Source organism: Juglans microcarpa x Juglans regia, chromosome 1S (genome assembly GCF_004785595.1).
Source record: "Juglans microcarpa x Juglans regia isolate MS1-56 chromosome 1S, Jm3101_v1.0, whole genome shotgun sequence".
In the NCBI taxonomy this organism is placed as follows: domain Eukaryota; kingdom Viridiplantae; phylum Streptophyta; class Magnoliopsida; order Fagales; family Juglandaceae; genus Juglans; species Juglans microcarpa x Juglans regia.
The window spans coordinates 16,533,247-16,604,750 of record NC_054595.1 but is presented as its reverse complement, the minus strand read 5'-3'; the positions used below and the strand labels follow the sequence as shown (position 1 = coordinate 16,604,750).

At 37.4% G+C, this 71,504-nt stretch overlaps 2 protein-coding genes and 1 long non-coding RNA gene across 3 annotated transcripts; 1 reads left to right on the top strand and 2 right to left on the bottom strand.

Moving 5' to 3' along the window:
* Positions 1 to 5,125: 5,125 nt before the first annotated feature.
* On the bottom strand, positions 5,126 to 6,050 carry LOC121247513. The gene is made up of 3 exons (XR_005937250.1): positions 5,975 to 6,050; positions 5,696 to 5,796; positions 5,126 to 5,200 (listed from the first exon to the last, which is right to left on the bottom strand). It is a non-coding gene; the product is annotated as an uncharacterized LOC121247513 (long non-coding RNA).
* Positions 6,051 to 13,665: 7,615 nt separating this feature from the next.
* Positions 13,666 to 21,780, top strand: LOC121247359 (probable sugar phosphate/phosphate translocator At3g17430). The gene is made up of 10 exons (XM_041145722.1): positions 13,666 to 14,245; positions 14,334 to 14,441; positions 15,079 to 15,110; positions 15,238 to 15,269; positions 19,749 to 19,847; positions 19,940 to 20,201; positions 20,686 to 20,951; positions 21,063 to 21,157; positions 21,386 to 21,533; positions 21,674 to 21,780. The coding sequence occupies exons 1-10, from the start codon at positions 14,162 to 14,164 to the stop codon at positions 21,748 to 21,750; spliced, it is 1,203 nt and encodes a 400-aa protein (XP_041001656.1). The 5' UTR covers positions 13,666 to 14,161; the 3' UTR covers positions 21,751 to 21,780.
* A 593-nt stretch (positions 21,781 to 22,373) lies between these two features.
* On the bottom strand, positions 22,374 to 48,846 carry LOC121247528 (novel plant SNARE 13-like). Its single transcript, XM_041145877.1, has 12 exons — positions 48,830 to 48,846; positions 44,611 to 44,613; positions 34,592 to 34,938; positions 26,483 to 26,575; positions 26,081 to 26,174; positions 25,835 to 25,872; positions 25,475 to 25,572; positions 23,580 to 23,659; positions 23,444 to 23,500; positions 23,268 to 23,360; positions 23,107 to 23,181; positions 22,374 to 22,688 (listed from the first exon to the last, which is right to left on the bottom strand). The coding sequence occupies exons 3-12, from the start codon at positions 34,666 to 34,668 to the stop codon at positions 22,590 to 22,592; spliced, it is 804 nt and encodes a 267-aa protein (XP_041001811.1). The 5' UTR covers positions 34,669 to 34,938; positions 44,611 to 44,613; positions 48,830 to 48,846; the 3' UTR covers positions 22,374 to 22,589.
* Positions 48,847 to 71,504: the final 22,658 nt, after the last annotated feature.

The window sequence follows — 71,504 nt, the reverse complement described above, 5'->3', positions numbered from 1 at the left end:
AATCTAGTCTATAGCACTTACCAAACGATGACTTCTCATACGCTCCATACACACTAGTAAAGGCATCATCATTAGTATGCAATTCTTTATCATATTCAAATCTCAATAACTTTGCATCTAAAAGGAAGACAAGGACATACCTTCTTGCAAAAGTATCAACAACAAGATTTTTCTTACCTTGTCTGTATTTGATTACAAGAGGAAAGGTATCAATGAATTCCTCACATTTGGCATGCATTCTATTCAATTATTTTGTCCCTTCAAGTACTTTAAGGACTCATGTTCGTCAAAGAAAGTCGGATAGGAATTGTCGCACTCGGCACAAAATCAATGTAATGTTCTATCTCTCTAATAGGTGGCAATCCAATAAACACACCATTAGGAATCATGACCATATATCCCTGCAACAAAGAGACAACAACACTAAACAATGGTTTGTCAAGTTCGTTAGTAGTAAAATTTGTCTTACCATAAAAATTCACTTTTCTCTTTATTTTTCTCTCATTTTCTTCACCCTCTCTTTTCTTTTCACTCTATTTTTTTCTTTTCACCCCTTTTTTTTTTCTTTCACTCTCTTTTTTATTTTCACTCTCTTTTTTTCTTTCATTCTCTTTTCCATCATCTTTTTTTAAACTCTCGGCCTCACAAGTATTTTTCAACTCATTCATTCTTTTCAATTTCACTTTATCTTCATATACTTGTCTTCGAGTCAGTGGTACAAGAGTAATGGTCTTATTGTCTTTTACTAAAGTATACCTATTCTTGAACCCGTTATGAATCACTTTTCTATCATACTGCCACGACCTTACCAACAAAATATGGTCAGCCTGCATAGGCACTACATCATAAAGCACTTCATCCATATATTTTCTAATTGAAAAAGAAACTAACACTTGCCTATTTATCCTAACCTCCCCACAATCATTCAACTATTGCAGCTTGTATGGTCTAGAGTGTTTCAAGGTAGAAAAATTCAATTTCTCAATTAAAATAGTGCTAGCAACATTAGTACAACTCCTCAATCAATTATCATACTACATACCTTGTTGTTGATGTGGTATCTAGTATAGAAAATGTTCTCTCTCTGCTGCTCCGTATCATCCACCTTGATTTGTGTATTGAAAGCACGTCTGGCAACAAGAGATTCACCTATCACGGGGTACTCCACTCCATCATCATCACTAGTATCAATCAACTCGGGTATCTCCTCACTATCACCCTCACTCTCAGTCATCACCTCTCCATTGTCTCGCATAATTATCACCCGCATATTTGGACATTGAGATAGGATGTGCCCTGAACCCAAACACTTAAAATATTTAATATCTCTATTTTGTGAAAGTTGAGATTCTACCTTGGGTTTGTTGCTAGTTCTCTCATCTTTCCCCTTAGGTGGTTCGGTCTTCTCCTTTGTTACAGTTTAATCATTTTTGTCTCACTTTGGTTTCCAATGAATGCTAGAAACCGAAGTATACCTTATTGTACCCTTTCTCTTTAACTGCCTCTCCACCTTCATAGCCATGTGCACCATGTCCTTTACCTCCACATAATGTTGCAACTCAATTATATTGGCTATCTCTCTATTCAACCCACTAAAAAATCTAGTCATCGTGGCCTCCCAATCCTCCACTACATTAGTTCGAATCATAGTAACATTCATCTCCTTATGATAATCCTCTACACTCCTAGACCCCTGTGTAAGATTTTGTAGTTTTTGGTAGAGGTCTCTATAGTAGTGGTTAGGTACAAATCTCCGCCTCATGATAGCTTTCAACTCTCTTCATGTTTCTACAGGCCTCTCAAGATTTCTCCTCTTATTGGTCACTAATTGATCCCACAAAATAATCGCATAATCAGTTAACTCAATTATCGCAAACTTCACATTCTTCTCCTCAGAGTAATTATAACAATCAAACACAAACTCTATTCTTTTCTCCCACTCTAAATAAACTTCAGGGTCAGTTCTACTTTGGAATGATGGTATTTTCATTTTGATGCTCCCAAGGTTCTTATCTACTCCATCTCGACCCCTAGGTTTCCCATAAGTTCTATTTCACACCTAACTCCTCTATGTCTACCCAATCCAACTGCAGATGTTAGGTCTTCCTCATCCTCACCATACTTTCCATTCTCATACCCATTCTCAAACCCATTCCCAAACCCATTCTCATACCTATTCTCAATATTAGGCTCACGTCGCCTCCTATCCCTCCTGCCTAGCAGATTTCTAATCACTGTTTCTTGATGATCCATCACATCCCTTACTTCACCCAACACCAAGTTCAACCGCTCAAACTGTTGTTGCATGGTTTGTAGCACAAATGATGAGTTATTTGACATCCCCTTTGATGACGAATCACTCATACGAGATATCGTAATATCCTGCACAAAACGAATGCTAGTGGTAAAAACTTCACGCACTCCATTATGTGTTTACACTCAAATAATGACACTCCACTTGTGTTTCACTCTTAATTAGTTTTTTCTGATAATAGTCTCACACTCTCTTGCCTTTTACCTCAAGAGTTTCCCGCTCAAGTTCTTTAAGAACTAGTTAAACTAAATTAAGACAATACAACATTGTTTTATTCTAACCAGTAATATAGATCCAAGAAAAAAGAAATGAATAAAATAACATGAGACTCAATGAATTTATACGAGAGAAAGAGTAATTATAAAACAAGATACTAACTAGAAAGATGTATTCAGCCCATTTGATGACAAAGCTCAATCAACAAATATCTTTCTTTCTCTTTGTTGTAACTATGTAGTAACATTTGAATATGCTACATTTTCTTTCCTTATTATTCTTTTTTTTTTAATTTTCTTTTCTTTTCTTTTCTCTAATTCAAACACAAACAATAATATTCAATTGTGAAAATCAATCAATTGAATTCAAACACAAGAATTGACAATGAAGTAGAAGAAAATAAATAGAACGGCACTCCAAGCAATTGACAAACTTACTAAAATTTTAAAACTCTAAGTGATGCAAATTTTAGCCAAACCAAAAACCCTAAGAATTTCGGCAACCTACTTTTTGTTTTTGTTTTTTGTTTTTGTTGCGACCCTAGAACAATGAAGCCCTAGAATCAAAATTAAAGATGCACGAATTAAAAGATAGAATCAGACTTAATTGTAAACTTTGCTTTAAATACCAAATGATATGAATCTGTATGAATGGAATCTCTTGAACCCACAATCAATTTGAAAACTCACCTAAGAAAGCAAAAAATCAAGTCAATGGATAGAGAATCTAGACCCATTAAGAACTCGTTTCAAGAATCTATATTATATTAAAATCTATACCGTTGAATAACCTGTCTCAAGAACCCAGCTTACAAGGAGGAACGCCATAAAAGTTGTGATTTACTTTTGATAAGTTCAAAAGTTCAATCAAGAACAAGAGAAGTAAACTCAACTCACAATGAAAATTCAATATTGTCTACAAAGCTTGTGTTGGATGGCTACAAGGTATTTAAATACCTAAACCCCAATTGACCCTAGGCCAAACAAGACCCCTTTTACCCAAAATGCCACTGGATGAATAGTATAGCGACTACAATAACACGGCTACAGTAACTCTTGAAACCCTAGTTCAACAAAATAAAACATATGTGGGCCAAGCATCTTCAAGGCCGATTATTCTAAACTAATTCCTATAACTAATAAAATAAATCATTTAAATGAAATAAACAAATTCAAGGCCTTCAATCACATAGATATAATAACAGGTCCTAATTTATGTTGCACTCTGTAACGCCCTGACCCCGAGGTTACGGAGAATTAACTCACATAACCTGAATATCAATTCCAACAATACCAATAGATTTCCAACACCAAGAATATATCCTTCCAAAAACTTCAAAACAACGTAAACACTTCAATTTAATAAACCATACATACTCACATATCAAATCCTCAGTATCACAATCCAAATAAAATATCAAATTTTTCTTCATGACTCAAATAACAACTAGAATAAAATAAAATTGACTTAAGTCCCATAAATTGTCTAAGTCCATTGAAATCAACAATAACCAAATAATATCCAACAGCTGTACTAATATTGCGACATACCCAACTATTCACAGCTAATCTTGCCCACAGACTCTAATATTGCTCCCCAGCTGAACCATCAATGTCATCTGAAAATATTATGAAGAGTAAGGGGTGAGTTATCAACAACTCAGCAAGTAGAGAGCATATACTAACATGTAAACATGAGCATTTATAACGTTCGGTGTGCAAACAAAATATTTTTAATAACGTTGATATGCAGAACAAAACATTTTCTTTCAGAATGTAAAAACAATATATTTTACTTTCGAAATGCATAATCCAAAACTTGGTGCAAAACATCAGAGCGAAATTTCCAAAAAAATAATCTTATTCCCAAAAAAAAAAAAAAAATCCATTAGTATATCCAAACTGAAACGTTATATTTATATCATCTCATAGCATCACATCGAGACTAATACCATATTTAACCCCCGTGGTAGGGTTATAAACTACCATTATACCCGTAGCTAGGTCATATACCATGATTCACTCCCGCAGTAGGGTTATAAACCATCATTATACCCGTGGCTGGGCAGTATTCCATGTTTCACCCTCGTGGTAGAGTTATAAACCACCATTATACCCGTGGCTGAGCCGTATTCGATGTTTTACCCCCGTGCTAGGGTTATAAACCACCATTATACCCGTGGCTGGGCCTTAACAGAAACAGAACGGAACATCATCAGAAATCAAATCACATTCATATACAGAATCAAAACCTCATGCCAAGATTTTCAGATGACACATCATATCAAAACAAAGTACTGAATAGCTTCAGATCATTTTACATGTTTGAAATACACAGAATTAAAATATTTTCATTTATACATAATAAAACTTTTAGATTTTTCATATTCGCTCTTTTGCATAATTTAGAAACAAAATGTACAAAAATGGCTCATGTCTACACCAGTCATGACAGAAAATACTTTATCTGATATAGAATTTATGTATATGCAGAATAAACATCTAAGGTCATTTTTGATTTCCTTCAAAAAAATAAAAAATAAATAAACTTGCTTATTTTCAAAGTCAACCTTATTTAATTTATTTTGTGCAAACCTAGTATATGAACCCCGCTTACCTGACTTCCGTGTACAAAATATGCCTTGGATCTGTCCACTAACCGTATCACAGCCTAAAACAATAAATGTATGCCACATGATTAATAATCCAAACAGGGCTAAGCTCAATTTATAAAACTTAAATCAGCCCCCTTTATTCTAAAATTCTCCACGGTAAATCCCGACAGCCCACTTGAAACTGTCTATATTTTCACTCAGCACCACCAAGTAATTTCCACTCAACAGCCACTTAACCCAACCAGACTAGCCTAAAAAAAAAATAACCCAAAAATTTACACTAAAAAATCCCAATTACTAGCCCAAAACAGTCTTGCAAAGCCATCCAAAACAATCATACTCCTCAACTTCAAGACTTCCATCATAATCAACCACAATCCAACAAATAAAAATACCAAAACAACATAAATTTACATAGGTAACAAATTGCCAAAGGTTTACTGCAGTAGTGCAAATTCTAATCAACGCCACAATCATATCGGTAACACTACTACATTTCACAATCCAACCATAATATTCAAAAACTACCAAAAGCTTCAGGACAAGCTTACCTTAAAGAGTCACAAAACTTCGAACCACTTCGAATGGGTGCAACCCACAGTGAATTAAGCCCAAAAATTCACTGGAATCTCTAGTGGAAATAGACAGTGGTCTGCGCAAGGAAGGACGAAGGGTTTGAGTGTGTGCACGGCAACTAAAATAGAGTGGGTGTGTGTGTGTGAAACAAAATTAAAGCAACACAAAATAAAAGAGAGGGTCTGCGTGTGTGCAAAAGCATGGGGCTCAAAGTGAAAATTAAATGTGAAACCAGTGAATGGGAGGATGGTTACCAAAAAGAAAACTCCAAGGAGAAATCGACGACAGCACTAAGGTTTCGAGACCCACGAAGATGCGTCGTGGAAGCCAGCCAACGATGCCCGATTTTGATGACTCACGGAGAAAACTAGCGCCAGCCAAGGTTGAATTCAAAAATCTGTGCAAAGAGGGAGTTTGAGTATTTCAAATGTGGTAGAGGAAATTTTCGCATGAGAAACTGAAAAGAACCGCCGAACGAGGGACGAAATACACGGGATGGAATGGTTTACGGAAATTGCAGCACACATGTGAACCCACGAAGAATAAAAACAGTACAGAAGAAAAGGGGAATTAAACACTCACCAAACGACGTCGTTCGCGCCTCCTTCCAAGTGATCATCAGTTGTGGGCCAGGCTTCGTGAAATCGGGCTGGGCTTCAACTGGAAATGGGCTTAGAGCCCGAGTGTTACACACTCTTCCATAGCATCTATCACGTGAATGATTATTGGGTCTCCTTCTCTCAAGCCCATTTTGAATATTCAACTCTTGCTAAACTCATCCGAAGTGGATTGCACCAATCCTTTCATTGCTTCATCGCACTTCCTAGTTCTTGATCTTGTGATTACCCCATCTGAAACTTGCAAATGATATTTAAAACTTTGAAACTTGCAAATGATCTTTAAGACTTGGTCCACCTTGGTGTCCATTACTTTCTCTTACTAAAAAACACTCGGAAGCTTAACAATTTGCTAGCTAGCTAGTTTACAGAAATTGGAGTACATATATAGTACATGAATTGTTTAATTTCTTGAAACCCTCTAAAACGACTTCTCATGCAGTATAATTCGTATTTTCTCTTATATATGATCTAGAGAATATGAATAATTATAAACTTATGGCAATATAATTAGTTAGATATTTGTCTATATTTTATATCTTTTTTGTTTTCTTTACTTATAATTTATGGCTTTTATTGTTAAAGGAGTACTGCTAATTTAAGCTTCCATGCATGATCCTGCAGAACAGATATATATCTAACTTGTAAGCTGCTGGGTCTTCTAGCTTTTTCTTTGTTTCCAGGCTCCTAGCTCTATGCTTCATGCATGCATGTAGCTGATCATGGAAATCTATGTGAACACGGAGCTACTCCATCCCCCTGCCAGCCATCTCATGGTCATGGTTGTGAATAGATCGACCCTTGTCGAGAAGGAATATTCTGTATATTATCAAAGATATTATATATCTCTTGTCATGACTCAAATTACATGGAGAATTAAGTTTTTAACTCTTTCGAACCGATGATCCCTAGCTAGCTAGCTGCTGATAGAAAGCATATATGCAGGTTATGATCAAACAAAGGTTTCGCAACCTTATCTGCGTGCCTGAGACTTTCAACGGCCCTACTGCATATGGCATTGATCATCATAATTCTTTGAGCAATTAATATTATAATTTATATGATGCTAATGCATGAGCTGCAACACATGAGTTGATATTTATAAGCCTCTTCGATCATTCCTGAAAGTTCAACATCATGGTGGTCCAAACTTGAATTATAAATCCCGATCACTCTAAGCTGACACAGACTCTGGCTGTAATATCCTGCGTAATGACACAAGGTTTGCATTCATTGTGCAGAGGAGACAGCTCCACCCTTAGTCATGTTCGATCAGTCTTTCATATAAAGCCAGGCACATTAAATCCATACCATTAGACTGCAAAAAATGCTGACTGATGAGTTCATGTGTTTAGACGAAATGGATTGCTATATATTATGAATGATGATGGTATTTTTCATTTCAAGTGCTGGAGTCTTATTTATAAATTAAGTGAAAAATTCGACTATATATGAGTAAATGAGGTGGAAAGATAAGAGAGACACAATAACCAGCAGCTTTGAGATTTCCATGATTTTGCAATATCAGTGATGTCATACTGAATTATGAACAGAAATTCTGTAGTTGATGAGGAATCAGATTCTGTAGCATATCTGACATTTTAGATTATTATTATTAGTTCAGATGTCAATTTATTATATACGGCTCGGCAAAGCAAAGGATGTGCACAATTTTCCCCCATAAACTTGAGAACTTTATCATCTAATCTGTAGATAATATGTTCATCACATACAAACAAGGCACGAGCTTGTCTGATCTAGCTGTTCAGCGTAGGTACAACTTCTTCAATGTTTTGAAAATGATGTGTAAGCCTCTTAGGGTTTTTCCTTTCCCTTTCTTTTTTTAGAGCTAAAGAAGGTTTGAACCAAACTTTTGGCATGTAAAAGCCAACCATCAAAAAGCCTAAAGACAGTTTTTTTATGTAGCCATTATGATCTAGTTTGTGGAGGGAAATCTCTCTCTCTCTCTCTCTCTCTCTCTCTCTCTTTCTCTCTCCTTTCATTTTTCTTTTTCGTGGATTGCATTTGATATATATGTTGGCGTGAGCTGTAAATTAGAATCAATCTGTGAAGTATTTTAGGATAGAATTAAAATAGAATTCTTTCCTTTCTAAGCTACCTGAAACTAAAGCCATAAAATCTGGGTAGTGATACTAGTTTGTATTGCATATATATTTTGTATACAATAGAGAAGTAATATACTGGAAATACAAGAATTCTTTTTGACATGGTATTAGTCACAGGTCCGATCCTGAGGCTTGTGCCCCTCTCGTAAACCCACCCACCCACCACTCTCTTCTTTGCTTCCGGCCATAATGTCAGAATCTGATTCTGACCCGCAGTCTGGTTCCGACCAGACGAACACACTATTCACTGAATTTAGTACCAAAATGACTAAAGCACTAACCAACGTGCAGACCCCTACCCTTACAGCTGAACCTTCCGCTACTCCCATTGGCATCAAGTTGGACGGCACCAACTATGCACTTTGGTCCTAAGTCGTCGAGATGTACATCTCCGACAAGGATAAATTGGGATATATCAATGGTGATATTCCCACACCTCTCCAAACTGATCCGTCCTTTCAAAAGTGGCGCACCGACAATGCCATTGTCAAAGGCTGGCTTATCAATTCTATGGATTCTTCCTTGATTGGAAATTTTATTAGGTTTCCCACTGCCAAATTGGTTTGGGATTCCATTGCAACTACCTATTTTGATGGCAGTGACACGTCCCAAGTTTATGATCTCCGACGTCGTGTAGCACAACTGAAGCAAGCAGGAGGACCTCTTGAAAAATATTACAATGATCTCCAAGGGCTGTGGTGCGAGATAGATTTCCGGCATCCAAACCCCATGGAATGTGTTGTGGACATACACCACCATAATAACCTTATTCAAGAAGACCGCGTGTACGTGTTCCTAGATGGGCTTGATGATCGTCTAGATAATATTCGAGGTGATGTGCTTCAGATGAGACCGTTCCCTACACTTGAACAAGCCTACGCGCATGTTCTTCGAGAAGCCCTTCGCCAAGCCGTGATGGTGACTGGAAGCACAGAACCCATTCATGGTGCAGTTTTAGCTGCTAAGGGTCTGAAATTGAACTCTTCTGCTCCACAAGGTGGTGGGCGGTCCAGTAACCATACTCGATCTCGCCAACTATCCGAGGGGGCAAAGTGCACTCACTGTGGAAATGCCAAACATACACGTGAAAACTGCTTCAAGCTAAATGGATACCCTGACTGGTGGGAGGAGTTTCAGAAAAAAAAAAAAAAAAAAAAAAACGGTCTGCTGCTGCGGATTCCGACGCCTTCAAAGGCAAGGCGGCTGTGGTGACTGCCGAACCACAGCTCTCTCTTGCCTTACCGAGTCCAACACCCCAGGATTTTTCGGCTAATGCTGACCCAGGTAATCTAGGTCATACACTCTGTATCTCTCCCGCATAGATAGCGAGTCATGGCTTCTTGACTCCGGCGCCACTGATCACATGACCTTCACGCCTCAAGATTTTTCCTCTACATCTCCACCTCGACGTACTAGCATTGCAAATGCCAATGGGATGGTGTCCCCTGTTACGGGAGCAGGCACCATGACACTATCTCCATCACTGCAACTCTCTCATACCCTGCTTGTTCCCTCTCTATCGCATAAATGGCTTTCTGTTAGTCAAGTTACTGCTGAGTTGAATTGTGTTGTCTTAATGTATCCGAACTTTTGTTTTCTCCAGGATATTCTCACCAAGGAGATCATTGGACGTGGTACTAAGAGGGGGGGACTTTACTACATGGACGATTTTAGTATGGGTCAGGCACATCATGTACATCGATCTGGTGGTATTTAAGAACGACAACTTTGGCTTTGGCATCGTCGATTGGGGCATCCCTCATTCAGCTATATGAAACATTTATTTCCTACATTATGTTCTAAATTACCGAATGTTGACTTCAAATGTGAGACATGTATTTTGGCCAAAAGCCATCGTGCTACTTACTTAGTGAGTTCCAATAAAAGTGACATTCCTTTTTCCTTGATCCATTCGGATGTTTAGGGCCCGTCTCCTGTGGCTACCTTGTCTGGAATTCGTTGGTTTGTCCTCTTTGTGGATGATTGCACTCGCATGACATGGCTCTATTTACTCAAAACATAAAGCTGAAGTTTTTAGTGCATTCCAATCTTTTACCATGATGGTCCAGACACAATATTCTGCCAAAATTAAAGTGTTGCGATCCGATAATGGTGGTGAATACGTTAATCATCGTTTTCGGGAATATTTTCATCTACATGGAATTCTTCATGAAACCTCGTGTCCCCAAACAACCCAACAAAATGGGGTTGCCGAAAGAAAGAACAGGCATGTTCTTGAGACTACTCGTGCCTTATTATTAGGTGCTCATGTACCTAATTCTCATTGGACAAATGTTGTAGCCACTGCAGTCCATCTCCTCAACCGTATGCCTTCTAAAGTATTGAAGTTCCAGACTCCACTTCAGACTCTTTCCACCTATAACTCCTTACCTTCTGTTTTGAAGCTTCCTCCTCGCGTGTTTGGCTGTGTGGCATATGTTCACCTCCACAAAAACCAACGGACCAAGTTCGACCCTGTGCTCTTAAGTGTGTTTTTCTGGGTTACGGACTTCACCAAAAAGGCTACCGCTGCTATGACCCTAACACCAAACGGACCCATGTTACTATGGACGTTACCTTTGTGGAGTCAGACATGTTTTATTCACCCAATTCTATGCTTCAGGGGGAGACACAAACTGAAGCAAACAATTGGTTGATATTGGAATGACCAAATTCCATTGAAGTTAATTCCAATGATGTTAATGAGGAAATGGCTTCTGAGGAAGACACGACACACACAGGAGCGGACAATGGACCTGAGATAGAGATAGAGACGTCCTCCATTGAAGTTAATTCCAATGATGTTAATGAGGAAATGGCTTATGAGGAAGACACGCCACACGCAGGAGTGGACAATGGACCCGAGATAGAGACAGAGACGTCCTCCCCCTTACACGTACATGTCCCATCTCCTGAGAATACTCTTGAGGTAAACACTTCTTCTCCTCTAAATACAAATGACAACAATGTTCATGCTGGTTATATCTTACCTTTCAGGCATAACCGTGGCAAGCCACCAAACAGATATTCTCCCGATATTGAAGCACGGAGCTTAAAGTATCCAATTGCAAATTTTGTGTCCACAAAGCATCTATCGGAACCACTCAAGAAGTTTGTACATGAAGTCTCTATTGAAAAAATTCCCAGGGATGTTCAGGAAGCTCTAACTAATCTGCAGTGGACTAAAGCAATAGAAGAAGAAATGAAGGCTTTATTCAATAACAACACGTAGAGTTTGGTTCCACTACCTATAGGAAAAAGAACCGTGGGTTGCAAATGAGTGTTCTCTACCAAGCACCAAATAGATGGATCCATTGAACGGTATAAAACGATATTGGTGGCAAAGGGATACACACAAACATATGGTGTAGATTATGGGGAGACATTCTCGCCAGTAGCCAAGCTCAATACCGTTAGAGTTCTGTTGTCACTTGCTGCCAACCTAGACTGGCCCCTACATCAGTTTGACGTAAAGAATGCATTCCTCCACGGTGATCTTGAAGAGGAGGTCTACATGGATATCCCACCAGGCTACATAGCCTCCACTAATGTAGTTTGTAAGTTGCAATGTGCACTATATGGCTTGAAACAATCTCCCAGAGCTTGGTTTGGGAGATTTAGCTTGGTAATGAAAAATTATGGTTTTCAACAAAGCAACTGAGATCACACCCTATTTCTAAAGCACCAGAAGGGCAAAGTAACGGCTCTAATTGTTTACGTTGATGATGTGATAATCATAGGAAATGACACAGAGGAGATAACTCTACTTCAAAAACAGCTTGCAACTGAATTTGAAATGAAGAACTTGGGGGGACTAAAATACTTTATGGGAATAGAAGTGGCAAGATCGAAACAAGGCATTTTTCTCTCCCCACAAAAATATATACTCGATTTGCTATCAGAAGTTGGACTTTTGGAGTGTAAGCCTGCTGACACCCCAATAGTGCAAAATCACAGACTTAGTATTTATACTGACCAAGTACTCATGGATAAAGGGAGATATCAATGATTGGTTGGTAAGTTAATTTACCTCTCTCACACTCGCCCTGACATTGCCTATGCCGTAAGTGTTGTAAGTCAGTTTATGCATTGCCCGAGTGAGGATCACATGGCTGCCGTGACTAGAATACTGAGATATCTGAAATCATCTCCTGGGAAAGGACTGATGTTCTCAAAGAATGATCACTTGAGAGTTGATGGCTACACTGACGCTGATTAGGCAGGGAATCTCTTGGATAGAAAGTCAATGTCAGGTTATTTCATGTTTGTGGGAGGCAACTTGGTCACATGGAGAAGCAAGAAACAGAAGGTTGTGGCACTATCAAGCGCAGAAGCTGAGTTCCATGGTATGGCTAAGGCATTATGCGAACTCCTCTAGCTGAGAAGATTGTTGACAGAGATAGGCTTCCCTCCTACAACCGAGATGAATTTGTTTTGCGACAACAAGACAGCTATTAATATCTCGCATAATCTAGTTCAACATGACCGCACAAAGCATGTGGAAGTGGATCGGCATTTTATCAAGCAAAATCTCGGAGCCAAGATAATCAAATTTTCATTTGTGAAGTCAGAGGATCAATTAGCAGATATACTCACAAAGGCAATATCAAGCAAGGATTTTTACAACTCACTTGTCAAGTTGTGCATTCAAGACCTGTATGTACCAACTTGAGGGGGAGTGTTGGCGTGAGCTGTAAATTAGAATCAATCTGTGAAGTATTTTAGGATAGAATTAAAATAGAATTCTTTCCTTTCTAAGCTACCCGAGACTAAAGCCATAAAATCTGGGTAGTGATACTAGTTTGTATTGCATATATAGTTTGTATACAATAGAGAAGTAATATACTGGAAATACAAGAATTCTTTTTGACAATATATTAGGTGGTCCATGAGGTGTAGAAGATGGTGTAAAAAACCCAATATACTTTGTTCGGTAGCTAAGAAATTAGCCCCATTGATAAGGATTGGAAAGCTTCACCACCATGTCAGCAAACACAGCAAACCCTTACCCACTCGTTCTCAACACCCTTCATCTCTTCAACAGGAACACTTGCTTCACTTTCCTTTAAAATCCTTTCAAAGTATTTAAGTATGTGGGGTCTTTATATACTTTGAAGATCATAGAGTTGGTCTTTGTCCTATGTTATTTAACACTAGATGAGTGGTTTAACAGGATCAAATTTCTACTTAAAAAATCTATTTTCAAGTCGATACGTGGAATACATCTAATAAAATGCTTACATGACATAATTGAAGTTGAATCAAATCTTAACATTTAAGCGATATAATCGTTTTGCTCTACCACACTGGCTTCATAACAGAATAACTCTAATACTAATAAGATTTCTCCTAACAAACTTTGAAGTATAACATATTAGAGTAGAGATATATTGATGCGGAGATACATGTGAACGTGCGATGTTACGACGCACGTCAGGAAAACATGCTTATTCAACTACGTGCATACAGGACGAGGTTGGAAACGAACAGAGATGCATGTTGTCTTCTCTGGTTAGTGGAGGTATAAGAAAGCTTTAATGGTGAAGGAAAAAGGCTCACACCCACTCGCTTAGAAGTAGGAAGAAGTCATTAGTAGTTTCATCTTTTCAGGTCTTGTTTGTGGTGAAGATGCTATAGCCTATAACAGAGAGTGTAGTCAGGATTTGATGGTCATATCTTTGTGAAAGGAAGAGAGAGAATGATTAAGAAAACGCTTGCTTTCTCGTATCTCTACCTACTAATATACATATTGCTTTCTGTCAGAGTCATATTGTACAACAAGGTACATACGTACTGATTTCTGTTCCTATAATCTGGGTGGGTACCTTCCTTTTATATTTGTCTTGATGTTGTGGATTTCTTCCGTGCAGTGGGTTCTGTCTACGAAATACTTCAACTTTCCGTTTCCTATAACGCTGACCATGATTCACATGGGCTTTTCCGGAGCCGTTGCATTTTTTCTTGTTTGGGTTTTCAAGGTATATGGATTTCTTATGCTTGACTATGACTACGAAACTAGTGCTAAGAGTATTTTCATGGTCACTCATCTTTTTCGCTTATAGTGGTGATCATAGGTATCTATCTCTGTACGATTTGTTTGGCTTTTAGTAAGCAGACGTTATTACTGTGGCATTTTAAAGTCCTGAAATTTTATTGAATATCATCCTCAATTGTATTTTTTTTTCTGTTTTATGTTCTGTTATTCATGTTACTTCAATCTGGTTCATACTTTGTGCTTTATTCATATGCATAGATTTTATTTGTGATAAATTGGGCAAAGATATCCATTTTGTGCTTTGTGTTGTTGTTGTACTCTGCTACCCGTGTTGCGAATACATGATTTCGTTACTTCTTATTGCTTTCTGTGTTTTTCTTTTAAGAGAAATGCTGGGGCTCTCGTTGGATGGGTTTTTCTTTTTTCTCTCTATTTTTTTTAATGATTAAGGAAATGTTTTTTAATGATGTTGTGGATTTTTTTTTAAATATTTAGAAGTGTTAAAAAATGCATGAGAAAAAAAAGATGAAATGCATTGTCGAGAGCCTAGCAGTGGCTATAGGAACCACCCTTCTTTTAAATACCAACTAATGTAGTTCGATTATTCTTTGAATGTGTAGGTTGTTTCTCCTGTGAAAATGACAATTGAAATGTAAGTGACATAGTTTTTCAATTTCTTCTAACCCCGTCCTTTCCTCCTGTTGTTATGCTCTCCACTTCTTCATTTGTTCTCTCCTTCATAAAAATCCTTTTTCTTTTCTCTTTTTAATGGTGAGCAGATATGCAACATGTGTCATTAAGCCTTTGCTAAGCACTAAAATCTAACTGAACCAGACCTTTTGTTTGAGTCCCTTTCCAGATTTTCCTTATGTTCTTCTACTTTCTTTTTTCTATGCAAGACTTGTCTCCATTTTCCCTTGAATTATGTTATTTGTAATTTGTGATCTTCTATTACTATAAACGACTGCCATATTGTTAGAATTTTATGTAAATATACACAGAGGAAAAGGTATCTCAAGGATAATTTGTGTAGTTGTTTCACGAGTGAATCCAGTGTTCAAACCTCCGTTCAATCCAAATTTGCCTTCACCCGGTATGTGAGTGTGCTATGTAGATAAATCTAGAGTCACACTCAAGATGCCTATAGTCCAAGAGTTTTTCACAAAACAATATAGAGACATCCCTAAAACACTCAAACGTGTCTCTGTCAAGAATGGAAGATTTTAAAATCAATCCTCATATGGTAACTGTCAGTTGATTTTAAAGGCCAGCCTCCATAACTCCAGGCATAACGCCTGGAGTAATGCTAGGCATTATGCCTGGCATCTTGGGCATGCCCCAAGCATATATCTCTCAACGTGTTCTCTATCTCTTTCATACAAACAAAAAGATGTGCAACCACCGAGTACACCTAAAAAAATTGTGTGGGAGTACTATACCAAATCTCTCCCAGAGAAGACCGGCATAGCAACATCCCTAAAGTGTCTTGTATGCCCTTGACTCATTCGATCACATCTGATTAAGCATATTTGATACCTCTTGAGTTTCAAAAACTCAAAACTATGCTTAATTCCTTCTAAGTTATCGTGATGTGTTCACGGAATTTGTCACTACCAAATTGTAGCGCCAAAATTTGACATCAATAAACACAATTGAGAATGCATTATCGAATAGTCTTCTTTTCGCCCTCAAGTCACTCAATTTTAGTCTAATCGCTTTCCCAACAATACCTCTTTAAACCGTATCAAACATAATCATAGACAGCATGCTAGAGTAGCAAACATCAGAGCATCTATCTTATGACATTGTCAAAGGTCAATAAGGGCATTTAAAAGTAAAATATAAGACTCACACAGTGAAAAAACAGGGAACCATTCATTCACTTTCATATCTGGTCGCATAAGCATATGTAGTATGAAATACATGCTACGGTAGATCTCTTTTTCTTAAAGAGTGTATGTACATATCAAATATTGTATAGATCTTAGTCTAGACTCAATTTCTGTGTCTAACTTGAGTCTCTTCATTTGCTCTCCTCCAATGTGTCGAAGAGAATCTTTCATCTGACTTACCATAGGCTACACGGGTTGTGAGGTGTCCATGCACGGTAGTTCTCACTAAGGCAACATTTTTTTTTGCGCCATACTTATCCCTCTCTAGACAAGTACTGAGTGACACAATGTCTCATCTTTGCTCGCTACCTCTTTGCAGCAATAAAGGCAATCGCTCTGTAAGTGAGCCAATCTAAGCCTGTTAACATACCTTGTGTGCGTGTACAATTCATGCAATATGATAAAGACAAATTGAAATAAAATATTACACTGCATTAATATCTCCAAAGAAAGTTTACATTACTGTGTCAACGGAATAAAATTATAATCACAGTCTACACAATCCTAAATCCCTAACATGAGCCATAAAAGTGTTTTTCGCTCTAGGCTTTGTCAGGGGATCAATAACTATGTGACTTATAGATTGATGTTTCAGGACCACTTCCTTTTGTGCCACCAAGTCTCTAATGTAGTGACATTGAATATCAATGTATTTGGTTTTTCCATTATACTTTGGATCCTTAACATATGCGAGCAGCCATGCTACCGCAAAAAATGGTCACTGGATCAAAATAATCCACGCCGATATCTAGGTGCTGAAGGAACCTCCTCAACCAAATAACCTCCTAAACTGTTGCTGAACATGCTATGTACTCTACCTCCATGGTAGATAAAGCTATACAGGGTTGTTTCTTGCTACTTCATGTAATAGCACCATTGTTCAGCAAGAAAACATACCCAATTGTGGATTTGCGCTCATCTAGATCACTGCCTCAATCAGCATCACTGTAACTATTTAGCTGCAAATCGGAACCCTGATAGCACAACATATAGTTTGTGATTCTCTTAAAATATCTAAAATCATTTTTACTGCTTTCTAATGGGCCAGTCTAGGATTAGATTGTAATCTACTAACCAAGCCAACTGCATAGCATATATCTCGTCGAGTACACATTGTTGTGTACATCAGACTACGAATAGCGTTAGCATAGGGAACACAAGTCATCATCCCTATCTCTCTTGGAGTCTTAGGACACATTTCTTGGCATAAGGTCTCGCCTTTAGCAATGGAGTTGTCAATGGGTTTACAATTACTCATTTGGAAGTGTTCAAGAACATTCTTTATGTAAGTCTATTGAGACAAATACAGAAGTCTCTTTGAACGATCTCTATAGATCTTAACCCCCAAAATATATTATGCCTCACTCATGTCTTTTATCTCAAAATTGAGAGACAACCACTCCTTAATGGCAACAATCATCCTCTTATCATTTCCAAATGTCATCAACGTATAGTGATAACAATACAAAACTCATTTTGGACCGTTTTATATAAACACAGTGGTCTTCTACGATCATCGAAAACTCATGAGCGAATGGCTTTGTGGAATCAGAGATACCACTATCTAGATGATTGCTTTAGACCATATATAGATCGTTTAAACTTGCACACTTTGCGCTCTTGACCTTTGACCACAAAACCTATAGGTTGATCCATATAGATCTCTTCATCTAGTACTCCATTGAGAAAAGCCGTCTTAACGTCTATGTGATAGAGATCCAAATCCAAATGTGCTACAATGGCTAGAATCGAGCGAATTAAAGCAAACCTTACTACTGGAGAAACGATTTCCTCATAGTCTACACCATCTTGTTGGATATATCCTTTCGCCACGAGATGAGATTTATACCTTTCTATTAACCCGTCCGCTCTATGTTTGACCTTTTTGTTCCTAATAGCTTTCCACCTTGGTAGTAGGTCTACCAGATTCCAGACCTGATTAATCTTTATAGAATCAATCTCATCATTTAGTGCTATCATCCACTCATCTTTAGTAGAAGATGAGAGATCCTCTTGAGTGGTTCTAGGCTCATCATCATCTTGCAGCTCCACCATGAAAATTTTCCCTTCAATTCCAAATCGACGATGGGGAACATTTTCACGTAAGCTCTTACGTGGTTGAAGCTGTTATGGATAACCAACAAGTGGTATTTTGTTACTTGGAGCCAAATCACTCCCATTGTTCCTAGGAGCTTGAAAAGTTCCATCATTCTCAACTAAGATACTTGGAGTGGGTTCCTCTTGATCCACAAGTTCTTGAAGTTCCAAACTCCCATCAACCTCACCTCTAATTGGAAATTCATCCTCGATGAAATTCACATTTTGTGATTCAATTTCAAATATCGTTCCATCAGTTTGTTCACCGATTAATATATATCCCGTAGAGTGAACAAGGTATCTTATAAATATATACTTCTTCCCTCTAGAACCCAACTTTCCATATTTATGAAAAGAATCGTGAATGAAGCCCGCTGAACCCCATGGCCACAAGTTATTCAAGTTGGGTTTCTCGCCGGCCCGTGCATCCCCCAATATGATATTGGTAGATTTGCTTGTGTCATCATCGATCTAACCATCTTAAGCAGTGCATGATTTCTCCTTTCCGCCATGCCATTTTGTTGTGGCGTATATGGCATCATCAACTGCCTTTTAATTCCTTTTTCATCACAGAACCTTTTAAACTGCTCAGGCAAATATTCACGTCCACGGTCAGTTCTTAGAGCCTCTATACTCTTGTCTAATTGATTCTCAACCAAACTCATGCATTGCGTAAAGCAATCCAATACTTCAGACTTATGGAAGATCAAATAACATGACCATTTCATGACAAGTCGTCTATGAATGTGTTGAAAAATATATCCCTGTGTCTCACCCTCACATTCATTCGGCATTTTAAATTTTAAATATATAACTAAACCACACCTTTTGTTTTGAGTTTCTTTCCAGATTTTCCTTATGTTCTTCTACTTTCTTTTTTCTATACAGGGTTTTGCTCCATTTCCCCTTGAATTATGTTATTTGTAATTTGTGATCTTTTATTACTATAAATGTGTGCCATATGTTCCCACCAAAGATTAATTCTGGATCTACTCTGCATGCATGTGTTTTGTTGCACAATATCAAGGTGAAATCCTTGAACTTTTTTTATTAGATGTGATGATTTCATTGGTTTTTGAAAGACAATGAAGTTTTTCTTTATTGATTCTTGGATAGACAGTGAAATTTACTTTAAATATGCGCGTGCTTATTTACTTTAAATATGCGCGCACTTGCATGCGTGCATGTGTGGTAATGTTTCAGAAGCTAACTTTGTTGATAGAAGGGCCACCACTGCCTTATCTAGTTTGGACTGTTATCAGCGGTGAGGTCTTTTGAAACAATCTTGATGTTGGTGGATTGACGTCTGTTGACAAGTTTTGTTTGCTTCTCATGTAGGTTTGGTAACACTGTTTTCTTGCACATTTCTGTGGCCTTCATTCAGATGCTCAAAGCATTAAGTATGTTTGGAGTACCTCCATATTTTGTTACTATCATGATAAATTTCTTTAACAACTAGATCACCATTTGTTTCTTAATTTTGATGTTTCAGTGCCCATGGCAACATTCATCATGGCTATTATGTGTGGCATTGACAAACCAAAGTGTGACGTGTTCTTTAGTATGTTGCTGGTCAGTGTTGGAGTTGTCATTGCCTCATATGGGGGGATTCATTTTAATGTACTCGGTATAGTTTACCAGGTTACAGGCATCTTTGCAGAAGCTTTTAGGCTGGTCTTAACTCAAGTCCTTCTAAACAAGAAGGGCTCGACTCTAAACCCCATCACCAGCTTATATTACATAGCTCCATGCAGGTACTTTGTTTTGAAGCTTCTGGGTTTATTTCCTCTTGAAAACATATGCTTAGGATTGCCTTATTTGGTTACACAGATGACATGAGATGAGATGGAAGTTAAATAAAATATTATTAGAATATAATTTTTTAATATAATTTTTGTTTTGGAATATGAATTGTTTATTATATTTTGTGTGACAATTTGAAAAAGTTGTGATGATTAAATGAGATGAGATGATTTGTATAACCAAACGAAGTTATATGGCAGTTGATATCAACCTTTTTAGTTTCTTGTTTATGGTTTATAAATACTGCAATTTATATTGCAGAAAATATATAAATTTTGGAGGATGAACAATTCTGTCAAGTCTTTTGTAGCTATTAAGTTTTGTTCTTCTTCATAAATCTATATACACAATGATTTTTAAGCACTTACATTGGTGGGTACCTAACAGTAAATGCTATGGTATGAGCTTCTCACTTGTTGACACTTTCACATGCAGTTTTGTGTTTTTGTTTGTGGCATGGTATTTACTGGAGAAGACTCAGATGCAAGTTTCTCAGAACCAGTTTAACTTCTGGATCTTTTTCTCCAATGCTCTCTGTGCTTTGGCCCTGAATTTCTCCATTTTCTTAGTAATTGGTAGAACAGGAGCAGTTACCATCCGGGTTGCTGGCGTTCTTAAAGACTGGATGTTGATAGCCCTTTCAGCTGTCATATTTCCAGAGTCCACAATTACAGGGTTGAATATAATTGGTTATGGGGTTGGAAAGTCTGCATCCTTTTTGAAGTGCAAGCTTTCAGTCACACACACATTTCCTACCTTATCTAGACCTCAAGACTTTCACTTTACATTAAAATTCCTTTTGACCCCTACAGCACTATGTGGCGTTTTCATGTACAATTACATAAAGGTTAAGGATGTTCGAGCATCTCAACAATCTGCTGAAAGTATGCCTGGAAGGATCACTAAGGTCAATCTCATATATTATCCTTTATATATTAAAAAATTCTATTTATAAGTCAGTGTGGACAACACACCTGATAAATTACTTACTAGATGATGTGCTCTACACACTGGTGCATATCCTCAACCTTAAACTTTGCTAATGCGTTTACTTGAATGTGTTTGGTGCACTCTATAATCTGTCTACTTCAAATGAGAGCTGTGCTTTCAATGTTGGGTAATACAATGCATACAGGATTGGAAGTTGGAGAAGAAGTCATCTTACATATTCGTACCTATAGCTGGAGGGAATGGTGGTGACTCTTATTTGGATTTTGATGAAGAAACGCCTCTACTTTCAACATCGAGGTTATCTCACATTGGACGTTCTTCGCAGCTCATGCATGATTCATGACAGCGTAAAGGCAGGCCAACAGCAATAATAATCTAAAGGAGAAACCAAGTCATAGGAGGAAGCCAGCTCAGGAGCACCCTAACTCTCCTCCTCCATTCATTATTTCCAGGCCATATATTATTGTTATACATTTCCGGGGTTCAAAGCCGATTCATTTGTATTTTAATTCTATTTATAGCTTGTATTTACTTCTATTTGTAGCATAATGACATGATCAAAGTCTTAAATTTGAAAAATGCCATTCATTTATCTTTTAACATTTATTTTTTCATCATCTCCGAGCATTAACGTGTCATCAAATGATTTAAGTAAATAAATAAACTATAATAATTAATTTTTTAATCATTTGAAGTGGTCACCATTCACCAATGATGAAAGAATGATGATTAAGGCCCTGGATAAAGAAATTATTTATTCTCATCTCATCATTACAAATTTCTTAAATTCTCACAAAATAAAATAAGCAATTCAACTTTTTCAAATCTCAAAACAATAATAATATTAAAAAATAATATTCTAACAATATTTTTTTTAATTTTCATTTAAAACTATCTCATTTCGTCTCTGAATCCAAACCCGCCCTAAAAAAGATAATGATGAATAATACCTTTCCTTTTGATTTGGACATGCCTCTTTTTTTTTTTTTTCTACGGGATATATCTCAGTAAATCTTGTTTTCCCCCTGGAACCGAAGAATTTGAAAAGCCCTTTCCAGAATTTACTCGTATACTCGTGGGGATTCCTCAAAAAGTGGAGAGCAAACTAATTTAGCACAACATGCCTACCCAAAAGGCATGTTGTCATTGAAAGGGATATGGCATTCAAAACAAAGCAAAAAGGGCTCGCATGTGATTTACACACAACAGAAAAGAATCGAAAACAGAATATGCACATAGCAGGCAAGAACCAATATAATTATGGAAAGTAAATTAGAAAAACAAAAAAACGACAAACGACCCGCAAACTGCATTACTCTGAGCACCCCTTTGCATGAATTTAAAACACAAACCATTATGGGCGGAAAAACTGCTGCGAAATAATGAATCTAAATGAAATGTTCTGCAGCCCACAAAAGCCTCCTTGAGGGAGCTGGAGGTGCCAATCCAGGGATGTCCCTGATGTCTTTGTTCTTGGGATTCACAATCTGAAATTGTACATATTGCAGAGAAATACGCTAAGTTTTTGTAAGCTTTGGTGTGCATATATGTACAAAATGCACTTACATAATGCAATACGCTAGTCCATAACTGAAATCAGCTAAAAAAGCAAGAAATTCATACCATACTATTCATTTATAGTCTTAATACTTTACTTTCACCTTTATTTTTTTATTTTTTCTTCCTTCCCTTGAGAATGTCTTCTTTTTTTTCTTTTTTTTTTTCCGAGGGGGAAAAATAACGTTTTACCCGACCAAAACCTTTTGATTTCTCCAACAATAGAATTCAACCAAAAAGTTAAAGTAGTTGGGATCAACACGTTGGTCCATGACTCAGAAATTTTGCAGCTAAGTATTCGAAGGTAATAGATAAATGAATTTTACAGCTAAGTATTCGAGGTAATACCTTGACAATAATGATGGCTATTACACCGCAGACAATAAGGAATAGAAAAAGCATGATGCATTTATCTGTAGCTACCTGGAATAAACAAATCAAATTTAGTTTCAGGAAAATAAATGGAAAACAAGTTGTATTCCCTGGGGCAGGGGGAAGAAAGAACCAACCTGCCTACCAATCTCCTTCACAAGTTGGGAAGCCTTCTTAATTGAGAAGTTAATTGTGTCCAGCTCATTAACAATTCGGCCCATTTGGTCAGTCTGCAAAATATCAGATTATAGTATAGAAGGCTACAAACAGATGGGAAGAACAATAACTGAGATTACTCTATGGTTATACTTACTTGGCCCTTTAATGTAACAGCAGTTTGAGTTCCCACTTCAATTGTTTGTTCAACAACCTAACGGTCAATTTCAAGAGTCAAGAATAATGGCAACACAAAAACATTTTGAGCTAACACATGTTTCAAAACACTTCACCTTTTGAGTGCGTTGAATGGCCTGATCAGTCTCATCCATTGTCTTTGTTCCAGCATTGATAAGTTCTTGGTTTGTCATTGCTATAGGACAAGACACGTAAAAGTAATTTTTTTAGACCTCTTGTTTGCAAAGAATTACAAAAAGAAATCAATACATGCATACATACATATCTGCATAAAAATCCAAGGTTCTTTATCTTTCAAATATTTGATTCACATATATTTCGAAAGTTTGGGCAACTTATTAAAATACAATCAAGTGTTATTAGAGGTATCTTGTGACAAGAAACTCTGGCATCAAAGCCTTTTCTCACGTACACAGGCAGTTAATAAGATTGGAGAAGGAAAAAAAAAAAAAACTCAGATTCTCAGGAAATGATTGGACTCAGGAAATCCATTTAAATAATGAGGGGAAGAGATGTTTAGATGTCAAGAACACCTCAACCCATGTCAAACCAATCATTGATGGGACCCATTACTTTTTCAACTTCCCATAAAAAGTTAAACCCATCTCAACCTACTTCATACATTCAAACACATATCTCAACCTATTTACATTCAAACACATATTAATAGAACTCACAAAACACTACTATTCACAGATCAACTTAAGCCTTGTTTGTTTTCGCAGATGAGATGAAATGAGATGAGATAAAAGTTGAAAGTTGAATAAAATATTGTTAGAATATATTTTTTTAATATTATTTTTGTTTTGAGATTTGAAAAAGTTGAATTGTTTATTTTATTTTACGTGGAAATTTGAAAAAGTTGTAATGATTAGATGAGATGAGTTGAGAAGTTTTGTAAAAGTGAACAAGACCTTAGATCATCTAAAATCACCTTAGCATCCAAACACAGCCTTAGGGTGAGTCTCCTTCATTAAGTTCGTTAGTTCTCTAAAGTAGCTCAAAGATCAGAACCATCTTATAGACCTGAGTAGAAAAAATTTAACTCAGATGAAAAAATTTAACTCAGATTCTCAGTAAATGATTGGACTCACGGAATCCATTTAAACAATGAGGTGACGACGTAGGTGAGTTTCCTTCATTAAGTTTGTTAGGTCTCTAAAGTAGATCAAAGATCAGAACCATCTAGAGCTCAGTAGAAAAAATATTTCAATTGGAGATGATTCTACCATAATATGTCAGCAAAATTTATTACACTTTTCCAGAGTCAGAAATTGATCCAAATATGTTTGACAGAGAATTTAGATGAAATGTTAACCTCATCCAAAAAGTTAACTTTTTGTGCATATCATATATCCAATGAGGCCTAAACTATGTCCTTCACTGTGAGGAATGCTCGCCAAATGTATCATCAAATAAAAATCCAAGTAATCATCATATGCCTCAATCCAAAAACACCATTATTCCATCCAATATTAAGCAAACTCCACAGAATTTTCTTGACTAGTAATGAAATAATTCCAGCCCCTTCCAAACTCCACAGAATTTTCTTTTCAGAGTACCACATCATTCTTTCATTTTTCTTATTATTGTTTTCTCTTTTCTAGTGAAGGAGGGTATCTCCAACACATTCTGGGTCAAGACTAATCCCTACGGATGCATGCAATCTATTGCTGGAGTCTTCACATATCAAATGTAGACACAACATTAGTAGAATAGTTCTGTCGCCGCATTCCCACAACTCTCATCTATGAAAATGGATCTATACCAGATCCAAAGGCTGTGTCAGTTATCATTGCATCGGTTGAAGCTTTTGAATTAAAGGAAAATTGACATAGATACAGTTAACACAGAATCAGTTGATAAAGTGCGTCCATAGGTCTAGCACAAAACATATTCATCAATGGAACATATTAGCACAGCTAGTTTCAGGTAATAATATCAAACAAGTTGGAACTAATCTGTGAATCAGAGTGGAGATGGGTCTCACATGATGCTACTTGAAAATTGTCATCAGCCGTAGGTTCACTAACCCCTGCTCCCATATCAAAGAGTTCAACTCTCTTATTACCAAGGGTATTCATATACCTGTGGTTCAGCAAAAGAGATTATTACATATGCATTTGAAGTCCAACAATACCCAGCAGATGAAGAGTGGACAGAAATTTTGTTAGATTTGCTAGCTGAATATGACAACCAAGTAAATTTTTTAATTTAGTTGTCAAATTATAAGTGATAAGCTGAATATTTTCTTTCATGGTTCAAGTAGTATCACTCTAAAACAAGTTAACCCCACACAGAACAGATCCAAACTCCTGACCCCTAAAAAGAAAATGAATGTCACACTCACGTTTTTCTCAATGCCACGTATGAATTCAGCTCTTTGATCTGCAAATGTGAAGTATTGCAACATAAGCTGAGTTTCAAAAGAAAAAACACAAACAGCATCAAAAGTAAGCAGTACCATGGCACAAAAAAAAGCAGTGCATCATTTCACATGATGTATGACAGACGTACATGCATGTGTGTTTATAATGCATGTGTATATTCATGTCATTAACACCAAAAATAAACATAGAAGGTTCCAAATACCGACCATAGACTGCTTCTCATCATTGAGTTGCTTATTAACCTCAGGAGGATTTCTCCCTTCCTCATCTTTAAGTTCACGATCAAACTCCTTAATTAATCTGAAATGAATTACTAAAATATGAGTTAATAACGTATAAATCCCAAACACACAAATCTCAAGAACTGTTATCCAAAATATTCGTACATTAGTTTTTGGTACATGACAAATGGTTGGACACTTTCCTATCCTCCACACCAAAGTTCAATGCACAAATGTTTGATGAATGGCAAAACAGAATTTTATTTTATTTTTGTTTTGTTTTGTTGGGGCAGGGGAGTTAAGGATATAAACAATGCTACATATAAAATAAGTAAAATCCCATTCTCTGAAGAATTAGAATCCAACATGAAAGACCCAGTGGTGTACCTTTTACACTCCCTCATTTTTCCTGTAAGTTCTTCCAGCTGTTTACTTTGTCTATTAGAATCTTTGATCTTATCAAGCCTCTGGAAACCATTTCTGAATGCAAAGAGGTAACACCATCATAATCATTAACCAGTCATCCCAGCAATGTATCCAGACAATCATTAAAGAATTACAAGTATCTATCCTGCAGCTCCCAAACAAAAGGGAGGCCGGATAATCAACATAAAGTACTACTTAAGGAATTGTATAAACAAAATTCAAAATATTAATAACAAAATAAAAATGTGATCTGCAGTAATGATGTCTATGTGAAATCGGAAACAAGTAAAAAAATGATATTAAGAGAGTATACAGCATCTCGGAGGTGTATGAAATTATTATATCTACAGAATGTGGGGCATCCAATGTTTTGAAAATAATCACACCTTAATTAATTCATTTATATAAATTAAAACACTATGTAAATGGGACATACCACCCCTAATTCACTTGAACTGAACATTAAACTAAGAGAGAGTTTAAAGCTTTAAAAATTTGCAGGACTGCCTAAATTTTTTAACTTTGAATTTTAAAAAAAATCTAAATGTCACATCCTCAATGGACACTTGTCAATTTTATAAATGTATTGGAGGAAATTTCCTCCAACCATAAAACATCACTTTCAAAATGAACATTGTGATCAGTTGAAACTTTCATATTTGAGACTTTTGGAAAAAAATGGTAAAAATCTTACCTTCAATCGAGCTTTACTAGTAGGAAAGTGGTTGTGGAATTACCAAAAGGAGAGGGCGGCTTTGCGGAAAGTAAATGACTCCAAGTTTGGCAGTGTATAGGGAGGATGGTACTCAAATGAGGTAGATGGTTTGTATGGGGTGGGTCTGTAGAGATGTATCAAAAAAGGATGGAGGGTTTTCTCTAGACTAGAGCTAGGGCATAGTTCCAAGATAAAGTTCTAGCATGATTTCTGGTGCAGGGATAGGGCTCTCAAGAATGCTTTCCCAATTATCCATAGGATTGCATGCGAGAAGGAGCCTTAATGGTTTGATTCATTAGAATTGTTTTGTGGCTCTCTTTAGTAGAATGTAAGGCCTTGTTTGTTTTCGCAGATGAGATGAGTTGAGATGAAAGTTGAAAGTTGAATAAAATATTATTAAAATATATTTTTTTAATATTATTTTTGTTTTGAGATTTGAAAAAGTTGAATTGTTTATTTTATTTTGTATGAAAATTTGGGAAAGTTGTAATAATTAGATAAGATGAGATGAGTTGAGTTGAGATGAGTTGAGAAAACAAACGAGGCCTAAGTTTCCTTAGAGGGTTATTTGACTCGAAATAGGTGCCCTCACTGATTTCTTGAACTTATTGTCCTCTATTGATTTTGGAGCTGGAGGCTCAAACAAGATACTTTGGAGTCCTTCCAAGAAAGGAAAATTCATTGTAAGTTCATTTTACAAGGCCCTCATCTCTCAAGTGAGTTCTCCCTTTAGATGGAAAAGTATTTGGAGGAATAAGGCGCCACTAAAGCAACTTTATTTGCCACAACAACTTCCTTGGATTTTTTATTTTTCTTTTTGATCGGTAAACAAAGTTTTATTGAGCATAAAATAGACAAAGGCCGAGTATACAAGACATATACAAGAGCATCACCCTATGCATGCAAGTTTAACGATACAAGGAAGTCATGAAAAGACATGCCATTAAAATCAATTACAATCAACAAATGGAGTGAAGTATTGACCGCTCTCGATCTTCAAAACTTCTTGCATTCCTCTCCCTCAAAATACACCGCCATAGACAAATTGGGACTATCTTCCACACTATTGCAATCTGCGGGTTGCCCCAGATGCCTCGCTAAGAAACTAGGAGGTCAATTACCCTTTTATGCATCACCCAAGCTAAGCCCATCCGAGCAAAGAAGTCATTCCACAAGGTCATAGAAATCTCACAATGAAGTAATAGATGATCCATGGACTCTCCATTCTTTTTGCACATACAACACCAATCCATGACTATGAAGTGGCATTACATTGTGAGCAGTCAAAGGATGATAATTTTCAAGCTTTTTTTTTTAGAAAATTAATAAGAAATTTTAGAAATTTTATTACCAAGAATAGGTAAAACCCAAGTACACAGGACGTATACAAAGGAAATACCTACTACACTCTCAAAAGCAGGAAAAAAAAATATTACAAATTCAGAAAATTATCATCATTCAATACAAGAGTCTTAGCTCACATACACAAAGTATTAAGGGGAGGTTTGGATAGTAAGTTGAGATGAGATGAGTTGAGATGAAAATTGAATAAAATATTGTTAGAATATTATTTTTTAATATTATTATTGTTTTGGGATTGGAAAAAGTTGAATTATTTATTGTATTTTGTGTAAGAATTTGGGAAAGGTGTAATAACTAAATGTGATAAGATGAGTTAAAAGGCTTTTTGTATCCAAACCTCCCCTAAAGAAAAAGTCCCTAAGTTCTCCTATAGAACGTTTTGTCTTCAAAGCATCTCTCATTCCTTTCCAGCCAAAAACACCACATCAAGCACAAAGAAATCATCTTCCATATGGCAGCTACACGTTTTCTTCCCTCAAAATCATACCAACCTGCAAGCTTCTAAGCTCATCCATTGACCACTCTCGATCTTCAAAGCTTCTTGCATTCCAGGAGTGGTCATGGATGAACGCTCAATGAAAACTTTTAACCCTTGACAACCTAAGGAAGGCCAAATCATTGTGATGGATGGATTGGAGTTGCATGTGCAAGAAGAGTGGGGAATAAATTGATGACCTGTTACTTGATTGTTAGGTTGCTAGAACCTTGTGGAATGACTTCTTTGGAAGAATAGAATTAGCATGGGTAATGCCCAGGAGGCCGGTAGACCTTTTTACAATAGTGTGGAAGATAATTTTCATGTCTTTTTTTACTTATACAAAAATTCATGCCTTTTGTGGTGCATTTGGAAAGAAAGGAATGACCAGCATTTTGTAGATCAAGAAAGGACATTGGATGAACTTAAGAGCCTCTTTTTCGACACTTGTTCCTTTGGGCAATAGCTAGAGATTTCAATGGACTAAGCTTTCAGGACTTCTTGTATCTAGTTCTACTTATGAGATGTCACCTCTTGTATACAGCTAGTGTACTCGAGCTATTCTTATTCTTTAATAAAATAAAAATTTTGCTCACATATAAAAAAAACTTCTTACATTTTCGTTCAAGATGGAACTTTCAAATAAACATGGAATTTTTTTTCTTTTTTGCTTGAGATGGAACATTGATTGGGAGGCCAAAAGAAAACTGTAAAAACTTAGTTACACGAACTTAAATGTAAGATACCAAAAGGTTAAAAAATAAATTAAAATAGAGATGGAAGCTTTTCAAAGAATTGTACAATGTCAAGTAGATCTGGTCAAGAAAGAGATGTTGGATGGGAAAGGGTAGAGGGCAAGATGACACTACTTTAGCCGCACCAATTTACCTAAAAAACACTTATTTTACTGTACATGCACAATACACTATATAAATTGTGTGAGGTATTGTGTATTTGGGCTATGCCTATTTTCATATGAATAAAAAAAAAATTATTTATAAAAGAATATTAATCGTGTGAGGCAAACATTGCAAACCTCAAATATAGCCATATCAACCTTCTTCCACCCGCAGGTGAATCAAATTATCCTCTTCTCAAAGTAGATTTATGCCACTTCTTTTCTATAAGTAGAGGTACTAAATTTTATTATAAGCACTAGGGGTGCAGCCCAGGTAATATAAAGGGGAACGTGTATCTTAAGGATGGGTGGACATTTGCACCTCTTCTTTAGAGATGTGTAGACATTTTTGAGAGAAATGATCGATGGTCACAACATCGATTTAGTATCGGTAACAGCAAGTTCCCCAGTATCATTAATTCAATTTTAGTCATTGCTAGAAGCATTCATCAATAAAATCTACAGACACAAAACAAAATGACACCAGTGTTGTGGGAAGGAACTATTCTTTTCTTCAACTTTCAAATTAGATAAATACTGAAAATGCACTTCACTGTGTTACGACTCTTATCTAACAGATAAATATTAATACCAGCACATCACCATACTAACAACTGAAAACTACACCCTCCAGCTTATATGCCTTTGTACTCTATTTTCTTCTTCAATAGGCTTTCTCACACAATTATTACTAATCTGATTGAACCCATCTAACTGTTCCATTATACCCAACACAAGTTTCTAAAGAGCTGCCTATGCATTCGTATAACTTAGCAGCAGTAAATGATATGAGAGATTTAAGCACAGGCATGTGCTCTCCTTGGAGAATAACACAATTAGGTGAGACAACCAAAGTTAGCTACCTTTGTCAATGACATAAACCAAAGGCATCCATGATAATAATATATCAACTGTGCACGAAAAAAGTATTCAACACTCCAACCAAGAAACATTGGCAGCTAAGTGTAACAGTAGTGTTTGAATGACTAGAAAATATGAGAGAAAATACAAGAAAATAGGTCAAATTCGAGGTTGACCTAACCTCTAAAAAGAGAGAGAAGAGAATAGGAAAATATTTTCATTAATGATTCTGGATATCCTTACAAGTCCTCATTCTACTACATATATGACTTCTCTCTTGGGCCATAGACCACTTACTCCAACGGTAACATAAAGCCACAATCAAAATATAACTAACAATAAATGGGCCATGGCCCGACTCAACAAGACTCGTGCAAATAAACTCAACTACTAAACTCTTATTACTCAGCCCAAGCCTGCCATTACTTTGGTCCTTCCTATCTCTATTGCAGATGTGTGACAAACCATCCCCCATAGAAGCACCTTGTCCACAAGGTGCAATATCTTTGCCTACCATTGACCCCCCACCTGGGTCAAAAATAAGAATTTTCTTTATACCAACAGCCACTTCATATTTCACAATAATAACCCCATCAATGGGTGTTGCTGCATACCTCAGACCCATCCCAAGAATTTTATCAAACATCTCTCGGGAAACATCTACTCTAGCTCTTTCATGATTGCCACTCATTTGTATCTCCACACCACTCACTGAAGTGGACCCAAATATGTATGCTCGACCTGCAAGCTAGAGAAAAATGGCATTTGATTGACCAAGGAGACACAACCAGATCTGGTTACAAGATAAAGAGACACATTAATGGGCCTGAATGGCTCAAAATCAATTGTGACCTTCTTCTCCTTTCCATCTTTAGTTACAATTGTTCCAGTATAAAGCACCAAATTTTTCCGCAATGAATTTCATTAATAATTCCAAGGTAGTCTTTAATGACACAGGCAATCTGTTGCAAAAGCTCCAAGACGAGAGAAGGTGACACGTTAACTCTTGTAGTTGCAACAAATAGCAATCCAACGACCTTAAATTCCTTAGTTGGAGGGTGTGTAGCCCATGAGGCCAAGACAGAAAATATGACAGCACTAATTACACAGTTAGTGTCCACCAACAGAGGAATGTTTATAGAAATCACAAGCCACCACATAGTGCCTATAACATATGTCCGTTCTGTTATCAGGACACTCCAAGAGAGCAAGTCTCTTATTGGCATTACCTCAAACAACTGAGGTGCATTTATAACGGATGTATACTCAAACATTTGAACCTGCTCATACTCAAGGGCATGCCAGTGAAGAAGGCATTGATCATTGATGCATGCTGCAAGTAATTTATTACCTTTAAAACCAAAGTCTTCATTGCTACACCTTGAAACAAATTCATGATTCTCCTGACCATTTTTTAGCATACTTCTTTTATGACTCAACAACAAGAACGATGGTGCACCCAAGTTAATCCTAGCAAGGCATGTCACAGGATAAAAGGTCCAGTAACTACCCGCACTTTTATCCGGCATTCCAACAAACACCTTACGGGCTAGACTCAACTCTTTTACATTTACAACTCTGACCCAACGATAGAGCAGCAAATTACCCTTTCGAGAATAATTTGTAAAAAGAAGCCACTGCCAAGTGATCTTCTCGTCCGGCAGATGAATACCAATATGCTCAATAGATGAAAGAAGAAAAACTACCCACAGGACCTCACCATAGATTACAATATCCCTCAGTGGCAATACATCAAGCATAAAGGAAGCAAAAAACTTCTTACCTCTCAGATTTTCTCTTGGAGGCTTGTTAACTAATTTGGGATCAAGAAGGTGATAGGAGAGCAGAGCATGGATCAAAGACTGAAGGCGGCGGATGGAGAAGTCGAGGGAAAGTGCGCAGTGACGGAGAGACAACTCATCAGAGGAGGCCTTGGAGATGGACGACGCAACCGAATCCTTGTTAACTAATTTAATACATACACGGGCATGGTGAATCGACTTGGCCATACCCAACTTGAATGCAAGGGTTTGGAGTCGGCACTCAAGGAAGTCCTCCACAGTCAAAGCCAGGACATAATCAAGCTTGTTATGGCCCTCATCCAGAGCCCGTACCTGTTCATTTTGCAGAGAAGCACCTCACCCTCGAATCTCCTACGAGGATTCTTCTCATCCAGAGTGAGAAGTTCCCTGGTAGCATTACGGATGCGGCTCAAAGCATATTGAACCCTCCATGGCTCTCTCTTACATCAGAGCCCATACTCTCCCACAAGCTTCAGCTCATGATCCAATCATTCCTTCTCATACGGACGGCGTGGCTTTCTGAAAGTCTTCCATAGTTCCAGTAGAAACTAACATGGACCATATCTCCTTTCTCTTGCGACTTTCTCTGCGTCACCGGCGATCCCTGTGAATTTATTATCCATTTGTCCCTGTACGGCGTCGTCTTCATCAGCTCCCACCACCTTAAGAGATCGGTGTCTTTTGGGCTTCATCGACGCCACCGAGATCGAACTCCCATATGATGGTTAGGCTTCTTACGATTAATGAGTCTTTGTTGCCAGGGACAAGCGAAAGAAATGAAGAAAAGGGGCAATAATTTCTAAGAAGAAGGGAAGGACACGAGATTCTAAGGGAGTAATCTGAGAATGAAGAAAATGGTTTCTAATTTCTAATGGAATTTATTGAAACATGAGAAAGAACAATCGAATCGAGCGTGATTGCTTCTTTTTCTTCCATAGAAACTGAATCTTCCTCTTGGATTTCACAGATTCGATCCTCCAATTGGTTGAAATTTTCTTGAAAGCTGCTAGCAAATTCATCGAGAGACAATTGAAATACTTGTTGCATTTTGTTGTGGCTTGCCAAAAATCATTCAGATGTTGTTGAATAACATCGAAGCGTTGAAGATTTTGTTCAATTAGCTCTTTGATATTGAGTAAGGATGAGATGATGTTTTCGATTCTCACGAATGACAAAACCGATGCCAAGGAAAGACTGACTCCGAATACCACTTGTAACAGTAGTGTTTGAATGACTAGAAAATATGAGAGAAAATACAAGAAAATAGGTCAAATTCGAGGTCGGCCTAACCTCTAAAAAAAAGAGAGAAAAGAGAATAGGAAAATATTTTCATTAATGATTCTGGATATCCTTACAAGTCCCTCATTCTACTACATATATGACTTCTCTCTTGGGCCATAGACCACTTACTCCAACGGTAACATAAAGCCACAATCAAAATATAACTAACAATAAATGGGCCATGGCCCAACTCAACAAGACTCATGCAAATAAACTCAACTACTAAACTCTTATTACTCAGCCCAAGCTTGCTATTACTTTGGTCCTTCCTATCTCTATTGCAGACGTGTGACACTAAGAGAGCACAATATTACTTAGCACCAAGCAAGAATCTTCTTGGCATGACAATGAAGTAACCCTTTTCGGGAATAGGCATAGTCTTTTGTTAAAAGCTAATATGCATAGTCAGTAGCCAAGAATCACCATCTAGCACTAAAGGTATCGAATAATGGAAGCATTGCTTTGGTCACGAAGCCAAATGCTCTCGTTCATTTAGCTGAGTGTTCGTGGAGAGTAATTGGTTCCCACCCCTATTCTTTGAACCTCGTATTTTCAAACAATGGACTCATCGAAACCTAGCTTCCAATTAAAGCCAAAGAGCAATATTCACAACCACAACACAATAATCACGCATATCACAGAGAGAGAGATAGAGAGAGATTAATGGGGAACATACGCAAGGGCTCGGAAATTATCGCGGATTTCACCGTGGATCTGCTCCAGCTGAGGGCCCATCGGCAAGTCGCTCGCCATTGTCGCCGGAGACTAACCCCACCACCTCCACAAACTTTTCGGCGAACCGATCCCGACCAAAAACCTCCTTACTCCACGGATTTGAATGATAAAAAAAAAATTATGACATCAATAACCTTCTACTGGTTTTTGCTTCCGAATAGAGGTCGATGGAGTTTTTGGGAGAGGGGGGAAAAAAAGAAAAGAAGAAGAAAAACCCCCCAATGGAAAACAATCCAGCTGCTAGTTTTCAAATGAAATAAAAAAAGGAAGAAGAAGAAATCGAAACAACTGGAGCAAAATGCTAACAGTATTTTTAAAATTTTAAGAATGCAGAGAGAGAGAGAATCGCTCTTTGTGATGACGCGGCTAAACTATATGTTCTCTCCTTTTGATCACCCGAGGGAACAGTTGACACCCTGGCAAGAATTACCTTCTTCTATTTTTATTTTTTTTAAGCAAAGAAGAATGTATTTTTTCAAATTTAAAAATGTAGTCAATCTAAACGAGAAGAGTAGGGTGCTTTGTACAGGGAGGGTAATTTCTCGTTTGTTTTTATAATTTCTTTTGACTCATCTAATTTTATATTATTTAATTATTATAATTTTTTTAAATTTTTACATAAAATAAAATAAATAATTTAATTTTTTCAAATCTCAAAATAAAAATAATATTAAAAAAATATATTCTAACAATATTTTATTCAATTTTTAATTTTAATCTCAACTCATCTCATCTCATTTATAAAACTATACTTATGATGTTATTTACAATTTTATTCTATTAGTTTTCTTTTAAAATTTAAAATTTAAATTTTATAATTTCTAATATATTAATAATTGATACATCAACCCATATTATTATGTAAGTAAAAACTACAACTACAAATAATATTTCTTAAAAATTTATAATAGTAATTACAGTGCTAGGAGGCAAAAACAGTAAAACAAAAAAGAAATTAACAAACAAGAATGTTTGGACAATGTACAATATTATTTTTCTTTATTTTCTTCGGATAGCAAACAAGAATGACAATAAGATTTTCAAAAAATGATGATTTAATAACTTTTAATCTCAAAATATTTATATTTGTTTGGTTATTTAATGTGTTGTTGAGTCATCTCTATAGTTGTCCCTTAAATAAAAAAAATTAAAAATTCTACTCAACCTTCGGTCTGCCTATCACACACCACACACATGCCTACTCAGCAATCTAGTTCGTTGCCACATCATGGTCTACCTTTCTCCCTCACTCCCTTCTCTACACAGCCCCTCCTAAACGAAGACCACCAAAGTCCTCACTCTCCCTTCTCTGCGCAGCCCTCCCAGACGAAGACCATCAAAGTCCTCTATCCTCACTCACCCAAACGAATACCGAACCCCACCCACTCTCCCTTCTCTGCACAGCACCCCCACCCAAACGAAGACCACCAAAGCCCTCACTCTCCCTTCTCTGTGCAACCCTCCCCTTTTTCCCTCACCCAGACGAAACCCCCACCCACTCACCCTTCTCTGCGCAGCCCCTACCCTCACTCTTCCTTCTCTGCGCAGGCCCCTCCCCTTCGCCCTCACCCAGACGACGAAACCCAAAGCCCCCCACTTCGGATCTGGTTTTTGGTGTTCAACCAAAGGAGGCTTTCCTTCCGTCTTCGACTTGTGGTGTTCCTTCCTTCTATGTATTGTACTATTCGAGCCTCTCTCTCTCATCAAGCCCTCTGGATCTCTCACCGTGCTCGGTCTCTCTCATCGAAACCTGTAAGGATCCCTGATTTTGTTGAACTTTGTTTGAATTTTGTTGCTCTTATACACTAATTTGGTTGAATTTTGTTGCTCTTATACACTGATTTGGTTAGTTGAATTTTGTTGCTGTATACATACACTAATTTGCTCTTATAAAGATTTCTACTTTATCACACATATTCTTGGCAGTGTGTGAGTTCAATGCATTAGAGGAACTTAAAAATGATTGAAGTTGAAGTTTTTGGGACAATTGTTGACTCACTCAAAAATGAGTAGCACAAAGGCTATCACAAGTGCAGGAGTGTATCGCGTAATAATTAGGAATAAATTCCTAGATCGTCTCCTCAGGAAAAATTACTTAAAATCAAGCTCGTTTAAAATGGTGAAAATATTCACAAAGAGAAAATAAAAGTAGTGGTATGTGCAATGAATAGAAGAGTGCAACAGGAATGAAAAAAAGGGCACTAGTCATGGACTAGATTCATATTTTTGAATTTTTGAGTGTCGAAATGAAATGTAAAAGACTAACAAATTGAAATTAACAATCAAGAAATCAACTAAACTAAATAATCTTAATTAATCTGAAAATTAAATAACAAAACTGAAATTATTTAAGTCATAATTAAGCTTTAATTAATCTAGTATGCAATGGAACTAAGAGATTAATAAAACTAAGCTAAGAATTAAACTATATTAGAAAGTAATTGACAAAATACGAACTGAGAATTGAAAAGTCTCAAAATCAAGATTCTAAAGTTCATCCTTGTATTCAAATCACAAATTCTCAAAATCAATCCATAGCAATTGTAATTACTGTTAAATGAAAGCTTAAAGAAACGAGAAAAATAAATAATACAAAGTAAATAAATAGCAAATAAAATACCCAACAATCTAAGCCAAATATCTAAAAAATACATCACAAACTTTAAACTAAAATTAAATAAATAGTAGAGAGTAAAAAAAGTAAGCCAAATGAATGGAGATGAAGATGAAAAGTAGTGGAGGAGGCTGGGCAGCGGCAGTGGACCCTTCCAAGTTCTTAAATGGCGCTGTGTGCGTCTCCAAAAAAAGTATATTGTTCCGTCCCCTAGCCTCCAAACGAAAAAATCCCTCAATAATAAAACTCGTCCTCTTATGCCAAAAGCCCTTCTTTTTTTTCTTTTTTTCTTTTTTCTTTTCGTCCGGCATTCCATTCGTAAAGCCAAAAGGCCCGCATGCGTAAAACTCTCTTAGTTTTACTTTTTAAAATGCCAAACTGTGCAGCTGTCTAACTCCAAAATGCCCCCAATTGCTAAAACTCAACTTTTCCTCAAAATCCCAAAATAGCTTGGTCCCACGCGCATGTGTGGCTCTAGGGAAACAAAAAAACCTTTTTGACTTTTCTATTTTCTTGGTTTTACATTTCTTGGCTTATATTAAAAAAAATAAAAAATAAAATAAAAATAAAGAATAGAATATCAAAAATATGTTGTGCATGTGAAAGCACATCATCTAATTAAATCACAAGTTATAAAATTAAGCATCAATCATGCTATTAACCAATTTAAATTATAACTCAGATTTATTCATCTTAACCATTTCTCCATCTAAAATCAATAATAATGTAATGAAATAAATAAAATATATTGATTCTAAATGTATAAAATATACAATAACTCAACTCAATCAATTGTTGACAGAGGTCTATGCTGTTAGATTTCGACAGTAGTAACGCGAAGTAATTTTTTTCCCCTTACTTTGTTTGAGCTTCTAATAACTTCTTATAGGCACCATATATGTTTTCATTCAGTAAATCTTTGCAATAATAATTCAAACAGTTCATACCATAAAGACAGAAACAGCAAGTATAAATAGCCTTTTTGAGTTTATTTAGACGTCAAAATAAATACAAGTTGGGAACATAAAGCAACACAATAAGCTGCAATGCAGCCTCCCAATATTTATGCTGATATTTCTTATGTGAAGACTGAAATAAAAAGAATACCAAACAAACTCTATGCATAAAATTCGCTAGAAACTGTAATGTTTTTCTTCATATATTTATAACTACAACGAACACTTGAAAAGACAGCTCACCATAACATCTGTAGCTTGAAACTTGAAAGTCTACTTAATTTGGTCAATTAGTACGAAGAATTTCCAATAGCATCTTTAGAGTGTACAAGTTGATTCGTACCTTCATTTTCACCGTCACCTTTTATGGTTCTCATGTAGTTCAATTATAGCATCGAGTCAATCATTATCATCTATAATTGATATGTTTGAGATGTAATCACCAAAAATTTGGTGTGGTTTGAAAGCACTATTAAAGATCTCTCACACCAACAAAAATTCTGAAAGAAAATTTTATGCGTGTCCAAAGTATAACACAGTAATGACCCACTGTTTAATTTGTTTATTGCTTTTGAATCCATGTATGAAATTGTCCTATTTGAAACTTGAGATTTTTTATTTGTATGCAAGGAGAAGCAAGATATCAATTCTTCATCTGGATAGATATACGTCAATTGGTAGAAGAAAAAATTTTGACAAGAGAAAATGCAGTTCGGAAGAGAGAGGATGATTTATTGCTGTGTGAGTATGAAGTTCAAAAAAATAAAGACAAACTAACCAAGAGAGAAAGTGAGCTTCAAAAGCAAGATGATGAACTTCGAAAATGGATCGTAAAGAATAGGGCTGCACGTATACTGTTGTGTTTGCACTGAATAATATCTATTGTAATAGTTTTTGGTACACTCGGACTATAGTTTTAATGTGTTAGTTTTAAATCAGCTGTGGATTGTTCAGACCATAATTGTATGATATATTGTCTATGAATATATTTATGACAGCTTACTATGGATATTAAAAAAATAAGTGACCATGTTTCTTAGTAGTGGCATTACTATGAAAATAGGTTTGGATATTGTCTATGAATATATAGGTTTGGATATTACTATGGATATTGTCTATGAATATATAGGTTGCAATTCTTGAATTGTTTGTGAGTCATAAGACATTTTAGGAAAATTAATTAGTCTGTTTGGGTGTTTTTTTCTTTCTAAAATTATTTTCATGCACAGCTTCCTTTTGTTGTGAATACAACATGCGACACTTGGTATTGCTCTTTACATGGTAAAATGAAAAGATTGGACCAAAACCTTGGCTAGATCTATAACTGGAGCAACAAGGTGGAAATTAGTCACATGTATGTTCAACTCCAATTTGGGAGTCAGAAATGCACGATTTTGATATTGAGAGGGAGAGTAGTACTGTGACCACCACCTCCTTAACCGTTCCAACACATGCATTATAGTTTGAAACAAACAATGTCAATGAATGCGGTTCAGAAAAATGTTTCAAATTTAGAAAAACATAACCACGTGCTCCCTGCCTTCAATGAAACCAAACCAAGTTTCATAGATCAATTCCTCAAGTACTACTACTACTCCTCCTCCTCCTGTACATAAAAAAGAAAAAGTCATCCATATGTAGTACTAAAATGTCATTTCACAATCAAGCAATAGCCACATGAAGTACCACATCATGAACAATGAACATGATCAATTTGCAATTTTGCTTGCATCTCTAATATATTAGGTCTCCTTTACAAACCCAATGCTCAAATTTCCATACAAAAAACCCAATGCCCATTCTAATATCTGCTTAATCCCCTTTACAAACCTAATGTTCAAATTTCCACACAAAAAACCCAATGCCCATTCTAATATCTGCTTAATTCCCATTAGAAACTATTTTCACACAAAAGACAAACACAAGTCATGCTCATAGACAAGCAACACCAACTCAACATTTGTGGACAAAGTCGGGGACTGATTTTCACTAAGTCCCATGGGGCATGCATGACGTTTCCTGAAGATATTAAAGATGAAAAATTAAAACAAACAAATTAAAATGGAACAACAAGAAGAAAGATTTATAAACTTTAAACATATCACACATTGTCATTGTTAGGTGGTATTGGTTGTGTGATAGTACTATATTGGTTTGGGATAACAATGTGACGCCCCGACTCCCACGTACAAAAAAACAAGGGAATCGTGACGTCAGGATGGTGACAACACTGTCACACATCCCAACGAAGTGCCAGTGTGTGTACATGCAACAGTGTACAAATAAAATAACGCAGCGGATAGTCAAATAAGTACCAGAATTTAAATACAAATATTCAACACAATTTATCTTTAAAAAATAAATATACAGTCATCCCAAATATAATACAAAAGGTAAATACATAAATTGATAAAAACACATAACTCACTAAACAGGAGCAATCCCAGATCACTCCTCCAACGGAGCCAAGCTAAGGCTCGTCATCATCATCTGCATCAAAATCTGCGATACCATAAAATGGTACCACAGGTAAGTATAAACCAAACAACTCTCGGGATAAAAATACATTAATGCAACCAACAATATAGCAAAATACATTTAGCCATAAAATATCATTTTTTCCCAGAAAAATGATTATTTCCAACACACGCCAAAAATCCCATTTTGGCCCAAAATAACCGTAAAACATTTTCTCATAAAATGATTCACACAAACAATCCATTTATCGGACACTGTAGGCGGGAATCGCAGGCGGGACTCTACCACCGTCCCTGCTTACCACCATCCTTACCGCGTGCACCGTAGGCGGGAATCACAGGCGGGACACAACCACCATCCCTGCTTACCACCATCCCTACAGTCTCTTTTCCTTTTACTTACATGAAAATCCAATTTCAATAAACACAAGAACATGTATGCAATATGCGATGTACGTGAACAAGTCATAACCAACAACCAACAATCACAATTCATAATGCAAACAAACACACAACTCCGTCCACAATCCATCCGACCCCCGAAACTCCTCGGACTCAGTCCGGCAATACAAACCAATTCACAGATAATATGTGTTAGTGCAAAAATATATTTAAATCACGAAAGTTCTTTAAGGAAAATACTTACAGTGCAATATAATAATTTCCGGAGGATCTCGAAGTTGCAAGTGGTGATTTCTGAGCAACACCACAGTGTAAAATACACTGTGGTCGTGGGTCACAGATACCCACTTTTCAACGAGGACAAACGAAGACCCAAAAATGGTAGGGTAGGGCCAAGAGAGGTCGGTGAAGCCAATGGTGGCGGTGGTTTGCCGTGGGTGTCGGCGAAATGGGCGGTAGAAGACCAAAATGCCCAAATCGGAAATGTAATTGGTGGAGCTTCACCGGTGACGGATCGGAGGTGGGGTTGGGTCCAATGGGTTGCCAAGAGGTCGGGGATGAAGTGGTAGGAAGATGGTGGCCAATGGCGGTGCGACGGCGGCGCAACGGCGGAAAGAGTGCCGCGGCTTCGAAGAGCTACTGGTGGTTAACGGCGGCACGGATGGAGGTGAGGTTGGTGGGGTGAGGTCGCCGGCGGCTGGGGAAGCTAGCGGGCTGGGCGGTGAGGGCCACCGCCGGCTCACGGCGGCGCTGGCGTGAAGGTGGCCCGCGGCTTCGTGGGGGGCGTGTGGGCTACCGGCGGCGAGGTAGGGGCTGAGATTTGGGAGGTGAGGTCGCCGGAGGGAGGGGGAGCTGGTCGGCTGGGCGGTGTCGACCACCGCCGGCGGACGGCGGCGCTGGGAGGGGACGATGGAAACGGGCGGAGGAGAGGAGAGAGAGAGATCGCGCGGGAGAGGAGAGAAAATAAAGAAGAAAAAGAAAAGAAAGAAAAGAAAAAGGAAGGAAAGAAAAATGGAGGGAAAAGAAATGAGGTCCAATCCTCATAACTTGGGTCACAAAAATGATCCAACGGAGATGATTTTAAAACCACAAGTTAAATAAAATAATTTAAACGTAATGGTAAAGTCAAATTGAAATAATTAAATCCCACAGTAATTAATTTAAATATTAAAAGCAATTTAAATGCATAACAATAAATAAATATTTGGAAAGCACATAAAAATAATTTTCACCAATTAAAATCATAGAAATAAACTTACTAAAAATCCAACCAATTTTAAAATAAGAGGATAAATTTTTGAACAATCAAAAATAATCCTTCAGTAAAAATACACTGAAATACGGGGTGTTACAAACAATGTCATCAACAGTAAGACCAAGTTGTGCTTCCAGGACCTCACCATATTGTGATTCATCGTCTACTATTTTCCTACACGTCTAAATTGACAAAACAAAAAATATGCATCTATTAGAAATTTTTACCTATAAAAAAAAAAAATATGCCTACAGTATACCACATTGACAATTACTCATCCAAAATGTACTACATGTTTCATCTTTCTCTTGGTTCCAGCCTTCTCAACCACCAGAACCTTTCTTTTCGTTGGCGGTCTCCCTTTCCCTTGGACAATGTGGGGCTTAATATTTTTTTATCCTTATTGGTCACCACTTTCTCTTTCACTTTCATTGAATCGGAATCAAATTGTAATCCTGCAAAATCCCTCTCAAAGTCATCCAAAAAGCGCAGAAATGCATTGACATGGTCATCACTTGGGGATACACGCGTTGCCAATTTCAAACATCTTTTAACCACAAAGTCATATCGTCCTGCATCCGCATAGACCCGCAAGTCATCATAGCTATTCTTCACAACTATGTATCTCCTATTTAAGTCTTTCTTCCATCGATCCAAGACATATTTATCCGGCACCTCATTAATATTCTTCATATGACAAACTTTAAATGCATGCCTACAGATAATCCCTCTTATCTCAAACAACTCACACGTGCATTTAACTTTGAATTCCTCCTCGTTATAGTGAACTAAGTACTTGACAAATTTTACATAATTGTTGGAGATGGATATTTCTTCAAAAACATCAAAGGTGGAAATGCAACCTTGCGTTTTAACAAGTATGCAATTACACAAAATCATTCTCCAAACCTCTTGTTGGACCTCTTTAAACTTTGCATTCGTGTACAATGTTTGAAACTACCTCTTAATGCACCATGATGATGCGCATGAGATCATTTGGTTGGAAGAATTGAAATCAGCCATTGTCTCCACCTCCACCTTCTTCCTCAGGGCATTGTTAAACTGATCGACAAATTTCTTCAATGTCGTACCGGAATGCACAAACCCATACTTAAGAAAGCGTTCATACATGCAGATCGTTGTGTAGTGCTCATACCAGTCCAAAATACACTCTTCAAGTACATTGGTACCCAAAATGACCTCCCATTGTACAACCCCTACTACCATGCATTATCAGCAATGTCATACTTACGAAGTAGGTGCCTCCACTTCTCCTCAAATTCTTCGCAACTCTGTGTATCATAGAGTGCACTCCGAATAGAAGTCTTCAACTCTATGTTGAATTCCGAGTGTGATCCCAATTTTTCAGGCAGTTTCCTCATTATATGCCATAGACAGTATCTATGGCAACTATTTGGGAATACAATAGCAATAACACTCTTCATTGCCCAGTCTTGGTCTGTTATGATGGATTTGGGTGCCCGTCCATTCATGCACTGTAACCATGCTTCAAACAACCACACAAAAGTACTTGTGTCATCGCTTGAAATCAAGTTTGCCCCAAACAATATGGACTGTCCATGAGGGTTGACACCAACAAATGACATCTCGTACTTATTTGTTAGGTATATCGTATCGAACGTGATAACATTTTAGAAATACTCATACATCGCCTGACTTCGTGCGTCGCACCTGAACACATTCCTTACTCTACACTTGTCATCCACATTCATAATGGATACAAAACCATCATTTATTGACCTCATTCTCTTAAAATATTCATTTAGTACTTCACCACCTCTTTTACCTAGCCTTAAATATCTAGCTTTGTCAATAAAATTGAGACAATCTTTTTCTTGAAATTTTAAATTCTCGAACCCCCCGCATCAGTCACTAGTGCTTGGAAGTTTTTATTCATCCGAATACTCACTCTGTCATTCAAGTCGAGCATCCTCTGACTATATTTATCTAAACATTTGTGAGATCTAAAAGATCTAAACTTTTGTGGACTGACAGTATTATGATTGTGAAGCAAATTAACAGTGATCACCACCCATACCCCATTCACCAAGTGAACATTTATCTTCACCTTACAGTCCGTTTTACTTTTGGTCATGGCTTCGATAGATTACTATGGCTAGGATAGTATTTGCCGCCGCGTGCACATCCAATCTGTTAGGGACCTCGGTGAAGTCCCTAAACATTAAGATCTGCTAGCTCGCTTTGTCTTGTGATAACTAAATGTCTCTTGTCTACTTGCTTAGTCTTAAATGAATTATGGCTAGGGGTGCTACCCGCCCCCTATGGGGAGGGGGCACCTCTTCCCCACCCCCGCATAGGCAGGGGATTGAAAATTTTCCCCGTACGCGGGGGCGAGGTACCCCGTTCATTCACTGGGGTGTGGGGGTGGACCCCCATCCGTCCTTCCCCCTGCCCCTACTAGGCCTTCAGCCCAGTTCATTTTTCTAAACCCTAAATGACCCATAATCTATTTTTGGGGCGCTTTGGGCCCAGAATCTATTTTTTGGCCCAGAATTTAACTAAAAAAATTAAATATATTTAAAAATTAAAAAAATATATACATATATATAGATAGAACTATTAACTATATACTAAATTTCAACTATTAACTACTAAGCTATTACAATTTACAATTATACAAATTAAGACTCTAAGAGAACTAATAAACTTAAACTATTACAATATTACAAACTTCTCTAAAAATATTAAATATTACAAATTGTACTATTAACTATTGTAGCAACATTACACTTAATTGTAAATTAACAATTATAACCCATAACTTTTCAATTTGATCAATTTGGGATGGCGCTGTGGCGGTGAGTTCACTAAGTGGTGAGTTGTGTCGATTGCTGTGAGATTGAAAATCAAGATCATAAATGTTAATAAGTTATAAAACCTTAAATGCTAAAATATTAATAAGTTAAAAATAAAACAAATTAGAATTATAAAGTTATAAAATGAAACAAAAACTTTAAAAATTAAAATACAAAATATTAAAAGTACTAATCAAGATGAGATTGGGATTGAGCAATTGGAATTTGAGATGAGATGAAGATGAGGCAGATGAGCATAAATCGGTCATTAGGATTCAACATATGTATAATTGTATATTGAGAATATAAAAGCTAAAATAAAAACAAGCAAAATAATAAGATACTAAAATATGATATAAAATTATAAATACAAAAAATAAATAAAAGACAAATTGTGTAAACCATGGCAATGGTGGGTCCAATACAAAGTCATACTGCATCCGAGGTAGCCGTAGACACCGCTCATATATCACTATAACAATAAATTTTGTAATGAAATTAATGAATACCAATTAAATGAAAATAAAGAAATTAATAAGAAATTAGAAAATGAAATTAAAATAAATACCAGATCCAAACTGATCACCACCCTCATCCTTGACGTCGGCCTCCTCATACTCAAGAATATCCGAAACATAAATTGGAGTTCACTTGATCCAATTCTGCGTGTAAATCAAAGCCTCCACAGTGGTAGGAGCTAATGAACTCCGAAATGAATCCAATACACGCCCTCCGATGCTAAAGGCCGACTCTGAGGCTATGGTGCTAACAGAGATGGCTAAAAGACTGTGGGCTATCTCTCCAAGGATGGGATACCTTCACTACATTCACCTTTCACCAACTTAATATATCGAATTTCGTGAAAATTGTATTACCTCCGCTGCGAAGTATTTGTCTATATCTGACTAAACCTTTACATAACTCCGCATCAAGGGGGTCTGCTCAAACCTCTCACCCCAGTCCAATCTACATCTTTTTCCATTATTGACTTCTTGAACCAGTGAGGGGGTAGGTGTAGGTGCCGCAATATTACGACCCTGCAGGACTGTAAACTCATCAAATAATCTACAAAGGGTTTTTCAAACCCTTGCTGCAATAAGATCTGCCCATGCTTGCCGTACGCAAGGCCCACTCCAAATACCATGCCATCCACCTTAAACCTCGGGTCAAAGACGACAGCTACATATAACAAAATATTAGCCCTAGTAAAATCTCTCTAATACTTGTCGTACTTTGACCTCATAACCAATGCCATCTCCCGCAGCCTATAGTGACCACCCGTGACCATGTCATCTAATTCTTTTTTTACCTTTTGTTGACAAAATTGATGGGATGTAGGGTACAAAGTTTCAAATATTGTCGTGGTGATCTCATAAAAAAGCCTCAAAAACTCTACAAAAATAGATACAATCTCTCAATCATCATCTACGGGTTTTCTCAATCCCTGTGATCATCAAAATATTTAACATATTGGATATCTTCATCACCCAATAGTGCAAATGCCAGCCTACATTTCCAACATAAAAAATGTTGAGTTCCATCGTGTAGGCATATCAGTACAAATACCCTTTTTGGATGTTAGGCCCACAGACCTTGAAGCAATCTTGAATTTCTCCAACCTCGAAGGAGAAGATCTCACCCATCTCACAATAGTCCTGACTCGAGCAATTGAGTCATGAAGATCCTTCAAACCATCAGTAACAATAAGATTCAGAATATGTGCCGCACATCTCACATGCAGACACTCACCACCCAAGATTGTCTTATTTGCCTCTTTAAGATAGGTCTTTAGATGTCCTAATGCGACATCATTAGACGAGGTATTATCAGTTGTGACTATAAGAACTCGGGTCAACCCCACTTCTTTATTGTGGCCTCTAAGGCTTTCCTAATTGTCTCACCCTTATGATCGGTGATTTGACAAAATTTTATAATTTTCTTATGCAATGTCCAATTAAAATCAACAAAATGCACAGTTAAAGACATATAATTAAAATTTTAGACTGATGTCCAAATATCAATGGTAAGGCAAATAAATTGACCGGCCAATTCACCCCTCAATTTCTTTTTTTCAAACCAAAAATATTTTTTTACATCCTTTGCCACCATGTGGAGAGAAGAAATATTAAACCTTAATTCCAAGTAGCGAGCAAACACTTGGAACCCTTTCCCATCAACAAGTTGAAAAGGTAGCTCGTCCATGATGACCATATGAGCTAGGTGTCTGTATTCCCTCTCAAAGTTGCACCCCTACTAGTCTCATCCGCTATTTTTTTAAGTCCAATTTTTAGCCTAGATTGGCTCATCTCTTGTAATTATCTTAATATTGGATTTTTTTTTTTACATTGGTCTTCTAAGTGCACCTTTAATTGTGAGGTGTTATGTTTCCTATAGTGGCATCTATAGATTTTTTCCACAATGGTTACACTTGGCTTGGGGTTATTGGGGTCACCACCCTTTAGTTTGGTGAAATGAGTCCAAACTATAGAAGCATGTTTCTTGTTGGGCTTGGGGGCAAGGCAAGATGCCGTAGGGGTAGGTGTTGGGCCAGGAGTAGGGGTAGGAGTAGAAGTAGAAGTAGGAGCAGGGGTAGGTGTAGAGGTAGGGGTAGGGGTATCCTGGGCATGGAAAGGAGAGCTCGCACTAAAATCTGCTGGCATATCCATGAACTCAAGAAATCTGAAATTAAAACAAACATAGCAACATGCCAAACAATTAACATCCAAGCATTAACATATATATTGGAAGTTGGAATATCAAACATCAATGATCAAACATCAAACATAACAAAAAATGAAATACCCAATTAAAATGAGTTATAAAAATTGTAAAAAAAAAAAAAAAAGAAATACCCAATTAAAATGGGTTATAAAAGTTGTAAAAAAATGAAATATCCCATTAAAATGGGTTATAAAAGTTGTAGAAAAAATCAAATACCCAATTAAAAAGGGCTATAAAAGTTGTAAAAAAAATTAAATGCCCAATTAAAATGGGTTATAACTTATAAAAGTTGTAAAAAAAAAATGAAATACCCAATTAAAATAGGTTATAAAAGTTGTAAAAAAAATTAAAAACCCAATTAATACTCAGATTTTATCCCACATTAATGTAAATCCTCAAAATTTAATTAGTAGCTTAAAGTGTAAATTGATAATTTTGGTAAAAAATTAAGAAAGTATTGATAGTAATTGGAATGTATAATATATATATTTTTTAACCTAAGATCAGTTTATTACCATCAGTTTAATAGCTCAAAATTTAGTATTGATAGTAATTGGAACCCTAATCCGAAACCCTAAAATAATTTAGGGGTTTTATTTTAGGGTATTTCGAAAAAAATGAAAAAAATAAACTAATCATGACAGATTCACACACGAACACAGAGTCAACACATTGTTTATCAACCATTCAAACCAGTGAACCACATGCACAATCAAGTCTCCACAGCACACAATTCACAAAATCTCATTCTCCATCTCCGATTAAACCCATCCTTCCTCCAATCTCCATTCCATAAAATAAATATCACAAAAAATAGTAGATTTAGGGTTTCTTACCTTCGGCGACGGAGATGAAGACGGGAGTCACGGAAGGCTACGGCGACGGCTACGGTGATGGTGAGCGACGGAGCGACACACAGAGAGAGAGAGAGAGAGAGAGAGAGAGAGAGAGTGGGAGGGTGATCTCACGGGGGGGGGGGGGGATTCTAAACAAAAATGAAATGATGCTAAAAAACCCAGGCCTGGGTTATTTATATATATATATATATTTATATATATACTTATATATATATATATAATGTGGGGTGGGGCAGGGGTTGCCCCTATCCCGCCCCCGCCCCCACCTTGGGGGTCAGATGCGAGCGGGGCCACCCGCCCCCCGCATATGACGGAAGGGGGGCTCCGCCCCGTTGACTTGGGGTAGAGCGGAAGTGGGGCGGGGCAGCGGGGGCGGGGGCGGGGGCGGGGCCCCGCTGCCCACCCCTAATTATTGCAATGGAGAGATCCTAGGTTAATTGAGGTATGATGCTTAGTGATGGAATTGATGTTTGTATTGATGAAATTGCAAAGAGTAATCTAAATGATGAACTTGTGCATGTAGTGCAATGGTGTACAGTTTAATGCTCTTCCTTTAATGTTGATGCCACTTAAGGTGAATTAGGGTTTTGTGTGCAAGTGAGGCTAGGGTATGGATGTGAAGGATGAGATAAGACTGGGGTTGGACGTGTAGGATGAGATAAGACTAGGGTTGGACGTGTAGGATGAGTGAGGCTAGGGTTGGACGTGTAGGATGAGTGAGGCTTGGGTTTGGAAGTGTAAGATGAGATCCTAAATTGTAGGAGATAATTTAGGATGGGTAGGATTTCGGCTAAGACATGGAAGGAATGTCTTTTTGGGTGTTTGAAGGAGTTTAGGGTTGTCTTTAGAATTTAGGGATTTGGATAAGGAGGATAAGATTATGATTCCTAAAATTTAGGAAATCCTTGTGGGAGCATAGGGAATTCGGCTAGGGCTAATGTGATGGAAGGAGGCTTAATATGTGTTTGTTGGGTGAGAAAGTGCGAGAAATTATAAGAACAAGTTAGAAAATATATGAACAAACAATGGATAATTGGATAGTGAATGGAAAATATTCATAAGATAGATAAAGGAAATCAACATTTGTTCACGAATTGCAAGGTGGCGAAAATACTAAGATAGATAAATGGAACAACACATATTCACAACTTGTCTCTGATAGAGGCTACCGCATTAAATGGGACGACATACCACCTAAAACAGGAATGGATACCCCAGGAATAGAAGAAAAAAGCTATTCGTAGCTGGCTAGGGGAACTGCGTCCCACGTGGCAGAACTGAAAATGACACCGTTTTCTTTTTTGCCCAAAACGAATTCCTTTCCCCCCATTTCAGACTTACATTCCTTCATCTTCCCCACATGCACGATTTCCCCACAGAATGAGCAGAACAGAACCTGCATTTAGTTTCCATACAAGAGGAACCATCCTAAGCTCTTTCCACTGTTAGTAACCTAGTTTCTCTCAAATCCGTTACTGGAAGGAGACTATACTGTTATTAACAAAATCGTTTGTTCTATCCTTCATTTCATTTGGCAATGATAGCTTCAATATTGTTATTGTTATCTTCTTTTTTCTTTTTCTTTTTTCCCTTTTATCTTTGACTAGATTAGATGCCAGCTTCAATATGGTGAAACCAACTTGAGACAAAATCTTTCAAGGTTTGACTAAGCATTGTATCTAGCTGAAAAGAAAAGAAATTTGGGAATTGTATGTCACTTGTTCTTCCAAGTTTTGTATTTTATCATCTTTCAATATCAAATCATTTTTCTCTCTGTAAACCCAGCTTGTGTTTTTTCTCCTACCCACGACGACGACCACAAACCTCTCTCTACTTTTTGTAAGCAAGTTTAGTCATAAAAATAACTACTATAATCAGAAAGAAAATAGAGGCAGGAAAAATACTCTGGTGGAAATAAAAGGACTTCTATTTTTCCTTTTGTTTTTTGTTTCTAGGAATGTGACTATCTTTAATCTTTTGGTGGAAAGAACCTTTTGTATTTCCCCAAGAGTAAAACTTTTAAGTGGTTGATGTTTTTCTCTTTCTTGTTCTAGATTTGTTCAATTTGTTGTTGTTGTGATAGTGGCGGTGGTTGGAAATGTCGGAGAAGGTAGTGAATTCGCTATCTTTGAATCCATTGATATCAAGGTCGAGTCCCTTGCTTCATTGGCGTTTTGGGGTGTTGACGGCTTTGGCTTTTGTTGGGATGGTAGTCATTTGGAGCATAGATGGGTGCACCATAAAGAGCTTTCTCGAAGCTTGGAGGCTCAAGCAAGATTACAAAACCGTGAAGTTCAGCACTCGCCTAGCAATCTCAAACGCTTTTTCTCCTATTTCTTCTTCTTATTTTTCGTTTGTTTTTTGTTTTGTTCCTTTTTTTTTTTTAACATATTGGTTGACTGCCACGTCAGCAGATTACCTGGTAGTTCCCCACCGTTAGTTGTACGTAGAAGAACTGGGCACAAAGAACAGTGACTCCACTAGAAAAGGGAATTATAAAAGTTTTGGTATAGGTATAATTCAAACTCATGTTATCACAAACTCTCTCTAGGAAAAATTAACTTAAACATCGGAAGTGTTTTTGGCACAGGCAAACTTTCTTGTTCTTGGTCAGATACGGTGGCAAGTGGGGTGCGAAAACGATCTTAACAGGTGTGACTCGTCTGAGGATAGGGAGGGATGTCTGTTTGACGTGCACGCGCCGCCAGATAAACAAACAGTAGGTTCACTATCTTGGCCTCTTTTCTTGTGCACTTGATAAGCATTCTTGCATCGAATCACATGATTCTCGCAAGCAAAAGCTCAAAAAACAAAAAGAAAAAAGCTCTCTTTATGTCAAAATGCTACATTGGATTTTTTAGTTTAGTCGATAAATATTTTTAGGAAAATGCTTCATTCAGATGCATTCAGACAAAAACTACTGACTTCTATTTTATTTTTATTTTTATTTTTATATCTTTTTACTTAATTATTAAAGAATTATTTTTAAATAAGTTTATGATTTTTTTTCTTTTTTTTAAATATTTAAAAGGATTTAAAAAATACTTGAAAATTAAAACACAAAATAAAAAAGTACATTTTGTACTTATCCGTAGAAGTCCTCGGGGTCACTCTCTGTTAGGGGTGCTAATATGTGACACGATCCGTAAATCCAACAAAAACACGATATGAAATTAACGGATTTAGGTTTGATGTTAACTAGTTTGGGTTAAAATAGGCTGTTAAGACACAATTTATAAACGTATCAATAACAAATTAATTTGCTTAACACGAAACTAACCCGTTTTGACCTATTTAGAATTTATTTCAAAATTAAAATTATATTATTGTGAAGTTGTAATATTGACATTTTTTAGTATGCTTATATTTTTATTATTTTTATTGTCGGGATTATAATTTTAGACTTATGCTTATACTTGGTATTGTATAGTTTATAATATTGATTTTATTATATGTTAAAATTTAAAAAATATTGATATATATTTTTTAAGATATTGTGGTTATTAATAAATATAGATTTTAAATTTTATGTGAAATTATATTAATCAGTTCAAATGTTATGTTAATCAGTTCAAATGAGTTATGCATCTTAGTGCAACAAATTTACATGAAACAAATGAGTTTAAATGAGTCGTATTATATTAACATATTTCTAATTAATTATTAAACGGGTCAAAAGGGATTACACGACGGTCGTTATCTAAATAGGTTGGGTTAGGATTTGGAAGTTTGGCACATTTAGCTTAATGGCTTGGGTTCAAGTTGACCTATATAGTCGAATGTTCATAACTTAACATGACATGAACACGACTCGAAAATACGATTTGACACCCTTACTCTCGGTGGCCCTAATAGGATCTATTTTTTTAAAAGAGAAATGATAAAATTACTACCGTATAATAATTTTTTTACAATTATGTAATAAAATAATATTATTTAAAATTTTATTTTGATTTTTACTTTGAATTTGATGGATTTAAATATAATAAAAAATATTATTATATTTAAAGTTATATATAAATTGTGAATAGAGCATAAACCAGTCACTATTTTTTATGTAAAAAACTAGTCAGCCCCTTCATTTTGCTGCTCCTTTTACCGCTTGATGTGGTCATGACACATGGTGGGTTTTTTTTTTTTTTTTTTGATAATAAACTGATCTCATTAATCAAACTAGCCATATACAAGATGAACCAGTATAACAAAGGAAAAAAAAGGATCAATGCCTCATTTCCTCAGTAACCACCTGAAGGATGTAAGGGGGCATATTTCGATGTCATAGAGATCTTCGGTGCATTCAAGGACCGCTTGGGCAAGCTTATGAGCTGCCATGTTAGCCTCCCGGTATACATGAGAGATAGACCAATCAGCAGCTTGGATTAGAACAGCTTTGGCATCTGATATGAGGCAACCACCTAAGCTCTAGTTAGGACAACCTTGGATCACTTGGTCCACGACTTGTTTTGAATCTCCCTCCAAATAGAATTGCCTTATTCCAATTTCCATACAAAAAACACATGCCAACACCAGCCCATATGTGATCATGAATCGGTAAGAACGAGTGGTAAAAATGAGGCGGCCCGGTAGCAGCTCTCGACATTGTTGTTGCTACAACCTCGGTTTGGCTGTTTGAAAACCATGGTCTTCATGTCGAAGCAACTAAATTTTTTGACAAGATGGTTGTAAAATTTAGTTGTTTTGCCAAGTTTAGTAGGGAAAATTGGGATATGAATTCATTTTCTCTTGCATCTGACAAAAATTAGGGACTACTTTAACCAAAAAAGAGGTTTTTAATTAATCTTTCAAATTCGATGGTCTAAACAAATGAATGTTGCAAGACCCCTCTCTTGCAACTATTTTCTACTGGAGTTACATTATATATAATTTTAAGGTTTACAAGTTTCACGCATTCCCTTAAAAAATTGAGGTTTACTATTAAAAAAATAATTTTTTCATGTTGATCCTGGATTTACCCATTTGTTTCAAAATGAGTGCACGAGACTTACACATCCTAGAACTGTAAATATCATTTCTCTATCAACAAACATTAGGGTTACTACATTTTAGAAAGTCCTAATTAAGGAACTTTTGTAGAAGAAAAAGTTCTAGGATAGAGAGGTTTTTATGTAATTTCATAGTTCTACCATAGAACAAGCTCCGAAATAGATATAATCTTGAAGAAAAAAAATGTGAAATCACTACTTATCTCCAAAGTTTAAACTAATGGGAAGGGTGTGGATTTAATTATATGTATTATATTAAAACACTCTTCCTCACGTGTGAGCCCAATACATGAAATATTTAATTAAATGGAATAGAGTGTAGAGTCGGGAGTTGAACTCAGGACCTTTACTTTTATACCTTGTGAAATAACCACTTGTCTTAAAAATTCAAGCTAAGGAAAAGAGATAAATTTAATTCTTTGTATTATATTATTAACAATATTTTAAAAAAAGTTCATAATTGAGAAATCATGAGGAAATCTTCAACTTCCAAATCAACATTTGAGTTGTTAATGCCTAAAAAGGGCAAAACAGGCCAGAAGAGGAGAAATAGTCATTCCCATGGTCACTGAACCTCCGTGAACGTAAGCCTAGTGCCGAACTACATAAATCTATGTATCTTCCAAATCAAAACAGGCCAGAACAGTATATAAATGCAAGAAAAATAAAGAGAGGGAGATACATAGACTTATGTGGTTTGGCACGGGGCCTACGTCCATGGAGGTTCGGGGAGGGGAGGATCCACTATAATAAGCTTATTTTATAGTCTCTCATGGTCTCGCATCTTAACTGTACAATAGATCTCGAAGGTTTGTCTTCTGATGAAGATATCGTCGCTGTAACTCCTTTCGTGAGGTTGAAGAAACCTTTTAGGAGAAGTCTAGCCAAAAGTCCCCCAAGTCTTCTGGTTCCCTCTTTTTATCTTATGCCCCTTGCTTTACGTCCCTCACCCATTCTTTATGTCATTTCCCATTTATTTTATGTCACTTCCCCCTCTTCCTCCTGACACTTTGCACTCCCTCAGTCTTTTGTCCCTTCCCTCTCTCTTCTCATTCTTCCTTCTTGATGAGTCCTCCCATTGGGCTAGGCCTAGGAAATACCATGGGCCTGTTATATTTTATCCCTTACAGTTGCCTGTGATTCTTAAGGCAATTTACTTTAAAAAGAAGACCTTGAGAATCTTCGAAGATAAAATATGCAATCGAATTGATTTGCCCAAGTTCATAGAGTAATAAATTTTGGGAGTTGGTCCCGGGTTATTCGTTCCTCTCGCTTTAAGTAATAAATATTTTCGAACATGGGATTAGCCGGGAGATGGGCTTGACCGCGTGAAGTGCGAGCGCGGGGCTTGACTTAACGAGAGAAGTGGGAGATGGACTCAATTGCATAGAGTGCGAGCGTATGGCTTGTCTTGGTGAGGTGAGATGGAGATAGGCTCGACTGCATTGAGTGCGAGCGCGGAGATAAGCGAGAGATGGACTCGTTTGTTGATTCATTGTAAAAATTAACCCATGGGAGGCAATCATGGCTCCTTTGTTGGAGGAGATGATGTCTCAAAAATAATGTCGGGCAGCCAAAAGACTGGACCTACACTTCACTGTGAGTTAGGCCAGCCTTAAGGTTGGACTGACTTGTTGACCCTCAACAGGAAGGTAAGTAGGAAATGATTGACCGTGCTGCAAAAGTCAAACTGGTCAATGTAAACATTCTCCAATCACAAGTGTGAAATTCACAAACCTAAATCATCATTTTGGAATGTAGCGAAGGTCAGAGGCTCGGCGTTTGCAAGAGGAGATGCGGTCCCTAGAGTAATGTCGAGCAGTCGGAAGACTGAACCTACACTTCGCGTGAGGCAGGCCAGGCCACCTTAAGGTTGGACCCACATGTTGACCCTCAATCAGGAAGGTAAACTGGAGATGTTTGATCATGTTGCAAAAGTCAATTTGGTTAGTGTAAATAATCTCAATCATAGGTGTGAGATTTGAAAATTTGAGTTATCTTGCTAAGTTGTGGTGAAGATATGAGGCGTTACTCATTTGGCGTCTCGTTTGATGGAGATGGAATGTGGTGAGGGTTTGAGTCGTTATCCGTTTGGGGTTCCGTTGCAGGAGATGGAGTGTGGTGAAGGTCTGAGGCATTATCTGTTTGGCATTTCATTGCAGGAAATGGCATCCTAGGATTAATGTCAGGCAACCGAAAAATTGAACCCGCACTCCACTGGAGGAGAGGTCGGGATGCTTCAGGCTAGCTGGTCCTCCTAGGGAGGTAAGTTGCCGAACAGTTGAGAAGCTAGTCTGCTCTTCACAGTGATGGTGGTCGGGGTAAGTTGCCGGGTAGCCACTAGCTCTCAGCCATGAAAGAGGTCTAGCCATTGGGGGGCTAGACTCGTGACTCTCACGGGGAGGTAAGTGTCAGGCAGTTTGGAACTAGACTTGCTCTCGTCTATTAACATTACGGGGAAGGTAAGTGTTGGGCAGGCTGGGGTCTGTCTCGCTTTTCGCTATGGCAGAGGTAGGGGTAAGTTACCGGGTAGCCGAAAGGCTAGGCCTACTCTCCTTCGTGAGGGAGGTTAAGCGCTGGAGGGGCTAGACTGCCTATCGAACCTAAAGGGGAGGTAAGTTATCGAGCAGTTTGGGACTGGACCCGCTTCCGCCTATTGATGCATATATGGAAGGTAAATGTCAGGCAATCAAAGGCTGGACTCACACTCAACTGCGGGAGAGATAAAGCAGCCTTAAGGCATAACCCGCCCATTTGGATCCCACAAGGAGGTAAGTAGCTAAGGAGCTGGTACGCTCTTTGCCGTGATGGGGTCGGGGTAAGTTATTGGGTGGCTGAAAGGCTGGGCCCGCTCTTCTTTGCGAGGAAGGCGGGTCGTCGGGAAGGCTGGACCGACCTGTTGATCCTCAAGGGGAGGTAAGTTGTTGGGCAGTTTGTGACTGGATCCGCTCCCGCCCGTTGATATCATACGAAAAGTAAGAGTCGGGTCAGGCTAGTGCTAATCCCGATGTTCACCATGGTAGAGGTAGGAGTAAGTTGTCGGACAGCTGAGAGGTTGGACACACTCTTCATCGTGGGAGGAATAGAACAGCCTTAAGGCATGACTCATCCCTTTGTGTCTTGAGAAGAGGTAAGTTGCCGGGCAATTTGAGACTGGACCCGTTCCCGCCATTTGATACCACAAGGAAGATAAGTGTCAGGGCAGGCTGGAGCTAGTCTCCCACCTCACCGTGAGGGAGGTTAGGCCGTTGGGGGGCTGGACCCACCTATTGACCCTTATGGGGAGGGTAAGTAGGACAGGTGCTTGTCCTCGTGCATGTAAATTCCAAGGAGTTTATTTCGATGGAGAAATATTGAGACGTCCGAACAATGTCCTAGTGGAGCTGTACAACTGGTGTTCCCCACTACAGGAATCAATTATGTTAGCAAAAATAAAATCCACATAAGTTTTGAAGGAGACAAACCGAGGAGTTTAGCCACTGTGACCGATTTTTGCTTGACTGAAATTGCCCGCTACTGGTTGCTATTTCTTCTTCTTCTTCTTCTACTTCTTCTTCTTCTTTTCTCTCTGTTTTTATTTTCTTTTTTCAACTGCGTTAGTTCAGTGCTGAGAAATTCGTCTGTCCTTAAGTATCTTCAAAACAATGTGGACTTAACCATCTCTTAGAAAATTTCCTATTCATATTCTCCTCGAGTCGTGTACTGTGGGCAAGTAGAACACTAAGTGGTTTCTTGTTCTCCATCACATATACCGTGCATGGCTCATGCATGGTGCACATTACACATGTGCAGCACACGTATAAACATTAGTTGTTAAGTCGTCCAGATGTTGCCTGCTAAGTGAGGTGGGGGCAACATGCCATGCATGTGGTCGAGCTGCTCCTGTGACTCAGCCGCGTGCGTGATGGGTTGATGCCTGTTGGTTTGGATAGTGAGTCCGTCTATATGCATGGTGAGATGGTTCTGGCCTAGGAGCTTCATTGTCGAGCCCAAGGGGTGAGTTTGAGATGGTGAGGCTGAGATGTAGTGACGAGGAGTAATTTGTCATCCTTGGCCAGGATGCAAATGGGCAAGATGGCTGTGGGAGAGATGCAGATGGTCGGGATGTAGATGGGTGCCTGCCACTAGGCAGCCGAGGAATATGTGGTCGTGCATGGTTGAGGAGCAGGTGGGCGTGGAAGTTGCGTGCATGGCCGAGGAGCATTTAGCTGCCATTGTATGGCCAAGGGGTTGACGAGGAAGTGGCGTGGATGTGCAATGGCCGAGGAAGAGCTCAAGGGCGAGAAGCCCATGATTGAGGAGTTTTGTGAGGGCGTCGGCCAAAGGACCCACGCCCGAGAAACTAGTTGGTAGCACGTGGCCAGTAGGAAAGCTCTCGCCTTAGTTCTATGGCACCGAAAGCCAACACCTCGGCGGCATAAGTGACCCATCGGTAGCTGGCGGGTCGTTGTCCGCCAGCCATGGCAAGTTTCTATGTGACGTGCATCCTGGACATGTGCTACGGGACTGTTGTTTCTTCTAGAAGGAGTAGGCTCTGCTAGGGACAGAAACCTCGGCGAGCCCAGTGGTGGCCGCTAGCGGTTGTCCCAAGTCCCCTTGGTGGCTGGCAGGATGGATCCCGTCAGCCCATGGATCTCCATGCACCTCGAGTCCCAAAAGTGAGCTCCGATGCCCGTCAACTTTTTGGGAAGCAGGAGGCTCCACCAGATACAGAAGCCACTGGTGAGCCCAGTGGTGGCCTTCGGTGGCTGCCTCTGGCCTTCCTTGTGTCTTGCACAGCTTGGACTAGGCGGAGTGGTCTCCACCAATCCTACCTGGCTACCCATTAGCATGGTCTCTAGCAACAAGGTTGCTCGCGTGCCATATGCCCACTAGGTAATAAGCACCCATATGTCGCAGTGCACGACACTGTTCATGCATGCACAACATGCGTGTTTCACGTGCACTGTGCACTTAAGGTGCATAGTGCATTTGGGTGCACTTAAGTGCACAATGCATTTGAGTGCATAATGTACTTCCTTAACGCTCAGTTGTTACGTCCTTCATGCACAGTAGGTGTATCCTAGCCTTTCTTACTAAGTATTTGCAGTTTAGGTGGCGATTAACTTGACTTTTTGCCAAGACAAGAAAGGGTCCGCTCACCATTTTTTTTTTTTTTTTGCAAAATCTCATAAAAATAAAAGTTGGAGACTGAGAATACTTATCTAGAAAACTTTCATTTGCTCTTTCAGAGATTATTTAGCGTGCCAGAAATCGTCTTTCTCCCGCTTTTGATGTAAAAAGTAACTAAGATCCCATGGACGATGTCATCTATTAACGCCTAAAAAGGGCATAACAGGTTGGAAGGGGAGAAAGAGTCATTTCCTACCCCCTATGATGATCTGGACCTCCATTGATGTTATGTGGAACCCTAGGCGGTGGTCCGGTGCTGCTATACGGTGTCTATGCGTAAATTCATGGTAGTTAGCAATTAATAAATGCAGGAAAAATAATGAGGGAGACACATAGATTTACGTGGTTCAATATTGGGCCTACGTCGATGAGGGTTTGGGGAGGGGTGGATCCACTATAATAAGCTTGTTTTATAGTCTCTCATAGTTTCTCATCCTCATTGTACAATAAATCTCAAAGGTCTATCTTCTGGTAGAGATATCTTTGCTGGAACTCCTTTCGTGAGGTTGAAGAAGTCTTTTAGGAGAAGTTTGGCAAAAAATCCACCAACTCGTCTAGTTTCCTCCTTTTTATCTTCTGCCCCTTGCTTAATGTCTCTTCACCCCTTCTTTATGTCACTTCTCATTTACTTTATGTCACTTCTCACATCTTCCTCCTGACACTCTGCACTCCCTCAGCTTTTTGTCCCTTCCCTCTGTTTTCTTATTCTTCCCTCCTGATGAGTCTCCCATTGGACTGGATTTAGGCAATACCATAGGTCTGTTATATTGTATCCCTTACAAGAGTGATTCTTTAAAAGAATTCCATGACAACAACAATTGTTTATTTAAGATTTGCACTAACAATTATAACAAAATAGGAGAAGTTGGCAAAATTTGATGATGAATCCCCAAAACTCTGTTTCTTAGTGAAATCCAACTGTAACTTAAAAGTAGCAAAAACTTATTTAGAAGTTGGCACTTCGGAAAACCTACAATTTTCCCTTTTTAAAAGGAAAATCTTAAAATTGGGGTAAAACCCTCCTAGGCTAATGAATGGCCCATGAGCATGGGCCCAAATAAGAGAAGGGACCCTTGACCTTTGGCAAGGAATCGAGTCAGTAGGGTATGATCAGGGGCACAAAAATGGCCCAGGGAAGGAAGGCAAGATAGTTGGAACGGGACCCATTGAGCGAAGAAGGTGCTTTAGGAGCCAAGAGTACTAATTGCGTCGATTAATGGGAATTTTAGGTATTAAAATGTAGGTAAAATTGAATTAATGGGAAAACAACTTGAATTAGATAGTATTTTTACTACTGTAGCATCGAATCCCTTCATTGAATGCACCCACTTGATAGCATGATGTGCAGGGAGTTAAATCTTCTAGAATTGAATAAAGGGTCAGGCAGGGATGGTAAAATGTGATACGACCTGCAAACTCAACACAAACATAACATGAAATTGACGGATTTGAGTTTGATATTAACGAGTTCGGGTCAAAACGAGTCAATAACGAGTTAACCCATTTTAACCCGTTTAGATTTTATTTCAAAACACGATTTGTCACCCCTATAGACGGGGGACAAGGAGAGCTTCTATAAATATCTCATCTAGACAACAATTAGTAGGTTCTCTAATCACTTTATTTGCATTCATACGTCAAACTCTTATTCACTAAAACCTATGATGCAATGGATTCGAGTTAGATGATGTTGAACTGTCAGATTGCACGTTAATGACGCTGAACTACCTCGAGATGACAGATCAGTGCACAGATAGCATGAAACAATGATTTTTCCTTGATTTGAGGCAGTTTTGCATACGTATTGGTATTTTGGTCATAACTTTGGCTACAGGTATCGGATTTGCACATAAGATTCCAATTCGGAAAGCTCTTTTCAATGCGCACATCATGGTCACCTAGCCATGCTCAGTGTGTATTATTCTCGAGCTCAAAATAGCTGTTTTCCCCTTCAAATACCCAATTTTAGATATTTTTTTGCCTTTTATGGTAATATTTCGTTTATCGGTTAGGAAGTGATTTTGAACTCAATTTTGCCCAGATTTTAGGCAGATTGCTTCTATAATTACCTATTTATTTTTTGTATGATTATTGGAATTTTTCTATTTTTGGTAAAATTATCATATTTTCGAATTTTCAGCTATTTCAACCCGGCTCGTGGGTTGGTTGGATGATTATGACATTTTGATAATTTTCAATTGAAATTAGAGTTGCCCTATTTGTGTTTTTGGCGAATCTCGTCTTCCCTATTTCAATTATCTATTAAAATTAGTTGCCAGAATTAATCTAAATTATGTTCGGCATCAGTTGGCATCAGAGTTTTAGCATCTTTCCTGAGGTGATATCTCATCAGTTTCCATGGTTGGTGGTCATGGTCGTCAGGAACGGGTTTCTGAATGAGGAAGTCCTTCATAGTGATAATAGCATTCAGGATGTGATGATTGAAAATTTGTAGAGATAGGTTGCAGAGTTAACCCGGCATCTAGCGGCGCAAGATATCAGTGATCGTGAGATGGAAGATCACGATTCCAATTCTGGTTTTGAGAACCAGTATCACAATTGTGCTCTATTTTGGGAGTACTGTGATAAGGAGAAGCGTCATAGAGACCTTGGTTTTAGAGTGGATCCGCTTGAGTGTTGGTACGTTATAGGCTGAAGGTTTCATTGATTGATTGAATGAAGTTAAGCGAATCTTTTATTATTAGGAAGTCCCAGGTCATGTGAAGGTGAAATTGTTAGCCATCAAACAAAAGATTAAAACTTCTGCTTGGTGGGAGCAGTTAAAGCGATCTCGAGACAGGCAAGGTAAGGCTAAGATTACTGATTGGGAGAAGATGAAGAAAAAGATGAAGGGTCACTTCCTCCCTTTTGGCTATACTCAAACCTTGTTTTTACGACTTAACAAGTTGAGGCAAGGCACGAGATCAGTTGATGATTACATGAAAGAGTTCTATCAATTGATAGCCCAGAATGATTTATCCGAAACAAAGGAGCAGATGGTGGCACGGTATTTGGGTGGCTTGCAGCAGCCCTTGCAGGATTTCCTCAGTCTTCACTCTTTGTGGACAATTTCTAAACCATACTAGCGTGCACTTGTCATGGAGAAACAACAGAGCAGGAGGCTGATAATCAGAAGCGATCAAAACAGTCAAGTGGCTCGTCCCCAGGAATTTCGTCCTACCCCTTAACCACAGTAGAGCCACAGTTCTAATTCCAATATCAGATGTTTCAAATGTGGCGAACCAAGACATCGAGCAACTGAATGTAGAAAACTCGCTAATCAAAAGGGTAAAAACCTCCTGATAGAGGAAGAAGTGGTAGAAGAGGAAGAAGAAATTGGGGAACATGTGTATGATGATGAAGATGGAGATGTGTTGTATGGTGATGGCCATGATACCTTGGTGTTCGCAAGAGTTTACTGGCTCCTAAGGATAATTTAGGAGACAATTGGTTGAGAACCAAAATTTTTCACATTACCTGTACAACTGCCGATAAAGTTTGCAAGGTGATCACTGATAGTGACATTTGTGAGAACGTCGTGTCTGAAGAGGTTGCCCAAAAGTTACAGTTGAAGACAGATCGTCATCCAAAGCCATATAAACTGTCATGGTTAAATAAGGGCAGCAAGGTAATAGTAGATAGAAGATGCTTAGTATCTTTTTCGATTGGCAGAAAATATTTTGATAATTCTTAGTGCGATGTAGTCTCTATGGATGCATGTCATGTGTAATTAGGCAAGCCTTGGCAGTATGTGTAATACCCTGCTCTGCACGGTTAATAATAAAGTCACTTTTAAAAATTCTCAAGAGTCAGAGTGCTATTACTGAATCTTGACTTAAAAATATTTTTTTTTATTCTAAAGGAAGCATCAGAGGTACAAAGATTCTATAAATAAAATAATTCTTTATTAAAATCCCGAGATTATAAAAAAAGAGTGCGCAGAAGCATTTATTAAAATTTCTCAAAACCTGTGCCATAAAAATTATAACTTAAAATCTCTATACATGATTTAGGCCACTGTCGCGCCTCTCTGAACTAAGTCTCGTCCTGCAGTTCTATCGTCATAATTATCCTGACCTAGGGTGGTTTAAAAACATAAAAACAAAATAACTAAGTCGATGACTCAGTAAGAAACCCATCATAACATAAACATACTTAACATAAGATTTTTCATAAAATATTTCATGCTAAGATTAAAATCATAACTGATCATACTGATACTTATGCTATGCATGACTGATTTATTTGAATTAATTGACTGATATGATTTATCTAACTTATTTGGCTGGCCAACCCACTTAGCTCTGTGTGGAAGGTTGTGCACTAACTTCCCTTGCAGCAACAAAGGAAGCCAACTGTGCAGTACTTTGGCATACTACAATGGACCACACTTGAGTATGTGGCTTGCACACCCACCCTGAAATTGCATTGGTACCATGCATCTGAATAGCCATCTGATTAACTGTTATGAGTTTATCTTACACTTGATCTTATGAAAGCTTACGTGTCTGATGCAACGCGTGATTCATGAGATGCATATTACATACATAACTATAATATGCAGAATGAAACATGATGAATGACGTGCTTGTAAATATCATGACATGCGTAGTATGTAAACACTGGCTTTGAAAGAACTGGCTTTAATAAAAATATATATAACTAGCTAACGTATGTTAATCCTAATTTATAATCAAACTACTTACTTTGTAGTGTTGTTTCCTAAAATTTCTGACACAAAATTGATCACGATGTTGGATTGGGAGGTTTATGGTTTTTTTTTTTCAAATAACACACGGAAATGAGATATTTATAGAGAGATTTGGGAAAGGGTGACGCCCAGTTTGAGTTGGACTCATTTAAAGAGTTTTAACTTGAAGATGATTTGTAGAGTTGTATCCATGTTGGAATAGGATGCCGAAAAGTTCAAATTCTAGTTGGACTCGGTCACAATCATTCAAGAAAAGAGTTTGAATTTAAAAACATGATATAGTAGTTCATTTAATATATGATTGATAATGATTGAGATTGCGTAGGAGACTTCAATCAGTGATATTTTAAATTGAAATAAATTTCTAATGACCGATCTTTAAATTCTAAATGGAGTCTAACTCGTTCAATAAATAATAAATGAGATTTAACCTAATTATTGAGCCTAACTAAACTATTAATCAACCTCAATAATTTATCGCTCGTGGGCTTATCCAATATGGCTCATAAACTATAATTTAGGCCCAATAAAAATTATTAATATCTCGACTTTAGAATTATTGGGCTGGATCATTACAGTATGATCGCAATGTTATTCATGATGGGTGGAAGAATATGTATTCTCTTAGCATCAAAGAGAAGAAGATCGTGTTGGCACCTCACTGAGAAGGAACCACTCCTACCTTAATAGTCAATAGTACTAACCTATTTTCCATATCTAGGTTTTTAGAGGAGATTAAGTGTGAAGATGTGATTTATGCTTTGCTACCTTGTGGGAATAGTGTAGCGGACAAAAATCCAGATTTGCCACCAGAGGTGCAACAGCTACTGGCAGAGTTCTTAGATCTGATGCCAAAAGATCTTCCTCCTAGACTACCACCTATGAGGGATATTCAACACCAGATTAATTTTGTTCCAAGATTGACCTTGCCAAATAGACTTGTGTATCGCCTTAGTCTCAAGGAATCTAAAAAGTTGCAACAATAGGTTGTGGAGTTATTGGAGAGAGGCTACATCCGTGAGAGCATGAGCCTATGTGCAGTCCTTGCACTTTTGGTATTAAAGAAATATGGTTCTTGGCATATGTGCTTAGACAGTAGAGCAATCAACAGGAACATAGTGAAGTACCGATTTTCGATTTCTAGCCTGGATGACATATTGGATCAATTGTCCTATTCTAAAGTCTTACAAAAAATTGACCTTAAAAGCAGATACCACCAAATCAGAATAAGGCCTGGAGATGAGTGGAAAATAGCGTTCAAGACTCAACATGGTTTGTATGAGTGGATGATCATGCCTTTTGGACTATTCAATGCGCCCAGCACATTCATGAGATTCATGCATCAGGTTTTACGGCCTTTTATGGGGAAATTCGTTGTTGTTTACTTTGAAAATATCCTCATTTATAGTCTGACATGGGCGTCACATTTAGATCACCTCCAAACTATTTTTGAAATGTTAAGGAAGGAGTGTTTGTTTGTCAATTAGAAAAAATGTTCTTTCTTTACTACTTTTGTCACTTTCCTTGGTTTAGTTGTGTTTACTGATGGTGTTCATGTAGATCAGTCAAAGGTAGATGCAATTTTGGAGTGGCCCACACCTAAGACATTGCACGATGTCAGGAGTTTCCATAGATTGGCATCCTTCTACCTTCGGTTCATCAAGAATTTCAGCATTCTAATCACCCTATCACAGAGTGTCTCAAGGGACGTGTATTCTAGTGGTCTAAGGAGGCAGAAACCAGTTTTCAACTGGTCAAGCAGAAGATCACAGAAACATCCGTTTTGGCCCTTCCAGATTTTGATAAGGTGTTTGAGGTTAAGTGTGATGCATCTAGGGTCAGCATTAGTGGTGTGTTGAGCCAAGAGGGGTGCCCGATAGCCTTTTTCAGTGAAAAGTTGTCTGAGTCCAAAAAATATTATTCCACTTATGATTTGGAGTTCAACGCCATCATTCAGTCCCTAAAGCATTGGCAGCACTACTTGGTACATAAGGAGTTCATCCTCATCATTTACCACAAAGCTTTGAAGTACATCAATAGTCAGCACAAGTTAAGTAGGTGGCATGCCAAATGGGTAATGTACTTACAAGAGTTCATTTTCCTTGAGATACCAATCAGAAAGCTTGAGCCGTTGTACATTGCTCCTCACCACCATGAACATCAAGATTGTAGGATTTGACACTTTTAATGATTTATATGCAGTAGATCCTTCGTTCAGGAAGATATTTTGAGAGGTAACTGATGGCTAACGAACTGATTTTGTTTTACTTAATAGCTATTTTTTTCTTGGATTACAGTTGTGCATCCCAAATTATACATTAAGGTAACAGATTATTAGTGAACTTCAAAGCAAGGGTCACTTTGGGCGAGAAAAGACTTTGGCCTTGATCTCATCTGATTACCATTGGCCCAAGTTGACCAGTGATGCGGCTCGTTACATAAAGCGATGCTTTATATGCCAGCGGTCCAAGGGAGTTCTCACCAATGCATGACTGTACACTCCCTTACTTGTTCCTGAAGCCTTTTGATTCGATGTCAGTATGGACTTTGCGTTGGGCTTACCCCGAACCTAAAAGGCCGTGGATTCTATCTTAGTTGCGGTTAACAAGTTTTTCAAGATGACTCATTTTGTCGCTTGCAGGAAAAGAATGGATGCTACATGGATCACTCATGTGTATTTCAAAGAGATTGTTCGTTTGCATGGCATTCCATGGATCACTCATGTGTACTTGGCCAAGTAATGCCAAGTATAAGGCTCAAGCCAACAATCATTGTCGTTAGGTACTTTTTGATGTTGGTGATTTTGTTTGAGCAGTATTAACTTGGGATCGTCTTCCTGTTGGGAGAATAATAAGCTTAAGGAGAGGAAGATTAGGCCTTGTGAGGTTCTTCAAAAGATCAATGGCAATGCATACAAGTTGCTCCTCCCTAGCCATTTGAAGACCTCTGATGTATTTAGCGTGAAACACTTGAGTCCTGTTTTAATGATGCTATTGTGAACTCGAGGGCGAGTTTTTTCCAAACTGGTGTGACTAATGCAGGAGGATCCAAGTTAGGTGATGCTGAATTTTCAGATTGCATGTTGATGGTGCTGAACTATCTCGAGATGGCATATTAGTGCAAGGACAATAGGAAACAATGATTTTTCCTTGATTTGGGACAATTTTGAGCACTTGTCAGTATTTTGGCTATCACTTTGGTTACGGGTATCAGATTCGCGTACATGGCCCCAATTCTAAAAGCTCTTTTCGGTGCGCACGCTGTGGTCACCCAGCCACACTTGGTGTGCATCTTTTTAGAACCCAAAATCAGCTTTTCCCCCCTCAAATCCCCAATTTTAGATATTTTTCTTTATCTTTTATGGTAATATTTCATTTCTTAGTTAAGAAGTAATTTTGAACCCGATTTTGGTAAGATTTTTGACATATTGCTTCTTTAATAACGTATTTATTTTTTATGTGATTTTTGAGATTTTGTTATTTTTTATAAACTTATGATATTTTCGGATTTACAACTATTTCAGCTCAACTTGTGGGTTGGTTGAACGATTCTGACGTTTAGATAATTTTCAATTGAAAATAAATTTCTCTGTATTTTGGATGAATCTTTTGTCTTTCCTATTTCGATTATCTGTTAAAACTAGCTGCCAGAATTAATTTAAATTCTGCTCGGTGCCAACCTAACTAGAGCGAGCGTTGGAGGATTACTGCTAGGGCTACCGGGAAGTAGTCTCGAGAGTTTCTATCGAGAAGTGCAAAGCACGCTTTTTTATTTTGTGTCTTTTTTTCAAGCATTTTTCTAAATCACTTTAAACATTTAAAAAAAATCACAAACTCATTTAAAAATACTTCCTTAACAATTAAGTAAAAAAAAAAAAAAATCGATAGCTTTTATCGGATTAATCGTCGGTGGATGCATCATTTTCCTTTCCTGTCGTAAAATTAAGAAACTTAAATCCTAAGCACGCTAGTCTTGCCGACTCTTGCATGTCTCATGGTATTATCGCGCGCAACTTTCAAATAGTAGAAGATATTGTCCATATCCCCCAAAACCAAGTAAACTAGGCTGTTCACCACCTTATTACTGATTATACCCACTTGCCAGCTATTGTCTCACTCTAATTTAGGACTTCTATATATATATATATATATATATATATATATATATATATGTTGGGATCATAATTCTATATACATGAAAAAATAACATATTTCACTGCCTCTTAGGTATTAATTAAACTAATAAGATATTTTATAAATTTGAAAAATTATATATTTTTTTTAAAAAAACTCGAAAAAGGAAACAAAGCATATATGGAGAGGGTTCTGATTATCCTCTTGTGGTACAATAGTAGTCATCGAAAGAACATCCAAATGCTATGATTTTTTAGAGTTTCACTGCGTTTGGATGTTAAGCTGAGTTGAGCTCTCTATGAATGATAATGAGTTGAGATGGTAAAGTGAGTATTGTGGATCCACCTAAGATGAGTTTATATGTGTTTGGATGTTAAGAAGAGTTTATATGTATTTATAGGAAGTTGAAAAAGGTTGTGGATCCCACATGTAAAAATATGTTGAGTTGAAAAAGGTTGTGAGTCTTACATATAAAGAGATTTTAAGTTGAGATGAGTTTAGTAATTAAGAGTTGAATATTTAAATGTTAAAAGAGGTTTAAATCTGAACCGAATTCAAGGGACCAAACGCAATCTCAATTTTCAGGACTTCTATGTTGAAGGATCATCGGTTTAATATTTCTTATAATAAAAAGGTCAATAGGTTATTCATAATCTAGAGATTTTTATTTTTAACAATTATATATGAATTGTTAATTCTTAATCACTTGCATAATAGATGTATAAGATATATATATATATATATTTAATTTTCTTAGTTTTAAAAAATTATTTATGGACTATTAAGACTTTCTAAAGATCTGCATTATAGGTATTGTGGGAGTGTATTGAACAAAATCGTATATTAGTAGAAATGATGCATCAAATAAACTAATCAGTCGGGGCACAGGTTTTGCGAGTTGACCCGAAAAATGATCAACCTTACTTGTGTGTAAAATTTCAGATTCAACAAACTTAATGTTATTGCTAATATTATGATTAAATTTTAATAAAATATTATTCTTGCCAGATTCAAGAGATTTAACCTTTTAATTATGAAAAGATTTAACATACATTTTGAACATCTGAGAAAAGATTCTTGCTGTTAGGCCTCGTTTTGAATTTAGACTTCAGTCTAATTTTAAATTAAATCTAATATCCAAATATCAAACTCTTAAATTACTAAATTCATTTCAAGTCAAAATTTTTTTATACGTAGGATCCATAACTTTTGTTAACTTAACATCTCTTTACACGTAGGATTCATAACTTTTTTCAATTTTTTATAAATACATCTAAACTCATCTTAAGTAGACTCCACAAAACTCACTCTATCATCCCAACTCATTAATCTTGTAATTTGCATCGTGTGTGATTGTGTTTTCTGATTCTATTTTTGTAATTTTTATATATATATTAAGCTACGTACTGTCTTCTTTCTCATGCGTCCTCTCTCTTACACTTGTTGATCTTCTTAATTATTTCCATCGGGTAGGCCACAGGCCACAAACATAAATATTGGATGGATTTAGGATTGCCAAGATATATAGTCCAATACCATCAACTTGACCTTTCCTCTTTATTCTTTGTTACTTCAAAAATGATGATTCTTTTCGATTGTGCATATATACCATACCAAGATAGTCAATTGTCGTCTATCTTTTTACACATGATTTTCATTTTGTTTGTTTTATATTCTTTCTAGCTCATTTTTCTCGATTGCTTATGTTTTGAGGTTGATGAGTATGAGACTGATCACAAGAGATCACCTTGGGTTCCAACCATGCATCAAGATCAACCTTGTTCAAACTTTTGCTTTTTGTTGGTCATGATTTACTACTAGGTAATCTTGCACGTGAATGGGTATTTCCTTTCTTCACTTGTGTAGATTACAAAGTCACAAACTTTTGATAAAATGCCTCCCACTTGCAATTAAAACCCATTTTTCCAACTTGAGATAAATTATTTACGTATCAAATGAGTAAGTCGACGCACCCTTCACCATAAATCACCAATAACACGTGACTATTTTGAAAAACATCTATTTATAAGTGATTTTCAACATAGTTCTTCTATTCATCATCCTTATATCACACATCACATATGATTTTTTTTTATTTTTTTTATTTTATTCTTACTAAGTTAAAGGAATTCTCCTACTCATTATCCATACACCACACATTTGACAAGAAAAAAATAAAAAAATTATATATAATGTGTAGTGTAATGTAGTGATCATGAGTAGAATTTTTCTTATCGATATTCACAATACATCATTGTTAGCATAAATGATGGTTCTACTCTCACTGCTAGGAGCTCCCTCTAGTTATTTTACTTGTGTTTATATATATATATATATTAACACTTTTTATTTTTTTTAAAAAAAAAATTTACAATATTATTAAAAAATACTTATTTAATCATTAAGTAAAAAAAAAAAAAATAGCGGTAAGAGTAAAGTTTTCCTAGCATAAAAGAATATTTGTCTTTTGACATTTTTTTCTTAATTAGTGTAGTGGGTCATACAATAAATAGTATATTTATAAGAGTAATTATGATTTTTTTTTTTTTAGTAACTCATTTCCATTCTATTAAACCAAAGGGATACAAGGAGGGAGTTCCTCCAGCGTTACAATATGATCATAGTTGGAAAGAGCATCTTTTGCTAACAAGTGAGCCATTTCTCCTATTGCCATTTGCTACAATGTTGTCATTTCTCCTAACATGAGAAACCTCCCACTTGGTAAAATTTTTTAGTAGCTGTTTTTCTTCACATATAAACATACTTGCACTATTACAGCCTTCTTAGTCCCTTCTAAGAACATTGATGACTTGTAGAGAGTCTCCTTTAATAATCACTTGAGATAGACCAAGCTCCATACCAAACTGAACAATTTTAAGAGCTCCAAATGCCTCTGCTAGCAATGGATCGGGGAAGAGATTTTTTTGGTCCTCATGGTAGCAATGACTTGGCCTGTATTGTCCCTAACTGCCACTCCCACTCCAATTATACCTTTGGCCTTGTCTACTGCACTTTTCCAATTCATCTTTAGCCAGTTTGATGGAGGAGCCTACCAAACTTCAGCTGAGATACAGGCCTTACTGGTACCACGACCCTGGTTGGATTCCTTCTCATTTAGAATATCCAAGATGCCTCTTGCTTCTCCCACAATAGCATTCGGGTGAGCAAAAATACCTTTAAAAAGTAGGTTGTTCCTTCTCCACCATATCTTTCTAGCCACCACAACAAACTCTTGAATGATCTGGCTGTCCATGGTTTGAAATAAGACTTCAAGTAGTTGGAGCATAGTCCTGTATGTGAGGTGACATCTCTGTAACCTTTTTGAGCACTGGCTCCAAACATCTCTAGCTACCTCGCACCTCCATCTAACATGAACTAAGTCTTCTTCCTCCAAGTTGCAGATAGGGCAGGGGGGCTTTCAACTATTCTCTTCTTAAAGAGATTAGATTAGGTTGGAAGGGCCTCTAGGCAGAATCTCCAAAGGAAGACTTTATCTCCAGGTTGCACTTTTAACTGCCATAGTTGCAGCCAAATTGCTTTGAAGGAGGAGCTACTTGAAGCTTGACTTGAGATAGGAAGACTTCTCTCTAGTTCCTTGTGATAGGCGCTTCTTACTAAAAAGTCACCATCTTTTGTGCCTTGCCATACAAGTCTATCTCTGCTGTTGAGATAGCTTATGAGAGTTTTAATTATGGTCTCAGCTTCTCTGTGATTAA

Coding starts and splice junctions, on each gene's coding strand:
- LOC121247528 (XM_041145877.1), bottom strand. CDS start 34,668: ATGGCGAGCGACTTGCCGATGGGCCCTCAGCTGGAGCAGATCCACGGT. Junction 23,182..23,267: donor TGAAGGAGATTGGTAGGCAG/GTTGGTTCTTTC, acceptor TGTTTATTCCAG/GTAGCTACAGATAAATGCAT. Junction 22,689..23,106: donor TAGCCATCATTATTGTCAAG/GTATTACCTCGA, acceptor GTACAATTTCAG/ATTGTGAATCCCAAGAACAA.
- LOC121247359 (XM_041145722.1), top strand. CDS start 14,162: ATGATTAAGAAAACGCTTGCTTTCTCGTATCTCTACCTACTAATATAC. Junction 15,270..19,748: donor TGTCATTAAGCCTTTGCTAA/GCACTAAAATCT, acceptor TGTTGGTGGATT/GACGTCTGTTGACAAGTTTT. Junction 21,158..21,385: donor TGCCTGGAAGGATCACTAAG/GTCAATCTCATA, acceptor CAATGCATACAG/GATTGGAAGTTGGAGAAGAA.